The sequence below is a fragment of the Abrus precatorius genome, unplaced genomic scaffold (assembly GCF_003935025.1).
Source record: "Abrus precatorius isolate BTA unplaced genomic scaffold, Abrus_2018 Scaffold11, whole genome shotgun sequence".
Taxonomy (NCBI): Eukaryota; Viridiplantae; Streptophyta; class Magnoliopsida; order Fabales; family Fabaceae; genus Abrus; species Abrus precatorius.
The window spans coordinates 19826956-19886530 of NW_020874303.1; the positions used below are offsets into that span (position 1 = coordinate 19826956).

The 59575-nt window shown below is 28.4% G+C and overlaps 5 protein-coding genes across 6 annotated transcripts; 2 read left to right on the forward strand and 3 right to left on the reverse strand.

Annotated features, from left to right (window-relative positions):
- Nucleotides 1-5351: 5351 nt before the first annotated feature.
- On the forward strand, nucleotides 5352-6609 carry LOC113855297. The gene is made up of 2 exons (XM_027486880.1): nucleotides 5352-5797; nucleotides 5921-6609. The coding sequence occupies exons 1-2, from the start codon at nucleotides 5532-5534 to the stop codon at nucleotides 6201-6203; spliced, it is 549 nt and encodes a 182-aa protein (XP_027342681.1). The 5' UTR covers nucleotides 5352-5531; the 3' UTR covers nucleotides 6204-6609.
- A 6330-nt stretch (nucleotides 6610-12939) lies between these two features.
- On the reverse strand, nucleotides 12940-14340 carry LOC113855422 (cytoplasmic tRNA 2-thiolation protein 1-like). 2 transcript variants are annotated; one of them, XM_027487061.1, is made up of 2 exons: nucleotides 14250-14284; nucleotides 13104-14177 (listed from the first exon to the last, which is right to left on the reverse strand). In XM_027487061.1, exons 1-2 carry the CDS (start codon nucleotides 14282-14284, stop codon nucleotides 13223-13225), a joined length of 990 nt encoding a protein of 329 aa, XP_027342862.1. In that variant the 3' UTR covers nucleotides 13104-13222. The 2 variants fall into 2 exon arrangements, with proteins under 2 accessions (XP_027342861.1, XP_027342862.1); XM_027487060.1 differs by having other exon boundaries at nucleotides 12940-14340.
- A 3905-nt stretch (nucleotides 14341-18245) lies between these two features.
- Nucleotides 18246-21491, forward strand: LOC113855773 (probable pectinesterase 53). The gene is made up of 5 exons (XM_027487406.1): nucleotides 18246-18601; nucleotides 19046-19235; nucleotides 19312-19518; nucleotides 19861-20096; nucleotides 21338-21491. Exons 1-5 carry the CDS (start codon nucleotides 18246-18248, stop codon nucleotides 21489-21491), a joined length of 1143 nt encoding a protein of 380 aa, XP_027343207.1.
- A 6382-nt stretch (nucleotides 21492-27873) lies between these two features.
- Nucleotides 27874-29498, reverse strand: LOC113855774 (protein IQ-DOMAIN 14-like). The gene is made up of 3 exons (XM_027487407.1): nucleotides 29094-29498; nucleotides 28674-28883; nucleotides 27874-28575 (listed from the first exon to the last, which is right to left on the reverse strand). Exons 1-3 carry the CDS (start codon nucleotides 29496-29498, stop codon nucleotides 27874-27876), a joined length of 1317 nt encoding a protein of 438 aa, XP_027343208.1.
- Nucleotides 29499-43196: 13698 nt separating this feature from the next.
- Nucleotides 43197-44669, reverse strand: LOC113855775 (protein DETOXIFICATION 51-like). Its single transcript, XM_027487408.1, has one exon. It carries the CDS (start codon nucleotides 44667-44669, stop codon nucleotides 43197-43199), a length of 1473 nt encoding a protein of 490 aa, XP_027343209.1.
- Between the last annotated feature and the right edge of the window lie 14906 nt (nucleotides 44670-59575).

The window sequence follows — 59575 nt, forward strand, 5'->3', positions numbered from 1 at the left end:
TACAGTGTTCGTATATTTATAAGTTTTATTGATTTTCAATTAAAATATAAATTTTATCTCCTATTTTTTATTATAAAATTTTTGTGTTCCTAACTACTTTTTTTAATAAATAATGACTCGAATGAATAAAATAATATTTTTAATTATTAAAAGTTACAAATTACATTATAACAAAAACAAATAAATTAGTTTGCAACTTAAAAATATACCTATGAAAATTTGTTCAACCAGTGCTTATGTAATTTTGTATTATAATTCTGTATTGACTTAGTTTGGATGAGTTTGTGAATAAGTTAATAAAAAATAAATAAAATAATATTAAAAATAAGTAAATAAATTATAAGTGGATTTTTTAAGTTTTTAAAAAATAGCAACCGAAGAGGCATGCACTCTCAATAAATTATATAATCATAGTTATTAGTTGCACTCTTATACGACTATGAATAAGTACATGTTTTCTTGATTTTTTGTTTTATATTTAAATTAATTATATATATATAGATAAATTTCATTTTGATATTGTAGATATTGAGATAAAATTTTAATTAAAATAATTTAAAAATATTCTTAAATTTTATGTAAATAAATAAAATATAATAAAAATGTATAGAATATAAATAAAAAAACATCATGTATAAAATATGATTTGACTCTTTCTAATTTTTATTTAATTATACAAGGTTAGGGACTCCTGATTTTCTCTTGAAAACAGGGACTCCAAAAAGGATATTCCAATAATCATAGTTATTATTTCTATTATCTTGCAAATTAGAATGATGTTAACAATTAAGATCAAAACTAAAGAATTTCCTTCGTTGATTATGGTGGATAAACTAATCCTAAAATTCATTAGTATAATAATAATCCTTCGAATAATAGAAGGTAGAATATACATTTAGATCAGATATTATGAAGAGACCGTGCCTCTTTTCTTTGTTTCTTCATTTGTACTAAGTTTTCCAAGCCACACCTCTCATAAAAAAAAATTTGATTTTTGGAGCCCCTCCAACTTACAAACTAATTTAAAAGTTCCATCACATACAAGATTAGAGTTGTGAATTTCATAGATAAATTCATAAGCTGATTTAAGATTAAAACTGCCGTTAGTGTAATGAGACCAAGACACAGAATCAGGCCGATTTTCAATAATATTATCACACACGAATTTGTACACTTTTTATTCGATACTAACGAGTTGGATCTAAATTCATGAACCTACTGTTTTTATGGTCAATACGGCAAAGTCGTAGTTGTTTTTTGGACAGTCTATTGGGGGGACTCCACTCTTGACCATATATAGCAGCTATTACATGCTCTTTGAACTTTGATGGGATTCATGAGTTTATATCTACAAAAATTGTCACGTCTGGTTAGCGTTGGCGGTTCTGAGGGGCAAGGGTGACGAATAACGAAGGCTTCATCCATTGAATCGATGTGGACTTGAAACCATTGAATTAAAATGAGAAAAGGGTCATAATCCAATCGGTGGTGGGCACAGATAAGATTATGTAAAAGCATCATATTTTTTTTTTCTCCCCAATTAAACATTCCATTGTGATGCCTACCTGCACAATATCATCTTGTGGTGGCAGTTTTATTGCCATTCAAATATCACCACGTCATGAATTGTACCCAAGTCAACCTTCTTATCCTCACACATCCTTCTTGTCCGTACCAATCCACCCCATTCTAAGTAGCAAGATGCTTTTTATCCAACATTTTGTAATCAAATATCAATGTTTGTGATATAAAATCAATTCTTGTTAAATGTTAAAAAAAGTATATGTAAAGTGGTACAGCTATGTATGTGAATCAGGATTCTAAATACTTCAAATCTTTTGGTTGAATCTATAAACTTTGACATTTATTTATATATATGTTCAGCAATAATCAGTATACTAGTTATGGAGAATGGATCATTACATTGTTAATAATACCTGTGATAACCTGATTTGATAAGCAAGGTTGAATGATTATTATTTAAGTGAGGGGGGAAACGTTCAACCAATTGGAAAATGCCAATTCCTTCCACGAGTTTTGCGGGTCGTAAAACACGTGGATTGAATAGTTTGTTAAGAAAATTGAATAAAAGGAATTTGAAGCGTGCGACCGATGAAGCAAAACCCTCCTCCCCATGAAAAGGGAATTGGTTAATTCAACATAAAAAAGTTTGTATCGAAGGTCAATGCATTCCGTGTCTAAGCGTAATGGAGAACAAGGGGAAGACAAAAATATTGGTATATACAGGGCAGGATTAAAAAGCTAATATCAAAGAGTTTTTAAATTTAAATTTATATAATCATTAGATTTAAGTTAAGATTGGATATAAATTTTTTTAAATTTACACTTGACTGATAAATTTAAATTAAATAAAATATTTAAATTAAATATAATAGTTTTTAGACTTACACTAAAAATTCATATATATATATATATATACTTGCTAGATAATATTATTTGTTATTTTAAATTTTAATATATATTTTTAAAAAAATCTTAAAATTTACAATGAAGATCGTTAATTGATGTTCTTTATCACGTAAACAACATTAATCGCAAATGGTGCAGGTACACCGGTCTTCCCATATAAATTTAAATTATATAATTTTTAAATTTAGATTTAAAGATACAAAGTAAAATAATATAATTTATTAATAATATTAAATACTATAATTTTTAATAAATATTTTTATTGTATACTGAAGATGTACAGTAAAAATTATCAATATTTTTTTATTTTAAAATTTAATATCAATTATTTTCATTTCTACATTATTTAAGTGTTCTCACCTAAATAATTATTTTTATTATATATGTGGTTGTGACGGTAAGATGACTAAGAACACAAACTCTACTTAATTTTTAACTCAACTGCGTAGTTGTTGTTGGTGGTGGCAGAGGCAAATCCTATATCGTGAGTCATGTTCCGGCCTCACCGTTTGAACCATTATTGTTGGTTGAGAGGTGGAACTGCTGATGATCAACTTTCTTGAAACTAAATGCTCACGGATAATATTTTTAAGAAAAAACCCATCATATTAAAATTAGGATTTTGCAAATGTTAAGAAAAATTATTAAAATTTTTAGTAGGAATATATTAAAAATTATGATAAATAAATATATATATATATATATATATAATTTTTTTCCTCTTAAACCAGTACTTAGGAAGATTCTAATTAGTATTTGTTGAAGAAGAAAATAAAATGAAAGCAAAAAAAAAAGGAGAAAGTGAAGGGAAATTTGGATATAAGGAGTAACTAATAAAGGAAGCTGGGATGCACAAAAAAGAGGTTTTTCATGGACTGGAATTCTCTTCCGTTTTGGTGTGAACTGGACAGTGCAGTCAAGCAAAATTTTGCATTTTTGTTTAAGCGAAATTTTTTAGTTTAAGCAAAAATGCAAAATCAACATGACAGGACATTAAGTTACGGGAGAAAATTCGGATCGATTTCCCATATTAAGAAATTAAGGACGGAGAGATGATAGTTCTTTTGTTATCTTTTATCTTTAATTTTAAATAAACTTTGATTATATTTTTAACAGGACAAAGTTGATGAGTAAAAAATATTTATACAAAATTTATATTTATCTCATAAATAAATAAAAAGAGTTCAAATCTTTGAGTAATCTTAATAGGTAAGTGAGGAATACAGATAAAAAAGTAAAAAATGAAAGTTGTGATAAGAAAAATAATAATTTTTAAAATTTTTAAATAATTTATGTATCATCTAGAAATATATAAATAAAATTACTTTTTTATTAATAAAAAATATTTTTAAAAAATTTAAAATTATCATAAATCAAACTTCTCTTAATTAATTGTAGATGTTTTGAAGAGAAATGAAAAATTTTGAAATTATAATTTGTGTTCAAAATAAAAATCTTAATTTGTTGAAGATATGTATGAAGTATTTTCGTTACAAGATATAAAATAAATAATGTATTGCATCTCTTTAAAAAATATATGATTATAATTTTATTTAATAATCTACGTGTTTATTTCGATTAAGCATGGTCATGGAAAAAATATGGCTTTTAGTTTAAATAAAGAAATGTTGTGATCAAAAGAAAAACATTTCTTGGTGGAAGAGGTGATGTTTTAATAATGAGAAATCTAATAGATGAAGTTATAGGTTAAAAAAAATGTTAAAAGTTAATTAAAGGAAGATATTTTTAAGCTGTTTTTAGTGGCATTGTCATTGGTAGCATACAAAATCAATAATTAGTTGAAGATTACTTTATTGAAAAAAACAAACTAAGTTATTTTTTTTAAAGAATCTCAAATTCAAAAGTTTTAAAGAAGATAGAAAATTCATGTCAAAAACTTAAAATGTCAAGAACGATTATGAACAATTATAAACTGAAGACACATAATAAAAATCATGAATGGAACGTAATAATAATTAAAAAAAAGATTTTAGATAATTACTTTAGATAAAATGTTTTAAATAATTATATTGTATTACATATATATAATTAGTATTTCATTTTATATTTAAGAAATTACGACTTTTACATACAAATATTTACATTCAAAATTTCTATATTACTAAAGTTCCACGTGAGTTAAACTTGACATTGTTAAAATTTTGTACGTTCATTTATTGCATTTTAATTTCAATTCTAATTACTTACTTCAATCTTTAATATTTTACTTTTATGATTATTTTATAATTCTTCATTTTCTGTTATTACTCTATAATTTCAATTATTTACTTCAATTTTTACAGTTATTTTATACTTTTACGATTATCACACCTATCTCTGTTAAAAAAATCTAAAATTTAATTTCAGATTATTTTTTAATTTGTTTATTTATTAAAAACTCACCATAAATCAGAGAATTATAATATTTTACTAAAAAATTGCACAAAATTTTTATACAAATAATATTTCTGATTTCTATACACATGTGATAGGAAACATTTTGTAAATGCACTTTTTACCATAAAAAGATTAACGAAACCCCTTCATTTTTGCTTGTGCTTTTTGGCTTAATTTTATACATGGATGTGATAAACGATGCATTAAAAGGTGGGAATATACCTATCTGTCGTGCCTTTATGAAGCAAAGTTGGCGAGACAGGGGACCACAGTTTCACACGCCAAAAATGAAAAAGAAGTTAACGGGGTGACTCAGGATATGGATGTCTTCAAATTTAGTCCTTATCCTCTCTCTCTATCCTGGCAGTGTTAGAGAAGCGAAGTTTACACCATATAACGTGATCTGACAATGACAAAAATTTAGGATTTAATATATTATATTTTATATACTTTTAAAACAATAATGCTATCCAGTTCTTCATTGGCATTCCTATATATAAGACCACCCAGTCTATATTATATCTGTTAAACATAACTGCTCCAATCACTGCATATCATATGCAATTAAATCCGTGGGATTATACAGATAAGCTCACTCAATGAAGGCTTAATATTCTACTTCAAAAAGAAGAGCAGATATCCTCATCATTTTTGGCTTCTACTTTACACATAACTGGCAAGAAGGCAAAGCAATCTTTCTACAAATGAATGTGAAGGGAATCATGGATGCTAATGGGGCAGGAAACACCAATTGGGTTGTTAAGGAAGATGTCAATGATTATGTCAGCGATTCAATATCCATTGGATCTATCTCAGAAGATTCAATGAATTCTGTGTGTTCATCTTCTTCATCAGAATTGACTGAGGAGGTATCCTCTTCAACATCTTATTTGTCAATCTCATCTTCATCAACACACTCAAACGGCCCTTTATATGAACTATCAGAGCTCATGAACCATCTCCCTCTAAAGTAAGCAATTTCTTGCATGGTGCATACCCTTTTTTTCCTTGAACTTTTATTCAATTTCCTCCATTGGAAATATTATAAATTAGTGTATTTTGGTGAGTTAAATATAGTTTATCACATGTGCAGGAGAGGCTTGTCTATGTTTTATCAAGGGAAGGCTCAATCTTTCAGCTCTTTAGCTAGGGTGCAGAGTATAGAAGATCTTCCTAAGAAAGAGAGACCTTACAGGAAGAAAATGAAATCATGCAAAAGCTACGGTGGAGGCTTGGATAGCCACAGAATGTTATTCCCTCCAAAGGCTACAATATCAAAGAAAGCTTCAAGAGGTCCTTTTGTGTCTGTACTAACTAAAAGAGGGAGTTTCCTTGGAGGGTCTAGACCTTCTCTTGCTGTACACAAGAACTTTTGAAATCCAACCTTGTTAGAGCTTGTTTATTTCAATGCACAAAATGAGGAAAATTTTGAATCCCTCATCTTTAGCTTCTGAGATAAAGTCATATTATTAATTAAGCACAATACATATGATTCATTAGTATCATTTCAACTTTGTTTCCAAAATTCAAGGTGATAGGATTATGACCTGTGTTTCATTATTACCTGTATATGATTGTTAATTAGCACATGTATGCGAGGGAGTATTAGGCAATCATGGTTCGTTATAATTGACAGACAATTGGAATAATATATGAAGTACTTAATTAGGTGGAAAATTAGTTTAGCCCATGAGCCCATGATCAGATCAGGCAAGTATATATAAAAGAATTATTTGAGCTTACACATAAGAATCAATATATTCAAGGTTTTATAATTATTTGGACTTATCACTTGCAAATATATCTCATCATAAAACTGAAGCAAAAACTTCAAATTAGTATAGCAAATTACCATAATAACCAGCTAAGCTGATAACTAATTGATCAGCAGCAATGCAAAAATATTAACTTGTTTTTTTGTGACTCCGTAAATTAAGCTTAATTCTGAAAAGAGATTAATTGTCATCCAAAGATGTACATAGCTTTAGTAGAGGAAATCTCTTATTTAATTTTTACTTCTCCTTGCCAAGGCAAAATTATCGTAACTTCTTTAAGCACTCATTTGGCTATTAAATTGGAATATTTTTTTTTAATTTTAAATCTGTCAAAAAAGAAATTAATTGAAAGTCGTAATTCATATATTAAAATTATGCAAAAATATTAGAATATAAAATCATTTGAAGTTAAATACTAAATTTATTTTCATACCTCTAAAGATAATCACAAGTGAGATTGAGTCAACTTTGATAAATTAATGAACAGGGGGTGGCAAGCAATAGCAAAGCAATAAGGGAGGATGATACTAGCCGTGTTGGGCGAGAGGCAATGGTGATAACAACAAGGATTGAGTAAAGGTCATTAGATAGAAGTGACTTATTGTCAGAGAATAAAGTATTTACAATAAAAAAAATAACTCAAAATTTAATACAGTTTAGCGTCTTTTGCTTATATCTATTATTTTATATGCAAAAATTATAAATTATCCTATTACATACTATTATTTAAATTCTTAATATATTGTAAGAATTCAATAGTTTTTGAAATAAATTCTTATATTTAGAATATTTTTTTTAACTTATTGATATAAAATTTAAATAAATAATTTATTTTATCTCACTAAAATAGTGAAAGTGCAATGGTCACTGACGATAAGAGTATCACTGATATAAATGATATTGTCAATCAATCCCTACTACACTAATGATAAAAGTGACATCAGTAGCACAGTGATTGCAAGAATGACAAAATGTAAGAATAAAGTTGTATACAAGTAGAAAATAGTTTTAAAATGGCAATCTAAGAGATAAACGTTTTAAAAAATATAATTTTAATTATATTAAAATTTCACAATTTCAACATTGGAATTGAAATTTCAGTTATAAAGAGTATGAAACATACAATTGCTCATGTATATGATTTTAATTTTGTATCTTAATTTTATAATTTTTTAATCTAGACAGAGTTTTTTTAAGTTCAGTCAATCTTTTTCGAATAAGACTCTTTTTTATATATATAATTTTTTTAAATTATCAAAATGTGAGATTTTTTTATAAAATTACAGAAATATGGATTTTTTTCAAAAATAATCATAGCGACTTTTTACTATTTTTTATACAATTATAAACTTTTAACTATAAATCTATAACTTTTAATTACAATTAGAAATTACATGTTAACAACTTTTAGTTTATTTTAACAAACATATCTTTAGTGTTGAATTAATTAGTTCCAAAAAATTATATAAAATATATTTATTTATTTTCTAATGTTAAAATCGAGTGCATAATCACTTTAATCAATTATAACTTGAATTACTCTATGTAAAATAATTTAGAGATAGAGTTTGATATAATATGTACTAGCATCGATAACTTTAATCAAATTTAAGTGTAGTTAATTAAATAATATCCTAATTAACTTGTAAAAAAATAATATATTAATTTTACAAATAATAAAATAATTTTTACCAATAAATAAGTTCATGTAATACATAAATATTTTGACAAATAATAAAAAATTTGAATCTTACGTATATTAAAAGAATCAGCTAAGAGCGTTATAAACTGCATCATGGAATATCATTATAGTTTGAAAATTTCAGTATTTTAAACTTAATAAAATTTATAAATTTAAAATTAAATATCTATACTGTAATTATGAAAAATATAAAATCTTAAAATTAAAATAAAATTATTAAATTTAAAATTTAAAACACTTAAATACTCAATGTAAGAGAATGTGTAATAGGAGAAAATAACTCTCCAAATTAATTTGGTTAAGAAAAGAGACTCAAATTATATATATATATATATTGATATAAAAAACTTTAGCTTTTATTTCAATGTGATTCTTTAGCATATATTAGTAATTTTCAAGTTATCATATATATTTTTTTTATAGTCAAAGTCTATCTCAATTGAAAGATGTCACAATTGTCAACAATAAAAATGATCGCAGGTAAGAAAAATAATAAATAGGATAATTATAAAAGACCAAATAAAAATTTTTAAAAATAGACTAACACCAAAATAAAATGAAAAAAAAAAGTATATTTTTTTTTCTAAAATTAATAATTGAATCAATCATTTCTGCTTGATATCAGACATTTACACTGTAGTAAAAATATACATGAAATTCAATTTATGCATATTTTTTGTTAAAATACATTATGGAATTAAAAAGAATCATCTTAATTTGATTTATTGCCATAATATATTAATTATTAATTAATGTTATATAGTTAAATTATTAAGTTAAAATATTTAATAATACATATATATATATAACAATATTAATATGAATTAAAAAAATATTATGCAGTACATTATTTATTAAATTAAGAGATATTATATAATTGTTAAAAAATGTATAAATTTAAAGGAAAATGATATACGCCAAATTTGAAATGAACTGATCCTGACGTATAAGCAATGCCCATATTTAAAACTTATTGGTTATAGTTTTTAGAATTCAAACCCGTCAAATCGGATGAGTGAGTGGCATAAAATGGATTATGAATACTCCTATATTATGAAAATTTTTAATTTAAAATCCTTATTTTGATAAAAAATACACACTTCAGATTAATTTATCTACATATTTTAATTGCATTTAACAGTATAAAATCAATTAATTTTTTTAACTTTAATATTTAAAATTACATTCAAGCGTCTAAAAGTATTTATCATAACTTTACATCTTGAATGTAATAAAAATTTACAATTTTTAAATTATTAAACTAATTAAGCTCTTAAAATTAAAATTAATATGATTCAGTTTTAAACTAAATACCCCTTAGAAGCAATTGTATCTAAGAATTCCCAGCGTCTGGAATACCTATCTGACAATTTATACTTATCCCATGAGTTGGCTTCAATTATCCAAATTAAATTCTGGACTTTTTTTTTATATTGCGCTTATTTTTATTTTAAAAGAAAAACAAAGATAATTTCCCACGTCGTATTCATATGGCAATCAAATTGCAAGGTTGCTTCACGTCCTATGTTTATGTGTGGGGGGTGAAGACAAAAGGAAAACAAATAATACATGGACGAAGAAACAAACAAACAAAGCATCACAGACTTAGCTCATAAGTTGTATTATAATTTAGAATGACCAAAAATTGAAATTTATTCGATTTATTCTTGATAGAAATGCATTTACGAACACTTTAATTATGTGATATTCATTAAAATTATATTGCATACAAATTTATGTCGTGAGCATTTAATATCGGGAAACTTATTTTAAAAAATTATCTTAAAGTTTATCAAAATAACATATGTACGCAACTAGTTCTTCACATTCATTTCAAAATGTTACTCTCGGAATATTCCTTTTTATTTGTTTTCTCCAAGGGAAAGCTGCAATTAGCACTTCTATTAATGTACTGACTTTTTTAACACCGCCAAAACGAGTTCAAAGTTGCTGGAAGCATTTTTTTAACACTATCACTGCACTTAGCACTCTTTTTTAAATTGATTTTTTTTATCAAATTAGCTGAAAGCTTTAAATTAAATGTTTAAAAGTTTATAATTGTATAAATAATTTATAAAATTATTGTTTGACAAACTAATATATATATACATATATATATATATATATATAGTTAATTTGTTTAAAATGATTTCAAAGAATATATAGTATTATATTAATATTAAATTAAAATTAGTTATTATTTATTTTATTTATAACTAACTAATTAATTAATTATATAAAAAATAAATTTTTTATCTTTATATATATTTAATATAAAATATTTTAAGTTATATATTTATTTAATATAAAATACATTTAGATAAAAAAGATAAAAGAAAAAATAAAAAGAATGAGATTGTTACAAAAGCAAAGAAAATAAAAAACAGTAAAATTAACATATGTAAGTGAGGTTTTACTTGCTCAATAGGTTAATTGTTTTTATTAAAAATAAGATAAAAATGTAATTATTAACATATTAATAATTAACATGTAAATTTATTTTATTTTATATCTATCAAACTGCCCTACAAGTTTATTAATAAATTCAATAAATTACAAGTTTGTAAATAAACTATATATTAATTTTATCTAACATATAGCCAATGTACTGGCTCTCTTTTTTTGTGTAGTTTTTTACTGAGATTTTATGAACATTGAGGTAGATATCACACGAAGGTGGCACAAGTTCAAGTCCATGCTGTTCAGGCCACAAAACTCCTAAATAAAAAATGTTATGGCCCAAAAATTAATAGGACCCTATGGGCCCTATAAGCTCAAATCAGTGGTTTTACTACCTCAAAATCACTCCCAAATGTTGACCCAAAAAAGGAAATAATTTCCAAATAGCATGCAGAGACTTGACCTACTTAAAAGCATATGAAGAAAGGGGATCACGCCCGTATGAAGAAAAGGGAGACAACATAGATAAACAAGAAAGTTAGAGCTTTAAATAAAAAAGATTACTATTCTTGTTCGTGTGATGGGGAAAGAACAGAACCATAATAATTAATAAGTAACTTTCGAGGTTTGGTGAAACACAAAAAGTATGATATAATTGAACCATCAATGTCAATGCTGAATGTTACAACTAACCAACATAATTGTCCTGCACAGTAAAGAAAAACATGTTACCAAATAACAACCTCAGACAATAAACTACAGATAAACTAGAACAAACAATTAGGCTATGACCTATGAAAAGAACATAAAAGAAGGCATTTTGAAGATGAAACATCATTTATTCCATGCTCTTCACTATATCATATGGGTCATTGGGTTGCTTGACTATGCACTCTGTGTCAAACTTCGGAAAAAATGGATATCATACACAGAAAATGCAAATTCTATAGGAACCATGACAATAAAGACATCTTCTAGAGCTTTAAAGAAACTAACTGAAGGCATGTATTATCAATTAAACAGGTCATCTGAAAAACAAAAAATAAGATCCAAGTGAAAGCACAGAGACCGAATAAAGCAAATCACATCACAAGAGGTGTGACAAATCAAGTTATCTAAGTCTAAAAGTATACAGAAAGAAAGGAAAACAAAAGAAATAAAAGAATACCACTTGATTGGATCACTGCAGGTTTTCTGTTGAAATTCATTCTTATTTACTTATTTTTCTTGTTACAATGGTCAGGTTGAGCCCATCTATTTTATCTTTTGTACTGCAAGTTGTACAGGTAATTTATGATTCAGTAAAATGTTGCATTCAAGCTTTTTATTTAGGATGTGTATGAATTTTATATGTTTAAGGGGGTGGAGTTCACAATGAGCAGCAATACATTGGCTAGATTTACGGTTCATATTCAACTGTGCTTAAGATAATACCATGGCACTTTGCTTTTAGTTGTGTCAGCTCAACTATACTTGGAAGGTATCAGATCTGTACTTTCTCCACAATTATCTTTTTTTCTCCTAGCTTCCAGGAATCATCTATTTGATTTCTTTGCTAAACAAATCCCTGTGAAAATTTGCAAGGAAATAGTTTGCATCGATGCTTTTTATTTATCTCCTTATAAATAATGTTGGTCTTCATCATGGAATTCAAGGCAATAAAAAAATGATGAAATATTGCTCTTTGTATCTCTAATTTGTTATGCTAAACTTCAATTGGATGTGTGATAAGATAACAGGTTAAAGCATTGATGGACGAATCTTGAATTTCTCTACTCAATTTTGTCTCATCTAATGATTAAATCTCCTGTTAAACATTTCATTGATTGAATTTATGATGCCTTCTAAACTGTGTTAGACTTGCCTCCCTCTGAAGTCTCCAAGTAGCTGGTATTTCATTGTCATATTTCATTTTCAACTCTTGTAAACAGGAAACAATAGAGGCCCTCTTACAAACAAGGTGACACCAAAGGAAAATCTCATGGCTCCTGCCACTGTTTCTGCTGGAGTATTTGAATTATTTTCTTTTAAGTAATTAAAATAAATAATAAGTATTATTTTTTGTTCTTTATCTTGCTATCTGGCAACATTAGTACACAATGCATTAACAAAATCCTTATTGGATAGATCTCACTAGATTCTTGCAGGTGTCTTTTATCCTTGGTGACCTTGTGGTCTTTGAAACGCATCAATTAAATGAGGAATTTCTTTTCTGGTGCTCGTGTCAGACTACTAATTTTCTGAAACTTATCAGTTCTTTTTTGGCTACAAAAGCTTTATTATTCCATTGGCAGTTAAATTTAAGTCATATTTAAAGAAGGTAAACGAACTATAAATTGAATATTGTATAAATTCCGTTCAACTATCATGTAATTTGAGGAACATAAAGCCTCATTTACAGTGAAGATACGTGAGTTCCCGGGTTAAGTATGTCTATCTTAAACTTGGGTCACTGTAAACAACTGCAGCTACTTTTGATTAATGAATGGTACAGTACAGAGACAGAAACCATCTTGCATCAGAAGTCTAAAGTTGCTGATTGTTTGGTGTGGATGGCCTTTGCTCCATCACTATCATTTGCGTTATTAAAAGCAACACTGCCACGACTCCGTCCAATTCCAAGTTTGGGCAAACCTCTATTCAACCCGTCAAGTAGAACACAAGCTTTACACCATTTCTGGCTAGAAATATAACCGCACCGTTCACACGTTCCCTGCTCCGGCATTTTAGTTGTCGTTGATATCCTGAAATTCTCCCCTGATTTTATTATGTCAAGAATCGCCCTAGGCCTGATTCTCTCCAAATCCTTGATGAACTCGCGAGCAAAACCTCGGTATGCATTCGGAGAATAAATGCATTCTGTGGAAAAGTAGTCGAGCCTCTTGAAATAAGCATACATAACAATCTCCTTCTCGTAGGTATACTTAAAAGGCTTGCATCTGGGAATGGGGCCATCCTCACCAGTGGTGATAGAGGTGCATCTACTCAATCTAGCAACGTCTCCTCTCAACAGATTCAGGAGAACAGTCTCTGCAATATCATCTGCATTGTGACCAGTAACCACTTTATCTACTTTGAGCAAAGCAGCACCTCGATCCAGGGCCTGCCGACGGAACACGCCGCAGAAGGTGCAGTTGTTCTTCAAACCAATCAATTTCACGATCTCATCCATCGTCCATCCATACAAATCCTTGTAAGACACCACTTTCAGAGGCAGTCCGTACTGAATTTGGTTCCGATGAACAGTTTCCAGGGAGTCGTCGCGGTAGCCGGTGATGCCCTCGTCCACCGATAACAGAAACAGATGCAGACCGTAATTGTGCACGTGGTTCAGTTTCGACAACACGTAAGCCAGCACCGTGGAATCCTTGCCGCCAGAAGCACCGATTGCGACGCGCTCTCCGGGAATAAACAGCTTATTCTGAACTATGACTTGGTGAATCTCGTCCTCGAAGACGTCGTAGAAGCAGTCCCTGCAAATGTGTTGTAGCGTTTTGGGTCTCTTGAAGGAAGCTCTTCGTTGGTTGCATAGGCAGCAAAATCGCACGCCTCTTTTCTTCCCCCTTTCTTGGCCTTCCATCTTCCTTAGGGTTTTCCACACCCACCCACTCCCTCCTCTTACAATTTTATAAAAAAAGCAACGCCCAGAAAGACCATTAACCAGCCTAAATATTGTCTAAATATATGACTCAAATGTAGGAATAAAAAAAATCAAAACTTAAAACTGCTTGGAACGAGCTAGGAACCCCCCAAAAAAACCTTTTCAACAACTCATACATTTTTAATGTATTTCATTTTTTTAATATAATTGAATTTGTTAGGGAGTACAATGAGGGTACTATAATACGCATTTCGAGTTTTATAAAAACATCTGTACCTGTATATGAATAATTAGAAGTTTTAATTTTTATATTCGTGCCTTTTAGGTGTCCATACAGTACTCGTTATTATTACTCGTATTTATATAAAAATATATTTATATAATTTTATCAAACAAAAATTAAGTATAAATATAAAATAAATATTTAAATACCATAAATGTTAAATGTATTTTAATACATCAACTGTTTAAATTAAATTACTTAAAATTCATAAGTGAAATTATATATATAATTTTTAAAATCTTTTAAAATAACTAATACATAAACTTGAAAGTTCTATTATCACTATGTAAAATCTAAAAAAAAATATTAGTTAATTATTTATTATAAAATTAAAATAATATATATAGTTAAGTTATTTCAATTCTTCATACTTTCTAAATAACTGCAAATGCATATATTTTATGTTTATATATTGTTTTGGTTCAGCAATACTAATAAAAACTAGAATATACAAATACATAACAAAAAATTCAATAATTAAGCTATAAAATTAAAATTAACAAGAACATTTAATTAAATAAATATATTAATAAAGTATTTAATATCTTTATTTTCATGTTTTAGCCAACTTTCAAAATTATTAATTACACTCTTAAGAACATTTTTAGGTTATATGGGTGTAATGAAAATAATTAGAGAAAAGCTATTTTTAGATTTCTTTGAAAGAGTTATTCCACATATATTATCCATTTGTTATTACCTATATCAAAGCAAAAATTTAAAAAAAAATTATTTAATCAAAGTCAATATAATATCACATTATTTTAATCACTAAATTTTTAAACATTTTGTATATGTCATATATAAATAATTTTTTAAAAAAGTTAATCTCATATCAATCATGTAATAATTAAATTGTATTAGTTTAGTTAAACAATATAAATAATAAATAATTTTTTTATTAAAATATAAAAAAATTATTTTTATGGTTTATTTTATTGATAAATATATTTTTATGTTAACCTTATAAAATAAATTTAATTAGATAGATTTTTATATTTTTAAATATGTATTTTTTATTTGAGTAACATAAATATTTATATTAAATTTCTTGACCTTTTATTTTGCATAACAAATTTTTTGAATAAATATTTATATTAAATTTCTTGACCTTTTATTTTGCATAACAAATTTTTTGAAAACATAAAATTATAAATTGAAAGATATATCTCAAAAATTCAAAATAGAAAATTATCCATTTAAAAAAATAAAATAATTATGACTTGTAAAATAACTTTGAACAGAATAAAAAATATAAAACATGAAATTATATAAAATAAATAGTAAAATCTTTATTTTGACCAAAATTTTATAAAAGCATCCACAAAAACTTTTTAAAAAATAAAAGTAGGTTAGGTTATTATTTTCTTAAATTCTTAGTTGCTTCATTGCAAATAAAAAATCATTCAAATGAGATTATATAAAATTAGAAAATAAATATAATTAGAAATATTAATAATAATTAGAATAGAGTTTTAAGCTTACTTGTTAAAGACTTACCTTTGTATGAAAGTTGTTGTACTTATTTTTTAAATTCTACAAGTAGTTATAAGTTAGACCTTTTTTTGTAAGTCACACTCCTAAAGTACAACTCTCAGATATGACAAATTGTAGAACAACTCATATGATTACATAATTATTAATAACTATAAAAGAATCTAGCCAAATATATAAATTATTAACTTTAATTATCTTCTATCATTGACTTTTAAGTTAAGGTCTCCCTCACATAATAATAATAATAATAATAATAATAATAATAATAATATATGTGAGTATGAGGTGGGTGAGCATTTAGGTACCTATACTTACACACATTTTTATTAAAATTTATGAATATTTTCTCATATTCATACCTATACCCATTATACTTTATCCATACGTATATTTTGCAACTTTTAATTAAGTATTTTACTCGTTGTCATTAGAATTTGCTGAACTGAGGTAATTTTTTTTTAATTTAAAAAGATAACACTTTTCTAAAAATAATGATTTGTAAACAAGCCAGGTGGTTAAGTTTGAGTGAGAAATTTGGATGGTTCACTGATGGATGGGGTCTTACAACCCCAAACCTGTGAGTCAGATTGTATTCTTAAACAAAGTCAGCATTGATAATCTGGCATAGATAGTGTTTGTGATTGGAATTGTTTGGACTGATGCATAATGCATAATGAATTCACGGATCATTATATTATTTGCCTCTTAATAGTGGGCCCTTCAATCAACCATTAACACTGATTATTTTTCCTTTCTCGAAGGCATGGAAAGTTTTTTAGGTTTAAACATATTTTTAATTAATTTATATTTTTGTAATATATAAATTTAATCCTTTAATTTTTCTAAATTCAGCACTTTAGGTACATATTCCCAAGAAACCAAAAATTGAAATGCGACACAAAAATAACAATTAATAACTTATTCCTTAATTATATTATTGCTAGAGACTTAAAATGATTTTAAAAAAATAGGACTAACAGTAAAAAAAATAGAATTAAATTAAAATCTCACAAAAATTCATAAACCAATAACATAATTAAGCTAATCTTTTAAAGTTTCTTGTTCCTGGCCTCTATTGAACAATGATGAAGCTATAATTTACTTCTCATAACAAGATTACAGTTTTCTTTCCATTGTATTCGCTATTTTATAAATGACAAAATTTGAATTTGAATTAAACGTGCTTTTATGTGCATGTATGTACATATACACCACAATCATTATCCTATCATAAAATGAAAGGTTTCTAACTGCAGTATTTAATTTATATTTGGATAAAATATGCTAAGAGTGCACCAAATCTTTTAAAGGAGCCAAAAACGATTCTGCAGGAGAAGCCACTCAGTTGATGATAGTGGGTTTAAGGATAAAGTAAAATAGAAGATGGAGATTGAGAGTTCTCCAAAACACTAATAAGTATTGGCCACTAATGCCTTGTAGGGAGCTTTTTTATGCTGTTGAGGTTATAAACTTTTCTAGCCTCAACAATGCTTGTTACCTTTGCCAATTATTCTTTGAGAGTCCATGGTGCTTTTCCTATTCACCAACTACTTGGAATTTTGAATTGGGAATCAATCTCAACCATTGGAAGTGTCAAATAGAAATAATCAACTAAACAAAATTTTTTTAATTATAATATATAGGAGGGTCCAACTATTGGACTATCATGATTCAATGTAGGTAGGTAATATAAGCATGCAAGTGCACAAAAGTTAGCAGAGTAATATATATTTTACATGCTATGTTAATCACAGGAGCACAAGAGACTAGTCATCACAACAAGAATAATTTCATGATCACACACAAACAGAAAGAGAATGGCTCACGGGCAGCACCAAACAAACAACAATTACAACAAAGTAAAAGTGGCCAAACAATGAGAAAAAATTAAAAGAAAACAATTTTATATGCATAAAGTGCAACCTGTCCTGTGGTTTAGATTGTTCATCTTTCTCTCTCTATTGATGTCAGTAGAAGCACCCGTGACCTCTCTCTCTGTCATTGATTCTCTGATTCAGCTTCACTTTGCAGACCCACCTATAAACAAGTACCGGCTAAGTTGTATATAAACCATGACACAAGCCAATTTATGCAGCACTTGTAATTCCAAATTACATTCCTTGCCTCATTCTTTTGCTCACAATCACATTTTCTCTGAGAATGTCAAATTTGCATTGCTTTTTCTATGTTTTAGTAGTTCTTCTTCTTCTACAGAATCCGTGTGCAACAAGATGCCACACCAAGGGAATTAGACCAAGGCCTTCTACAGGGCTATCGACCAATATAACAAAGGTCCAATTTTCAGAACAACAGTTCATGAAATGGGTTAGATTTGTGGGTGGTCTCAAACATTCTGTCTTTAGAACAGCAAAAAATAAGCTCTTCCCTTCTTACACTTTGCACGTTTCTAAGAATCATGGTAAAGGAGGTTTTTCATCAATTCAAGCAGCCATTGATTCCCTTCCATTCATCAATCTTGTGAGAGTAGTCATTAAGGTTCATGCAGGGGTTTACACGTAAGTAGTTGCTAGTATTTTATTTTTTGTTATTCCACTTGAATTCTGCCACATTCTGATCCTTTTGGTATGTGTCTTTTGTTCATGTGATGGAAGACGTGGCTTTTAGGGTTTGTCTTGTCCACGTTTATTATTATGTATTTTTGTTTTTGTTTGATGCACTACATAGGAAGGTGATAATAGCTTGGTGTCTTTTTCCTGGTGATTCAGATGCCCTGAGGATGTGATCTTTGACTAAAGAACACTTTGCAGCTAATGAACTGTCCTTTCTTTGAGCCTTGTCCCCTTTTTAAAATTTTAATAACCCTGGTCGTTTCACAACTTGCAGTTTTTCTTTATTGTTTATTACTGTAATAAATTGTGAATGCGTTTCACTGAAAATCTCTTATTTGCTCCTTGCTTTTGTGTGTGTGCGCTTTTTTTTTTTTTTTATTAATTATACAGGGAGAAAGTTAATATTCCTGCTTTGAAATCCTTCATAACGATACAAGGAGCAGGTGCAGATAAGACTATTGTTCAATGGGGTGACACTGCTCAAACTCCTGGGCCAAGAGGCCAACCACTTGGAACCTATGGTTCTGCTACTTTTGCGGTGAATTCACCTTATTTCATTGCCAAGAACATCACATTCAAAGTATGTAACATGCTAGATTCTTCTGTTTCTATCTTAATCTATCTGTGCTTTTCACAATCAAATAATGTGGATGCAGAACACTGCCCCAATTCCAGCACCTGGAGCAGTTGGAAAACAAGCAGTGGCATTGAGAATTTCAGCAGATACAGCAATATTCCTAGGCTGCAAATTCTTAGGAGCACAAGACACACTCTATGATCATGTGGGTAGGCATTACTACAAGGATTGTTATATTGAAGGCTCTGTTGATTTCATATTTGGCAATGCTCTCTCTCTATTTGAGGTTAGATTTTCTCTCCGTAATTTTACAGCTGTAATCTGGATTATTGCTGCTAAATAATCTAAGGACGTGTACTTATAAATGAGTATAATCTAACCAATTTTGTCCCACATTATTCAATACATTAACCTCAAATGGAATCTAATTCATTCCTTCCCTCTATCCATTCGATTCATGTTGTTTTCAAATTAAAAAATGAAAAATTGTTTTGATTAATAATCTTAGACATGTGGTACCCTCATGATTTAGTTATCACTCATTTGTCCTAAGGAGAATGGTTTGGTAACACGTGGAACCGAAAATTCACCTAACTTGTCTTGTAATTACGTTGGCAACACTTACTAGGGATGTCACGTGCATGCCATAGCACAACTTACAGGGGCCGTAACAGCACAAGGCAGGAACAGTTTATTAGAAGACACGGGTTTCTCGTTTGTCCACTGTAAGGTCACGGGTTCAGGGGCACTTTACCTTGGAAGGGCTTGGGGTTCCTTTTCTCGCGTTGTCTTTGCTTACACTTACATGGACAATATCATCATTCCCAAAGGATGGTATAATTGGGGTGATCCTAACCGTGAAATGTAAGTTCATCTCTTTTTCTCCATCTCTCTCATTGCCACATGCATATACTATGTAGACACACGTCCCATCGCATATTGCTCCTTACAAGTTTTTACTCTTATTTTTCAATCAAAATTTAATTGCATATTATCAAAACTCTCGCCAATAGTTCACTGAATCAGCAGAGTTGGGTTAAAACTTTAAATCATCAAAATGGCCAAGATGAAATTGCAATAACGTGAGCAAAGGAAAAGGGCTAGTTTAAATTTATGCAAACCCAAAATGAATTGAATTACTCTGTTTAGCTAACAGGTCGAGTTGCCACATTGTCATTGAAAAATAGTTCCCGAATAAATTTTATTCACCAGTGTCATTTCTCTCACTGAGGGAAAGTACATTGTGTTGCCCTGAAAGATTATGTTTTGTTGTTCTGTTCTGAATTACCTTCTCTCTGTTACAATCCCTTTTGCACTAGCAGGGGACACAGTGTTTGTTATTTTGCCCTTTATCCGGAGAATTTCACACTTCACAGATCATAAACAGCCTCCAACAATCCTCAATGCTTTTATGCTAAGTGACAAACATACGCACTTAGAGTCAATCTCTATTATCACTCTCCATCATACCTAAGAATGAGTCTATTCTCTCATGACAGAATAAGGGCATGTTGGGTATATCCATTTCACTTATATTACTCACACTACACTTTTTAATAACAATTTCTACAATACTGTTTTTTACTTTCTATTTCTCTCAATCACATCAATCATTTTGTCTCATTCTCTCTTTAATAAATAAAATAATACAAAAGACTTGTATAATTATAATTTCTCTATCTAGGTAGAATAATGTGCAGCCAAGAAAAGAAAAGATTCAATTTTATAAGGATTCCCACTCTAGCTATTTCTCCTCTTGTGTAGTGCAAATCTACGTGTTGTGCTCATGAACCTTCCAAAACTCAAAAATGCTAGAAAAATGAAGTTTCTGAAGAATAAGAGTAGTAGCACTTTTAAGGAAGAGGGTAGGTGAATATAGGGAGAATCCTGCCACCATACTACAAGTTGCTACATTTGGTTACATAGATAATCAAAGCAGCATGCGCATAGGGTCTGAAAAGATCCTCGGGTGTCAACCACCTAATCCCATGTATTGATCTATGCTATATCGTTATTTGGTATAAATTCATAGACATGTTGGCATGCGCATGTGAGTGCGTTTCTAATATGTTGCCATGTTTTTGTATTCTTGTTGGGTCCACCAGGACTGTATTCTATGGACAGTACAAATGCACAGGACCAGGAGCAAGCTATGCGGGGAGAGTATCGTGGTCAAGAGAACTCACTGATGAGGAAGCTAAGCCATTTATTTCACTTAGCTATATTGATGGCTCTGAATGGATCAATATTTCTTTTTGATTTGAGAGAAAATTAGCTTCAATTTATTTGGTGACAAAATTTTGATGTATAAATATATATATATATATATATATATATTACAATTTGATAGTGCTTATCAGATTCCTCAATCCCCGTTGCTTCACTTAGGAATCACAACTCATTTTAGTTAACACTTGGCAGTTCTCAGCTGCTTCGCTTTATTTTATTTTATTACCTTTTTTTGTTAGTGAAAGTTGAGACTAACGGAAGCTTTGAAATCTCTATAGATACGGACAAGAGTTTATAAAAGTTAATGACAATTCTAACTTTACAACTTAACTTTTCAGGTTTACAAACTTAATTTAACACGTTATCAAAGTCAAAATATGCAGCCACTTCGGTTTTATTTTTTTCCTTTTAGTTTTTAATAGTGAAAGCGGGGACTAAGGGAGGAACCACAATATCATTACACTTTGATGGTCTCAGCCCCGGGTTGTGATTGCTTAAGGTTATAGCTAACCAATAAGTGATGCATCATTAAGATGGTGGTGGGATAGTTTCACTTGCTATGCACAAACCACCATGAAATTTCTTACAAAAGGTGCTACTGTTACCACAATCACTATAATTGTGAATTGTAGCTTGTGTGATGAATGAGAAAGCTTCCACCGCTGTTTCATAAAATCGTCTTTGCTGGTTAATTATCAATGCGAGTAATCTTAGCATCATGTTCTTTAACATACAACTAACAATAGCATTTCTCTTATCAATATTATCTGGTGCCTATTATCGTTGAGTGTGCTCTATTAGCTAATTTTTACCACTTGTTTAGAAAAGAAAACAAAACTGTGTAGCATACTATCTATATGATATTCCGTATTTTGTTTGCTTTCCCATACTTTCATAATTTATTACACTTGTGAAATTTATAACATATTAGCATATACAATATCTAAAAGAGTGAGTATAAACATAAACATAAAATGATAAAATCCTTTTCACTGAAAAAAAAAATGACGTAAATTTCGTGTAATGAGATTTTTATTTTTGTGACTTATTGGGGTTCGTTTGTAGTTTGTAGTGGCATCGTCACGCCCCATAAATTTTTTATAGTAAACGCACTCTCGACCCAAAAAATAAAAATAGACGCACTCCTTAACCCGAAAAAGAAGGTCCTTAAAAACCAAAAAAACAACAATTCAAACGCTGTCGTTGCTTGTGCCATTTTGGGTTACAAAATGCATCAGAAAGTCAAACAACTTAACTTGTTTTTCTTTTTCATATTGGGTTCTTAAATTTTATTTTTACTTGCTTTAAATTATTAAAAATTACTACAATTAAAAAATATGAAGAAAACTTTCTATAATTTGATTTGATTTAAGTTTTAAATATTATTTTAACAAATATATTATAACATTAATTCAACTTTGTGTATAAAAAATGTATCAAAACGTAAGTTTGTTGGATCAATACATTCTTTTTTGAAAAAAATAGCATTCTTTACTCATAATAAATCTATCCAAAATCTTGTTCCTTTCTTTTTTTTCTTTTTTTATTTTGTTCGCTATAAATAAAGAATTTAATTTTAATATATTGTTTAATGTAAACAATTTTATATTCAACAATTAAATAATAGTATTATTATTTTTTACTATATTAGTATATTTTAATTAAATTGATATCTCACCTACTCAGTTAATTCAACTTTTAACACATCAATTGTTGGTTGAATCTCTTTTTTTTTCCCATGTTTGTAATTTTTATTTCTATTTCTTATAGTTTCTTAACTTTTAATTAAACCATTTTTTCTCCCTTATGAATTTGACTTCTATACTAGAAGCCTTTTACAAAAAAAAAAAGAGTGATAGAATCATAAATATTTTCTCTTAATCTTCTCCACAAGACTCTCCTTATTATCCAAAATTAGAAAGTGTGGTGGATCAATAGTCTAACTTTTGATATTATTTTTCCCTATTTGCTATCTTCAATTGCTTTGTGCTTTTTCAAAATTACATAGTTTTAAACTTGAAAAAATTACTGAAGAGTTAAACTAATAAAAACAATATACATATATAGAGAGAGAGAGAGATTCCTTGCCATATCTTACAAGATAAAGTACAAGTGAAAGTGACTGGTGTTCCCCGGCTGAGAGCCGCAAATACCAACACATCAAGGGTTCCAAACTCTTCCAAAAAATGATCTAGCTGTAGAGAAAAGAATTATGTAAAACCAAGTTCATGAGAAAACAGCATGCAAAACTAGTAGAGAAGATCCCATCAGAATTACCAGTCCAAACCCAGATGTCATTTCTGTCTTCTGCAACAATTCATCAAAATGGATTTCCTTCCAAGCAAAATTTATGCCAAAAATGTGTTCATAACAATCTTTTTATTAAAAAAGAAGTTACTTTCAATTTCTTAATTAATATCTTTAAAATACTTATTAAGGTTTATAAGAATAATAAATAAATATTTGTATCAAAAGGTAATATTTAATATTACAAATATACATTTACTGTAATCTTTAATTTAAAAGTATTTATTAATTGTTAAACATTGCCTTGATCCATTCCTACTAATATGTATTCTCCTGAGAAAAAGAAAACACATGAAAATGACAGCACAATTTTTGGGATTATCCAAGCAACATGCATAAACAAGAAGGCATATCCATACCCCCCACCGTTCAAAATTCAAAACAACAAAAAAAAAACAAAAGAAATTGAAGATGCGATAGCAGCAAGGAAACGTCAAATTATAGTACGCGTTATGCATCAGAAGAGGTAAACAGTGTTACCTGACATTCAAGGTTGCCCCACTGTGAGTGTCAATCTACTAAAATTCCCAATCAGTCATTATTAACTAACTGTAGCTGTGACTTCAACAAGTTTAACTCACCGAAAGTATCCTCTGCAGTCATTATATTAACTGCACATTGTGCGGTTTAAATCTTACTGTCATGATTGGTATTAATAACTATAACGAAATTTTTCGCAAAAACTTTACATAGAAGCAAGTCTTGAACTGAAAAAATGGTTGCAAAACAATCGTTGTAGCTCCGTTGTGAGGCATTCGTGATCTCTACGATATGACAACAAAATTTACTTGATTATCCAGAAGCTTTCCGTCGTATAAATGGCTGTCGCTTCACATTTTAGGGGTACCTACACTCTCGGTTTACAACTTCTGTACGTTTAGATGCAAGTTAAACTATTATAAGATGAGGCAGGATATTCTTGCCACTAGTGGAAGTACCAAACTTTTACACCTAATTTTAATAATTCACCTAATTTAATTTATATTTAACAGTTACACTTTATAACACTATTTAACTTACACTTAATATTTTTCTTCAATTATTATGTCTTTTTCTATTATCCATATTTCAAACAATACAAAGTAATACTTTGATAATAAATCTACATAAATAATATAACTTATTAATTTATTGATATTTTATTTTATAAAAAATATATAAATAATTTAATAATCAAAAAATAAAATTTTATATTTTATAAATAATTATATATAATTTAATATTGAGTAATAGGCTATACTCATTTGACCTTTAGCCTAATTCAACCTAATCTATTTTCATCATTAAAACTACTCTTTTACACTTTGTATATATTTAAAATTAAAATTAATTAATATTGATGTAAAAATTATATTTTCTCTTGTTGTAATTTTTTTTAATCTTTTACTTAAATATTTTTTAAAATGTAGAGATAAAATTTGTTATTTATTTTTCTCTTAAAATTTTATATATTTTTATAAATATTTATTTTATATTTATAAAAAATATTTTATTTTATTTTAAATTAGAAATATTATTCAAATTACTCTTCTATAATTTGTACATGTTGAAATTAATTAAGGTGAATTACACTATCTTTTACTGTTATAATTTTATTTCTTTATTTAATTATATTTCAATTTTTAAAATTAAATATTGTTACTTATTTTTTATTTTTTTTACAAATTTTTATTTTTATAAATATCTATTTTTATATTTAAAAAAATATTTTAAATTTAAATATTTATTAATAGTTTTATTTCTTAAATTTATGATTATCAATATATACTAAATATTTTTACACTAAATAATAAAAATATTATTTTAAATAAATTATATTTTAAATTTAATAAATTTATTAAATATTTATAATTTTAAACATACTATTTGTAATTACAAAATTATATTAAATTATTTTTAAATTATTATTTAAAATAATTTTATTATATATAATTATTTATAAAATATAAAATTTTATTTTTTATTATTAAATTATTTTTCTATTTTTTATAAAATAAAATACCAATAAATTAATAAGTCATATTATTTGTGTAAGTTTATTACAAAAGTGTTAGCTTGTGTTGTTTGAAGTAAAATACGAGTAATAAGAAAAGACAGAGTATCAGAAGAGAGAAATAAAAAGTAGAAAAGAGAGAAATAAAAAGTAAGAGTAGTGAAATAATAAATTATAACACATTAAATAAGGTTAGTAAAAGAGAAAAATTAAGTATAAGTCAAATAGTATTATAAAGTATAGTCACTAAATAAATTAGATGAATGGTTAAGATTGAATGTAAGAGTTTTGGACTTATATTGATGTAAGAAAATCATGTCTCTTATAAAATTATGTTTATTCAATTTTAATGTAATCTGTAAAAAAAATTTATATTTAATTACTTTTAATTGAAATTCATTTTACTTTGAAATTCACGTTTGGATTAATTTAATAAATTATAATTATCAAGTTAAATTTAAAATATACCATTTTTTATTGTAAATTTACTTTTAAATATTTTTTAAATATAAATTATATCAATTTAAATTAATTTTAAAAAAATTCATTAACATTTAAATTTATAATGGTCTATCAAAGAGAATACAAGTTACAATAAAAAAAATATTTTGTTTTTCAATGTTAAGAATAGAATAAAATATTATGAGTGAAAATGAAAATAAAAAATATAACTCATTAATAATTTGAGTAAAAAATTTGGAAGTGACATGACAAAAAAAAAAGTCCTCCTATTAAAGGAAGGAGGTAGTTGTGAAATAAATCATAAGCTCCCAAGAGTAATAAAGAATAATATATAAAAAAAATAAAGTAATCATTGTAGGAGAGCGAGCTCCTAAATCATTAAATAAAAATTGAGATGTTAAACATAGACCACCAATGCTAAAAAGAGATTTATATGTAGAAAAAATTATATAAAAACACTCTTTTAAAAATAAAGATATACTGTTTTAATTTTTTTTATTAAAGAGATATGATGTCTAGAAGTGGAAAGAAAAATGTTAAACTACAGAGAAAAATAATATAAAAAAATATTAAAGATATCAAATGTTAAACTATGAAAATACAAATCACCATTATTGATTGTTGTGTTAATTGAAAACTAAGTTACAATAAATTAGATAAAGAACAAATAATATAAAATAAGGAAGAGGCAATGGAATAAATTATAAGCGCTCAACAGTGATATGAACAAGATATCCAAAAAATAAATAAAGGAACCATTGTAGTAGAGTAAACTCTTAAATTATTAAACAAAAATTGAAATATTAAACATGAATCATCAATGTTAAAGAATAATTCATATGTAAACAAGATGTGTAGAAATACTCTTTCAAAATTAGACACATGTTGCCTCAATTTTCTTTGTTTATCTATAAGTAAGAAGAAAAATGTCAAACTATAAATAAAAATAACATCAAAAAATGATTAAAGATATCATATGTAAAACTATAAAAGTAAGGATCACTATTATTGATTGTTGTGTTAGGGTTTAAAATTCCCCTTATGTGAAAAATAAGTAACAATATACTATATAAAAAATAAATAATAAAATAAGGAAGAAACTCATTCTTCTAAAAAAAGCCTCTTAATTCCTATTTTGTAGTATTTTATAAATGTACAAATCTAACCTTGTAATAATTTTGGTTTTGAAAAACCCAGAGAGTAGAATAGATATTGAGTCCTATTGTTCTAACTTCTAACTTCTGGCAGCATTCTTCTTAGACCCTTTTATTTTATCTCCTCTTTTTAGCATAATTTTGTTGTTCTAAGCTCCTACATCCGTATTCTCTCTTAAAATCCTGTTTGAACTGAGGTTTTATTTTATGTCACAAAAAAAGCTCAAGTACATTGAATAAATAAAAACTAATTGCTCTTGCATTTGATTGTAATGACAATATAAGAAGATAATTTCATGACCAAATTTTTGGCAAGTTACAACGGGGACCTTCTCATGTTCTCCTTCTATTTTGTCTTGACTCCCCTGTTTGCTACCCACTACACGTCTGCAAATTTCCAATCATGGGCGCAGAAGGAAATAGAGCTATTACTAACAAAGTGAAAAGGCAAAAGAAAGCAAGCTCTCATATAAATGCCTCAATAAAGTTCCACTAATCACCACCTCCTCTGGTTGTAGAAGCTCTTATCTGTTTCCCTTCCAAGTTCTGTGGACTTGTCCAGCTTACTCATAACAGCATTCTTAAAATTAATAGCCTCTTGAATCTGAGAGCAAGACCTTTGCATTCGAAGCCCACTTAAACTACTTCTAGACTCCATCATCTCATTCAGGGAAAGCCTCTTCTTTGGACCCGGATCAGGGCGTTGCTTTGGAGCACTATGAGACCTCAATTTGGCCTTAAAAGACTGAGTGTTGGCCATGTAGTTTGGACAACTACCATACTGCCCAACCAACAAGTTATCAGTGCAAACACTTTTAGGTGTCACGGCTGCAACAACAGACCCACAACTACAAGAATTGGTGAAGCGTGGAGTGCTATGTGCTGTTGAGAATATGCACTCTTCTCCTGTTAAGCCCCAATCTGTGTCGTGGAAATTCCTGTTGTCTGGTATGGATAAGTGAGCTGGGGTACGACATTGAATTGGAAGAGGAGAAGCAAATATTTGAAATGATGGGTCATCGCCAAAATCTGACATTGAGGTGTTACTCCTACGAGACCTTGACTTTGGCCTCCCTGTGTCCACTTCCACTATTTTTGGGCTCCCATCAACACTATTCATTGTAGCATCAAAAGATGATGATAGCCTCCTACTATGTATGGCAGCTATGTGCTCACTCCTAGTGTCATCAAACCTCTCCTGCAAAACATTTCACATAATAATCACCACCACATGTTTAGAATCACTTATTTTAAAGAAAAAATAAATTGTTTTTAAGATATGTATGTATTATGTACCATGGTTCTTCGTGCTTGTGTTTGAAACCTATGTGCTTCATTTTTTGTGTTGGTGAGTCCACGAGATTTCTTGGACCTCACTGTTGCTTGAGCTCTAATTAGAGCCTGCATGCTATGCAGTGTTGCTGCTGCTTGCTTCCGCACAAAGTACCCTCTCACAAGTGCTTGTAACTTCACCAATCCTTTTAGGGCTCTCAAAGCCTTCCTTGCCTAATTAAAAATCCATGTCAATTTTATCATGCCACAATAAAAAGTTAAACAATCTAAACACTTTATGCATAAATTATATCTATTTTTAATCTAACTGAAAGCTAATTAATTAAAAGCATAACATATGCATCTGACTAGTTTCAATTTGAGCCAAAACCAGTTTTGTTCTGTTCTGTTTTGTCTCTTAAATTTGGAGAAAGGAAAATTTACCAAGTATCCTCTGAACACAGTTTGAATCTTGACAACAGCCAACCTCTCTTGTCCCCCACCAAACATGTTGTCGTCTCTGCCATTGCCATGGCTGGTTAGCCTAACCACTGCCACGGCAGCCTGAGCAGCAGCCACTGCAGCGTCTGCGGCAGCTGCGGTGGCTGCTGCAACTGCAATGGCATGCTTGTTCTGCTCTTTCTCTGTTTCTGAGTAGAAGGATTGTAGCCAAGCAGCCTCTGCAGGCGAAATATTGGGTGGTATGGTGGCTGGATTGTGACATAAGCCTTTGGAATCTCTCTCAGAGTGACACCATTTGGTGCCACAATTTGAATTTGAATTCTCTTTGGGTTCTTTGTCTCTCTTTATCCCAAACAAGCTCTTCAACCACTTGGTGGCCCTCCCCATTGGCTGCGTGTGGAAAATGCTACTGAGGTGTTCGAATGGTGTAAATGTGAACGGTGCAAGTGAAACCTACAAAAAACCCAGTCATCGACACAGTTTTTTAAGACAAAAGAAAATGCAACGCCTCGTGAAAATCTGCATTACATGACAAAAACATCCCTCTGGAACATGCAGAAGGCATGGTAAGCTAAATCAAACAACATTAAAATAATGGAATATAAAATAAAGAGAGCTTTACATTGCGGTGTTGGGGTTCACATTACATATATTATAAACTAAAGTGCATTTTTAGATTCACATTTAAATTCTCGTAAATACACGTTTATTTCAGTGATTTTTGAATTAGATTAAAATTTAAAAGAGTTTTACATATTTCCTAACACGCTCAATATAAAAATTACAAGTAATTGAAGTAAATTTAGATATATCATTCAAAACATGATTTCAAGCACACTAACAAAGTTAAAACGTAAACAGAGGGGGTTTGTAGTAAAATAATGTAACCAAACACAACCCAACACACCTAGGTAGAATGAAATTCTCGAAAGGAAAAAGCGGTTGAAAAGAAGGAAAAGGAAAAGGGAAGCCCCAAAAATTTGCACTGATCCAAAGGGGGAAGTGAGAAGAAAAAGATGGGAGAGAAGAGAACAAGCTCACAGTGAAATCTCTATCTGCATCTGTCCCTTGTAACTTTGTGGAGCGACGTGTCCTCAAAAAGAACGATACCTCAGTGTCCTAAAATGTCTGACACACTCGTGAAGGGCTTCCTAATTTATACAACCTTCTTCCCTCTGTCACGTATCAACCTCCGCAACTGTTTTACCCTCCCTTCCTCTTTAGTTTAACTTCTACCCAATCAATGAAGCAGTGTCTTTCATTCTATTTTATCAGCTCTCTCTTCAGCTTCAATCCAACAAACGGGGTTCTTCACTCCTAAAAAGAAACCGAATAATGCATCCTTCTTCTGCATGTTCAGCATTAAAGCTGACCCAATAAAACATGTAGCTTTAGTTTAATAAATTTTGTTCTTTTTCTTTTCCTCACCTAACAGCTACCTATGCTGTTCTCTTCTCTGCAAACCCTTTCTCTTTCATTGTTATGTTTTACTGTTTCCTCAATTATTTGTGTACTAATTCTACCTCTGCTGTTTGTTTTTACTCTCTTTTCTGCAACTTAGAAATCATAGGCTCCTGTCTCTGCTAACATCTTTTGCTTAGATGATCAATTGCAATGGTTTATGACTTTCTGCCTGTCAATAATCGTTCAACATTTGAATTATATTTACCGTGACTTCGAATATTTACCAAACAATTATCGAAACTTTTCTTACTCAAAATTAAAAATACACACTTAGGTGTACTAGGCTTCCAGTACTTTGATGACTGGAACGGATCAGATGAAAACAAAATTTCCCTGAGCACGTCGCTATTTACGATTATTGCGCCATTTTGTAATGTAGTAAGCACATCAAATACTCCGCAATTCAGAGTTAAAGACGATGTTGGGGCGAAATTTTATATTTTCAAAGTGCAAACACATTAATGAAGGAAAACACCATATATCAAAATTTTCAAATCAACTTCAGAAAGTAAAGTATTTGAAGGTAAAATAATAATTGTTTCAATACAAATTTTCGTAAATGCAATTTTTTACCCCTATAAATTATCCGATTTAAGTTTAGATTTTATTTTGTTTCTAGTTTATATAATTTTATTCTATTTAATTTTGGTTCTTCCACTATACTCGATATAGATTCAAATGATTGTACCTCATGGATTATGGCTTTTAACATATTGTTAGTGGTGAAAAACAAAAATAAAAACTAAAATTAAGGACTTTTTATGTTATAGTTTTTCAAGAATGTGTTCCTATTCAAAAAATAAAAGACATTTAAAGTTGTTTGAATAATTGGTCTGGACTCTGTTTTAAAAGTTATTCTCAGAACACCAGTTAAAAAAATTAAAATAAAACACAAACAATTGTAAGATTTTTTTTCAATACTGTTGCCAATCCTCACCAAAGTCCGGTGGTAAAACAGTAATAAAGAATATTTATTAATAATGTTTTTATAATAAAATAATATGTTAAAATAGAGACAAAACATTCCTTCAAATAAGTTTTCTTTTCATTTTGTTTTTTAAAAACACATCTAAAATTTGTTTTAAAAACAAATATTGATAACTTAAAGTATAAAATTATTTCAAACAAGCTCTAAAATTTTAAAATATATGGATAAAAATACAAGGGCTTGATTGGTTTCCCGTTCTACATCCTTTAAACCCCATTTCAATAAATTGATTTTTTTTTACCGTGACTCAACTTACATAAAATATTTGGAATGGAGATTGAAAATTCTAAGGGATTATTTGGATAGGGTAATTTTAAGAGGACAAAACTGAGAGAGTAATTTTGTTTTTTTAAAAAAATTCCTTATTTGGATGCTCTGTTTTATAGTGAAATGGAATCTACAATTTCCCCCTCCTTAGCTGTGATTTAAACAGTGAAATTGGGGTTATTTTTTACTTTAGTGTTAAATATTTTTAAAAAAATAGAAGTATATTTGTTAGGAAATTAACTACAAATGTTTTATTAAAATTTTTAAATTTATTATTAAATTAAAATTTTCAGTGTTATCAAAGAAAAAATTATACAAATTAGTTTTTTGCACTTTTTTAATTATCTAAATAGGTAAAGATTTTTGTTTTCTATTTTTTTCATTTATTTTTAGTCATTCAATTTTTTTTTATTCTCTCAATTTTATCTTTCCATCCAAAGCAAACAGACACAAAATTTATGGAATATTTAAAACATAACACTTTTCTTAATGAAATATTGAGGTCAGAATATTAAAAAAATTGAAACATTCGAAGCTTAATATTTATGCAATTTTGGAAATTGCACATTTTTCATGACTTTTTCTTTCTTTACAAATTCTTATACATAATAATTTTATTTTATAATATTTTTATGTAATAATATTAATTTATGCAACTTTTATTAACAATTAACAGAAAAGTAATAACAAAGATAAGTGTAAAAAAGATAAAAAAAAATGCAAGAGAGATAAAAAAAAAAACTTGTATAAAATAGAAATAAACTTTTGTATAAAACATATTAGTAGAAAAAGAAATTATTTTTGTTAGTTAAAAATAACTTCTATCATTGGTTGATGAACCCATGTAAATATAAACGATGCAATAAGTAAAAATATTTTAATTAATTAATTAACTGATATAAAAAGTGTTCTTTTTGTTCATATTAGTCAATGACATCTATCTAACAATCTAACAAATAATTTTTTAATAATATTAATATAAATAGTATTAATATTATTAATATTTATTCAAGATTTAATCTTTATTAAGTTTATAAATAGAAAATATATAGTGTTCATTAATCTTATATACCAATAAGTTAAAAAAAAACATAAAATAAAATAATATAAAATTACTAATATACCTCATAGGAGTTCAAGTTCATTAATAGCATAGTTAATAATATTAACAGAAATTTGAAAATATAAGTAAAAATTTGTAATAGCCATAAATTCTAATAGAAATTTAAAAATATAATAAAAATTTATATTTATTGTATACGAATTATGTTATTTTACTTGAATACGTCTTTATAGTTGTATATTTTATATCTGTTACAAAAATATTCCTTTAAAAATTACTTTTTATATTAGTTATTTAACAACAAATTTAAAAAGTTCTGCAATTTTTTTATCTTTAGTAGTTGTAAATTTTAAAGAGCTATAATTTTTAGCATAGATAATAATTAAAAATAACAATTAATAAATATGAATATAGTTTTAAAAATTTATTAAGTTTATGTTTACATTTAAAACAAAAGAAAACTTAAAGCACTTAGTTATATTCTAAATTTAGTAAATTTATTTGAGGCAAGTTGGTTGAGCCGATTGGATTTGTCATCCCCGACCCATGACCCATGGTACAAGCCTATCACAGCACTGTTACCAGCTCAGTCTTTCCAAATTAGAACAAGGGTTGTTATACATTGGTCTGATGTCACTTAGTGAAATATTTAAAAAGAAAAACATAAACAATGTAGAAGCATGCAAAAATTAATTTGTTCCTTAATTTAGATAAAGTTGGTATGATTACATGTCCATCAAAGCATTGCTCCTTGTTTCACCTATGAGAATTGATGATGACCTTTTGAATTTCTAATTTAGTTGAAAACAGTGTAGGAAGTAGGTGCCCATCATCAAAACCCTCACAATAATGGCAATTAGGAGCATATTCTTTGTTTAGGAATAATCTAGACCACTCCTAACAATATTATGTGAAATGAGTTTTTCATGTCCACATCTCATTAATGTTCTCCCTAACATTATTCCTCATTTCATTTCCTTTTTGAAGCTCCCACAAACCAGTTAGCAAAAATTTCTTACCAGTTTTCATTGCCATATTTTTTCCCTTACATTGTTGTCCCTTTCTTGTCCTCTTAATTTGTTTTTATATTTCGGATTAATAACAAAACTTTCATTAATTTAACAATGATCATGCATGTTGAGTCGCAAGTAAAACACAGGTAGAGTAAGGATATGTTTGAATTATTTTTTAACTCGTGACAATTTTTTCATTTGATTTTTAACAAATATTTGTTAAGAATTTTAAACTATCTGTAAAAGTACATGCGTAAATTTAATTTGCAAGCCTTGTATTGATTTTGGAGCATAACAACCAGATTTGAATACAGGGTAGAAATAAGCAGTATTGGCTAAAATTTTAATAAGGATTTGGTTTGATTTATGTTTAAATTATAAGGCTTAAGTTTTATATATTCATTTGTTATGAGTTTTTTTCAAGTTTAGTTTAACTTGTTAAAAATTATAAAATAACCTCTTAAATATATTGTAAAATAGCTATACATTTGTCTGTTTATATATTTGTGCATTAATTTGCTAACAAATAAAATTTGAAAAACAAAAAATAACTGTGATATTACAAATTTTTTTTTTTATTCAAAATTATAGATTTATCTTAATAAATCATATATTAAAATTTAATATTAAAAATGAATATAAATTAAGATCTTGATAATATTTGTTTTAAAATTTTTAATCAGTATCTTTAAATTATTTATTATCATTTACATACACACTATCATGTTAAACTTTTAATTTATAATACGTCAAAATTTTATCCATCTTTAGAAAACTAGTGAGATAAAATGTTCTATCGATGACTGATGAGGGTTTATTTTATATTATTTAAGTTTTTTTTTAAATTATTAAATTTTAATTTCTAGTTAAATTTTATTTATTTTTAATATTTACAAATATAAAAATCATGTGTTTTTAATTCTTAGGGACATGTTACTTTAATTGGATATAAAAATTAAAAATTATTTAAAGTGAAATTAAAATAATAATTTCCACAAATTTAAAACAATTTTTTAATTAATATAATTTAATCATATTTCACTTTACTATTGAACGGAGCCGATAAAGCAATTAGAACATTCTAATTTACGAGTTGATAAAATGAGACAACCCAATGCAACTCATTTTAATTGTAACCCAAAATGGAGATTATGGAGCCATATTTGTTGAAATCACAATGAATTTGTCATGTGTTGGGCCGCACTATGTAGAGTGATTGTTCGGTTAGCAATGAGACAGACGAGTTTGAAAAGTGATATTGGGCTTCATTTACCATCGGCCAGATAAATCCATAACCTACTTTAAGTCTAGAACTAGCCCGAAAGTGATATTGGGCTCTTTGCTTCTGCAAATGAACTACATTACATTTCAGAAACAAATTAATCTTACTATCCCTTAGAATAAAAGAGTAAAAAGAAAATATGTAAGTTAAATGATAGCAGAAAGAAATGGTTTTTGAAATTTGAATAAAGAGATAGATTATGGATTTTAGGGTTATGGTTTTTGAAATTTGAAATTTGAAATGATTTTTTTCTTTTTCTTTTTTTTAAAAAAAAAACAGCCACAACTTTTATTGGTACTAATCATTTACAAATTTAAAATTACATTGGTTTTTTTAACTGATATATAGTATTATACAGAAAAAATATATAACAATTTTATTAAAAATTATAACATTTAGTAATATTATTGTATTTAATTATGTTTAATTTTATAATTTTTATTAAAAATATTATAATGTTACATAAGTTAAAAAAAAATATATAATTTACTACAGTTATTAATTTGATTAAAACACATGTATAATGATATTAAAATGTATTTTTAAGAACCATTGTTATTTTATATACTATTCTTAGAAATATGAATTTTAAGTAAATTTTATCTAACAATAAAAAAAAAAAGTTTGAAATGTACATCTTGAACAATTTTATTTTATTGCTATTTGATGAACAAATTTGTTAGTATATATTTTCCTTTCGTCCATGCTTCCTCATAATATTTATCATTAAGTAAACTATCCAAATAAAACTTCGGAAGTGTGCATGAGACGTGCAGTACTCTTTTAAACTTTTAAGTTTCAACTCATTTGCCCTGAGAAAACATGCATGCAAAGGTATTTTATAATCTTATCCATGGGCATTCAACATCTCTACAATGTACCCATCGTACCTCACACCATGCGAAATGGCATGGAGAGAATGCATGCATGTGTTGTTCTTTTTTAATTTCACATATCATTTATATATATATGGCGTATATTGGATCTTGTATGCCTATGATTAATATGATATCCACGATAGTTGAGAAAGGGTGTAGCCCCCACCAAATGTAGACCACAGAGGGGGGAAAGAATGATGGGTGGCAAGTGAGCCCTAATCGTGTTATAGCCATATGTATGAACTTGAAAGCATTGGTGGCACACATTAGAAATTGAAACCCATGTATGGAGCAGAAGGATCAGCACCTTGTGACTTGTGAGGGGTTAGGGGGACATGTCAAGCCAACTTGAGAAATAAAAGGCAACAGTTGGTTGAGCAAATCATGGAAAAATTGAGCCTTTATAATACTATCATATGGCTCTAGCTAAAATATATAGATGGGTTGCCTATATAGGGAGAGATAAGAATATTCCATGCCTTTGCCTTTGTTACTTGCAAAGTGGACAGAGGTCATTCTTGTGGGCTAGCTTAAACATTGTGTGTGTGTTTTTCCTAGCAAAGCTACAGGGTTTCTTACAAATAGAAACAGTTATGATGTGGAGGGTCCGCATGCATGGCGATCATGATGGGGGTTGATTCTTGGTTGTTGATCATGAATTGATGATCCATATACTAAGCCAAAATGGAGTTTTCTTTTTTATTTTGTTTTGCTTCGAGACAAAATTGAGACTGAATAATTATACTTTTTAATGTTTTTTTTATTATTTATATAGTATTAAGAAGATATAACATTATTTACATAAAAATTATTTAATCACACCCCAAAGGCCTAAAAAAACAGAATAAAAAATAAGGGGTGGTAAAAGATTTATAGAAGGGGACAAAGAAAGGGGTTGGAGAGATATAGAGGATTGGGTTGCTTGCCCAATGGGGTAGCCATGTGAGAAGTATGATGGTACAAAATGATGTTGTCTATAGACAGTTCATTTTTTAGCTTTAATTTGTTTCTCTTTTGTATATATGCTAAGTTTTCTTTCCATATACGTACCTCTCCATAGGTATCTAATATTCGTTTTGGCAATTTAGATCAGTAGCTAGTGAGCCACCTTAATGACCATCCAAATCCAAACTTGGTTATTGCTTATCTATACAAAGTTGGTTAAGTAATACGAGTTAGCTTATGAAAAAGTCAAGTCCTCTCCAATTTCTGAATACAACATGTATTCTTATATAATAGTTAATCATAAGATTGATGTATGTCATTTAAGGGCTACATATGTATGGATATGATCGAGAGTCCAGTGATTATTGTTTCTCGATCTCTACCATAGGGATATTCTGGAAGGTTGTCAATTTGCATAATCACTCGAATATACATTATTATATATTTGTAGGTTTTTTTTGTCCTATTTAGGGAAGGTTTAACAGCTATTTTTCAGTATTCAAAAATAATAATTTTTTATTAAAAATTATTTAAACTTAACTTTTACTGTTAGCAATATCCTTTATTTCTTAATAACAAAGTAAAATATTTTTTTTTCATAAATGCAAAGAGAAGTGTATGTATCCCACTACAATTGTCTATTACATTACTTTTTGTTTGAAATGATTTACGATTAAAATTTAATAAAAGAATTCTAAAAATTTATCCGACCAAATGTAAACTATCCTAGAAATAACATTCCTATAAAAATTTTGTCACGATAGTTCAATTACGATAGTCCAATATAGCTTAATTGAAAAAAAAACTGATTTTAGGTATTAAAAAATCATTTTATTTATTAATAATTTATAAAAATAAAATTTTAATTATTTAATAAATCATATGAGTCTATTAAAAGTAACTAAATATTTTCATTAAAAATTTCTCATTATATTACAATTTTTTGTTCTTATTAATATTAATTATTAGTTTTTTTTTTCATTTTTTGCCCTTCACCTATTTGCACTAAAAAAAATTGACAGCTTTTTGAGACTTTATTTTATTAATGGGCCATCTTTTAAAAGGGAAAAAAATCCTTTTGCAATTGTTAAGATAAAATAGATCTCTTGATTAATGTGTGAGTTTCTTTAATACTTTTTGAAAAATAAATAATAAAATTATTAAAGTAAATTTAAAAGCAACACAATATATAAGTATATGTAAAGTGAGAAGGACATTTTTTAGGGATAAATCATCTTTTATTCTTTATAGATAAAAAAAAATTATATTAATTTTTATATGAAAATTTATTAAATTTTTAATTTTATTTTTACTATTATAGTATGTTATAATGATGTTAACACTCTTTCTCTTATTTGGAAAATGATTATCTAACATAGCATGTTTAAATTATCTTTTATTTTCAATACAAAACTCTATAACGATAATTTTATATTACTTTTGAGTGATATTTTTTCATCATCTTTGTAATAATATTTTAAATTTTTTAAATAAGTATTATATCCTATTTCATATTTTTTCACATCCAACTTCATGTTTTGATTCATTTTTATATGAGCATTACTTTCAATATTTTCATTTTCTATATCACTACTTGGTTACTTGATCATATCTCATCATAATCTTCATTCTTATCTCAATGTTTTGAATGAGATAAATATTGATATTTGAGATAAAAATACTAAAAGTAATATTTATGTAAATTCTTAAGATCATTCTTATATTTAAAGTGAATATATGTTAACTTATATAATAAGATTTAATATCATAAATTGAAAATGTACGAAATAAAATATGAAATTTTTTAAAAAAATTTAAATACTCTTATGAAGATAGTGAAAAAATATTACTTAACATTGATATAAAAATATGAATGCAATAATATGGATGATTTTGAAATATTTTTCTATCGATATTAATATATAATTTTTTAATAAATTAAAAAAAATATTGTATAAGAATTAAAAGACAATTTTAATTTGTTAGGTTGAATAACTGTTTACAATGTAAGAAAAATAGTTAACATTGTTATAATTTATTACGAAGATGGCATAAAGAAAATTAAAAATAAATTTTTATATAAGTATCGATAAAATAATTTTACTTACAAAAATTAAATTAAAATAAATTGTGTAAAGACTAAAAGATTAATTTTTTTATTTTTTATAAAAATCAAACATTTTTTAATATTATAGGACAATAAAAAATTTAAAGAAAAAATTTTACTTACAAAAATTAAATTAAAATAAATTGTATAAAGACTAAAAGATTAATTTTTTTTATTTTTTATAAAAATCAATCATTTTTTAATATCATAGGACAATAAAAAATTTAAAGAAAAAAGTGTTAAAACAACAATTATTTAAATATAAAACGACTGTTAACAAACTCCCATTTTTTCTCGTGTTCTATATCTTCATTTAAATTTTGCCAACTCTAAAATAAACTATTTCATTCTTTATAAAAAATGTTAAAAGTCTATAAATATAGTTTCATTAAAGTCAACTATTTGCAGACATATATAAAATACCACTCAAGAAACAATTTGTTGTGTTACATCAGAATATATGAGTAAACATCAGTTGAGGGAATATTTCGTTTTTAAATATCGCTTGTTGTGCAAGAGATGAGTACATTGTTACTTATTAAAAAAAAAAAAACTAATCTGTCTAATTCTGTATGGTTGATTTGGACAAGTTTTTTAAAATTATTTTTTAAAATTAATAATTTTTTACTAGATAAATTTATTCTAAAACTCATTATTTGATTGAAATTTTTATCATATAAATTATTGTTTATTCATAATTTCAAATAATTTAATTTATTCATTCACATACATAAAAATTAATGTACCACATACTTTTAAAGAATATAAAAATAAAAATAGTTCGATAATATTTTTGCTGCTTAATTATTTGAAGATTTTTCACTAAATAATAAAAATTAAATGGATAAAAATAGCATTTCATTTAAAATTATGGCTTGGATCCTATAAATTAATACAATATACAAATTTTAGTTTTAGTTTTTAATTTTTTTATTAACTTATCCTTCGTAAATTTAAAAATAATTTCTATTATGATATGAAGTTTTAAAAATGACTATTTTGGAATTACATGTAACATTACATATCTAAATCCATTACTATAATCATCAACATTTAGTAATATTTTTTTAAAAATTGGTGAAAGTTGAAACCTACAGAAAAAGATTAAAATTAAATTCTGTCATATTTACAAAGATTACAAATATATTTTATACTTAAATTATTGAAGATATTAGAAAATTAATATAAAGGTACTTATTCTTAAACTGTTGTAAATTAATATCAATTTTTTTTAGTTCAAATTTACATCACTTGTGTCACCCTGCGATGATATCTATGAACAAAAAAATAAAAGTTATAATTGAAAAGAAAATACATTTAAACAAAATTAAAAAGTATAATATTTTACTCAAAAGTGATATTGAAATTTCATAGAATATTATAAACCGCAAAGGATCCTATTAAGTTACCAACTTCTATTTGTATTATAATATTCATAACAGGAAGTGTATATACATAATGCATTAATAAAAACTCTTAATTTGTCTATAAACTTAAGTGAAATTGATCAGTTTCGTGAAAATATAGATCAGTTGGCTAAAGAGATGAGCGAGGAAAAATAAATATAGATAGTACTAAATTTTCTTTCATTTGAAATATTAGTTAATAAAATAAAAAATTATTTTTAAAATAGAAACTAAACATGTTCTAAAAAATAGAATATCTAAATTATTTTTTACCTTTAAAATTATTATTTTGTTCTATTTAATCTCTGTCCATAAGAAGTTAGTTATTTTGATAATCAGTAAACTAAGAGAAAGATAATTAAATACATTTTCTGCGAAGAAATTTGTTAATTGACGCGAGTGGGGATACATATGATATATGCAATTTCTTTAATCACAAATCATCGTAATCCTCCATAGATATAGTTAATCGTCAGGGCTGCGCAAATCTCACTCTCATCTCCTCTAATGTCAACTTAAATTCTTAAAAAAAATAAAAATAAAAGAGATTCATAAAATTGATATGACAGTCTAAGCAGGCGTGTTGTTGATAAATAAAAGAGTAAGGTACAATTTGACATTCAAAAAATAAGTGATATAATATTTTTTAAATAAAGTACAAAATAAGTTTTAGAAGTAATTTTTATTTTTAATTTTAAAAATTAAAAATATTTTTAAATAAAAAAATATTAAAAAAAGAAAAACAAACTGCTCTAAGTTACATTTTTTTTCTTTTAATATTTTCCATCTGGCTTCATTAAAAATATAAAAAAAACAGAGTTAATAGAGAGAGAGAGAGGGGTGATGTGAGGTTGAAAGCAACAAATACGAGGAGCCTGATAGACTGTCACGGATGCAGCCCCTCGTGCGCGCTCTGCAGAAGTAGTTATCAAAAATACAGACAACACCCTCTTTTGTTTCCCTTCCATGCCTCAGACACCCCTCTTAAAATCTTTCCAATTAATTTCAACCTATTTTTTATTTTTTTATAATCCTGCTCGCCCTATATTTCTTTTCTGCTTTTCCTTTTTCGACTTTTAGGTAATTCACGTTAACTTGTCAAAATTCACCCTTTATTATTATATAATAACTTTTATACATAACACTTTCTACTATAAACATGGCAGATATTTCCCGCAGCACCTTGTTTTATAGTGTACTCTCGTACAGTGACTATTTATAATTCTCAGTAATTATTTTCCATGATTTAACTTGAGTAACGTTACTTGTATAATTCTGATTTTTTACAGAAACATACAAGCTTGTACTAGTGGTGTTCAAATTGGTATAGTTAATGTTCTATTTTACAACAAAGTAATAAAAAAAAATATTTTTTTTAACATTCAATATGCCAATTATTACAAATTTTACCGGACAAAAGATGTACACAAACTCATGCCTTGATTTCTGTCAAATCTTTGGGTTCTTTGTTTTTAAATTTTGCATCTGTCCAATAGAAATTCGTACAAAAGAAAATTCATACTATTAAGGGGAGCTCTTTTTTCTTTGGTTCCATCTCAAATTCAATACACGTCCAAAGCTTTAGCGGAACTGAAAGTAATGTAACTTTATCGATTGCAAATAATGTTAGTAAGCGTTTACTACTACAAACCCAAACATAGAACAGTATGCACGTACATGAGTGCGGTACCTTGGTTATTAGAGACAAGATGTGTACACTTAGGACAGTGTTCAGTACAATTGCCTCGAAAGACAATGTAAGTTAAAAAGTAGTGTTGTAAGTTTTGCAAATTAAGCTAATTATTGATTTCTAATTTCTCAATAAGAACAAAAGATATTTTAGCTAGCATTTAGCAAAACTGAAGAAAAATCATCATTCAAAACGAAAAGAGTGCGTTAATTTCTGTCTAGTACTTACGTGGAGTGAGGGTAAGGTAGCACAAGAAACACCATGGGTCCTTGTCTCTGGCAGTGGCAAACGATAAAGGCGAAAGTTATTAACAGGAGGCAGCTCCTCAGGAGTCACCACAGTACCATGCAAACATGCCTTTCTCTTCTGTGCTGTGGCAATATGTTTACGGGATTGACCCATTTGGTCAGATTTACCAAGCTTTGTGTCACCTCTTTATTTGGACTGTAAAGGACCACATGTACCCTCTTCACTCCAGGACATTTCAAGCAAAATCAAGTACTCCCCTTTTACCAACACAATTTTCTAACCCATAACATTCTTTTTAACATAATAAATTGCACTTACCTATCATTAACGAGATTTTGCTTTGATTATATCATTTTTTAACAGCCCTATCACACTTCCTTAATTGAGACATCGATAGTCACGTAAATATTTTAAAAACACGTATTTTGAAGTTGGCTATAACTTTTTTCGTTTTGCAAAAGTCTCTTCTTATCTATTTATATTGCGATTTTTTGTATCGACGAATATAGCGTTGCTATTAGTAAAACATAAGATAAGAAAAAGAGACTCCTTCTTGCCACAATAGAATGTGGAAAAAGACAGAATAATCTCCTTTTAAGTTATCCGGGGGGGGGGGGGGGAATAGAGGAGGAAAAAATAATTATAATTCACTTTGTTTGTCCTCGGTAAAATTACAAAATAAACCCCATTAGGCATCATCAGCACGTTGATAACATGATGTTCATCAACATGATCAAGAGGAGCAAGTCACAGAAACATCGCCGGTCAACGGCTGTTTCTGACCGTCCATCATCCCATCATCCCTACTCGAAGCGCAATCGACCAGCGTCAGCACCTGGGCCCGCTGGGCTTCAAACTCCCAATCAGTAGTCCCGATAACATACAACATCAGCCCCGCGCAACAAACCTGGGCCGAAAGCAGGCCCAGCCAGAGCCCACAGAACCCAACTTCGAACCAAAACCCAAGCCCAACCGCAACGGGCATCCCCACCAGATAGAAGGCGCCCAGGTTGACATTTGCCGCCATGTTCGGCCTCGCCGTGCCCCTAACGACGCCGCAACCCACCGTCTGCGGGCAGTTTCCGATCTCGCAAATCCCGAGGATCGGCAACGCCACGGACGTCAGCCGCAGAATATCCTCGTCGGCGGTGAACATCCGGCCCCATTGTCGTCTCATCCCGACGGCGAAAATCATGGCAGAGAAGCCCATGATCGCGGCGAAAAACACGGACACCACAGCAGATAACTTAGCCCGAGAAGGCTGATTCGCGCCGAGCTCGTTCCCGACTCGAGTGGAAACCGCGAAACTGAGCGATGAAGGGAACACGTAAAGGAGCGAAGTTGTTTGGATGAGGATCCCCATGGAAGCGACGGCTGCGGTGGGGTCCACGAGGAGCCCACAAAACACGATCATGATCTCATACCACCACCATTCCAAGCAAACAGACACGCAGCTCGGCGCGGCGAGCCGAAGCAGTGGCTTCCACCCGGAGAGACACTCTCGGCTGGGCGCGGTCCATTGCGAGGTGGTCAAACAGACAAGGAAAAATAGGATAGAGAGGTTGGAAGCGGCGGAGGCGGCGGCGACTCCGGCGAGGCCAAGATGGAGGTGTTTAACGAGGAGGTAGTTGAAGGGTAAATGAAGAAGGGTGGCAGCGAGGGATGCTAAGGTTACAGGGTGGGTGATTCCCTGTGTGCGAAGGTAAATGCGGAGCGGGTGGAGAAATGAGTTTGTGAGAAGGTCGGGAAGGGAGAAGATGAGGTATGTGTGGGCCATGCGGGTGATGTGAGGGTCTTGGTGCAAGGAGAGGAGGATGTTTGATATGTTGAGCCAGAGGAGTGATATTGGTATGGAGCAGAGTAACAGGAATATTATGCAACGGTGGAGTGTCAATGACATGAGGTTTTTACGCTTTGCCCCGAATGCTTGAGAACAGAGCGGTTCCATTCCCAGTGCTAGACCCGATAGCACTGAGTACCCTGTTATGTTTGCAAATGCCATCCCCAGAGACCCTGCTGCCAGTTCCATGTCTCCCAGGTTCCCCAGGAATAGCATCGACACCATCGAACGTGAGTAGAATATCAGTCCCGTTAGAGCTGTGGGCAACCCCACCTCCATCAGCGACTTCACCTCTCTCCTCAGCCTCGCTCTCCAGCATTCCCGTCCCTTTTCTCCCTCCATCTCTCTGTAGTCTCCTTCCTCCATCCCTCTCTCCAACTTGCACTCTCCACCCTGTTCTGTTCTCACTTCTCACTGGTATGCCTTTTTTCTCTCTTTTTTACCTACCCACTCAGTCAGTGAGTGAGTGAGTGTGTGTGAATGAATGAATGAATGGATGGATGGATGGATATTTATATAGAGACAGATACCCGAAACTAATTACCGCGTCCGAGTGAGAATGCCAGAAGGAGACCTATGTATAAATAGAGGCTTTCAAGTGAAGTCAAGTCTGTTACCTCCTCCTCAAATATTTTACCTCTCTCTCTTTATTACAACCAATAAATAAAATAAAATATATGTTAAATTACTTTACCCGCTTATGGATTTCTCATTCACCTCCCTTCCCTCCTTATTCTTTTTCTAACATAAAAACTTATAAACTTTTAAACCCCAAATATATTAAGTATTATATATAAAAATAGGTGGGAATGTCAGTATATTCTGTAGGGAACAATTTCCAAGAGCGGAATTGTTCTTTGCCTCGCTCATCCTCCTCATTCCTTCGCCTTCTTAGGTAATTGTGATTTCAAATAACAAAAACTTCTAGGTGATTACTTTTAGGTTATGAGGGGCAATGCAATTACTTCAATCAAAGAATTCTTCAAAAAGCATTAAAGCACTGCATTACTGACAAAGGTGCCATTCATCATGAAAGCATAATGCATGTACGGCTTCTATATTGCTCTAGCAAAAGCATTTGACTTTGCTCCACTAATTATATTGTTAATCTATCCATTGAACCTTAGAATGCTCTTGACTTTCAACATTTCAATCGCTTACAGTTAATCCATTAAACCAACAACCTTGCCATCCTGCAATAAAGTTTTATATACTTAAAGGAATGCCTGTACGAAATGTCGCTCTTTTTATTTTTGAAAATCATTTGTTTTATTTATTGATACATGAGTGTTTGGATTAATTTATTTTTATAAATATATTATCTACTAAAATTTAATCATTTCCAAACAGGCTATAAATCTATGTCTGTTCAATCTTAATTTTAGGAAGTAATCACTTTAAAAAAATTACAGTATATATATTTGAAAAAAAAAAAGCTAAATTAAATACGCACTGAATCAATAAATATGCATTTTTATAGAAGAAGAAGAAAACACTTGACAGAACATTAATTAGTATTTGACCGGTAAGTACTTTCTCGATTGCAGCAATTTTACCACAAAATTTGTCACCATTTTTAATTTTATTGCTTTCATGTTGAGTGATCTTAATTATTTAAAAAACAATTTTGCTTTTATAATAAGGCATTTGATGTTTACTTTTTTGAATAGTGGTAGTGGTACTTAAATAAAATATCTATCTCGCTCACAATTAGTCCACTCTTAATGATATATAAAATACATTTTAAAAGTAATTATGAGGAAGCAGCGCCCTTGTTTTTTTAATTATCATATTAGATTTTTATTTTTTGAGGTCAAAATTTCATGCTAGAATTTTGCAGTTCAAAGAAGCAAAGCAATGCAAGCAAGGATGAGAATTCTTTTTCCTCATTTTGTTGTTCCATTATGTAAACTTTTCGTTAGTTCAAGCATGTACTGAAATAGATAAGGAGAAAACATTAGGCACTATTTAGTGTGTTAATAATAAGATATTAATTGACTTGATAAACTACATTTGTTTGATTTGATAAGGTAAAGCGTCACACGTGGAATTCGAGACCGTATACTTTAATAATATATCAAGCTGAAGTACTTGTTGGGTCCGGCCCGGGCCAATTAGCGCTCAATTGGGCTTTGAATAGAGCCAGCAAAAAGAATGCTTTCTGTTGAAAGTTAAAACTTAAAAATGCTAAGTTCCTAGTTTAGTTTGACCAAACCAAAATAAAAAAGGTTAGTCCCTAGTTCAGAGAAATTATTATTTTGTAGCCTATACTATAAGGATCGATGTATACACGTCAGAGCACTTTTTTACGTGATACTCAATAGAGTACTACTGTGATTTGTGTAAATAAAGATTGCTTAACTACATACAAATTACTCCACTCTTGTGATTCAGTCCTCCTTTACAATGGTTCCTCAATGAAAAAAGGAACTTATATGCTGTCAATAAATTATGCTATAGCAAGGGTACAATTTGCCAAGTGAAGGCAAACATGGAAGAAGGAAAGCTTAGTGCTAAAGTATAGCAAATAGCAAAGATTTACATAATTCTTACAATATGTACACTTTCTTCTCTTGTGTAAGAAAAGATCGTAGGCATTGTACAGATAGAATTTCTGTATTGCTAATGTGGGCATTGAGTCGATGTTGCGTTTGGTTTGGATTGGACATTCCAAAGTTTGAAGTTCAAACGGTGGTTTCCGAGTTGGCTCACATGGGTGCGTGCGCAATTGTCGAAGGCTACACAACAGTCCGCTCCCATTTTCACAAACAGATGGTTGTAGGGAAACATCCTCTTAATAATTGGCTATATAGTACTATTTAGCATTTACTTATTTTATTTCTCTTTCTATCTGTCTCTGTCTTGTTGAGTTGTTAGTATTAATTGTTGTTGTCGCATCCTTGGCTTCCCAAATGTCATTGTTTCTCCTTTGTCTCGAACTCATTGTCATTAGAGTGTGAAAAGAGAAGAAATAAAAAGGGAGTGAAGAAAGAAAATGGTAAAATTTTGTTTTTGTAAAGAATGTGACACAAGAATATGCAATTTGACAACTCTATAGTCTCATACTTGGGAGGCAGTGGCACCACTTCTTCTTTTTGTTTTATACCATTGGAGGAAGCGTACATAATGCAGCATTGTTATGTTGCGCTTCATTACTTCATTGTCTCACTGCCCGAAAACCTTGCCTTCCCCACCTTTAGGACCCTATGGCCATGCCACGTAAACTATTTAACATTTTGTGCTTCCCAATTCAGACATCTTTGCATGTCAGCTTTCCTTTTTAAAATCTTTTTCGTTTTTATTTGCATGACATGATGCCAAGCTTGTTTTGGTTTAACATTTACTCCAACCACTTCCTAAATATTTTTTGTAATCTACACTTTTCACTTCTGTTTAAATGATTTTTCATATAACATAATAAAATGCTTATCACATTAATAATAATAATAATATCTTAATAAAACAAAGACTTAAATAAGAAATAACAATAACATTTTAGAGTGGAAACAGACACTCCCAAAAATTTCTTAAAAAAATGCTATTTTAATTAAATTTAAAACCCAATGTTATCTTATCTACCTGGTGCACATATATACAAGTTAACTTTTGTGAATACTTATTCCATTTTAAACCCATGAAATAATATTCAAGCACACTTCCACCTAAATTTTTAAAAACAATTAATATTATCAATGAAAAGTAATTCATGGTCTCCAAAATGATATTCAATTCTCAATTATTTATACAACAGTTTTTCTATGTATCTTACCCTTCTTTTTCTTTCTCTTTTATTCACATTACATTGCTCACTTCATTTATTAATTGTTTTTAAAATTTTAATATTACTCATTTCTTATCGTTTGAAGTTAGCATATTGATAAAAAAAAAATTATAACTTTCTACTGATACAAATTGATAAGATCACAAAAATAAAAACTTTCATCTTCATCTCTCTCCTAAACTCAGCCTTTACTTTTTTAGAATAATGATTATCTCACACTTCTCTGCAGGGTCGTACAAATAATAAAAAATTACGTAGACGAATGTTCCCACATAGATTCGTTTTCTATTAAATTATCATTTATACTAATAAATTATCTAATTAAATATGCCTAGTAAATAATATAAATGTAAGGTTGCACAAGTAATGCAGAAAAAATAGACTACTATTTCCACATAGATTTATTTGATATTACATTTTCAATTGCTAATCAATTATCTAATCAAGTTTATTCTGACAATAATAAGATGGCAAAAATTTGAAAAGAGTGTGCAAAATAAAGAATGCTATGGGTTGCATCTACTACACCAAGAGAAAATGAAGATTCATTTGAAGTTGGGAATTATGTTCACACCCCACTGAAGTTGATTTGTGTGTAAATTTCTTTAACGTAATTATTTATAAATTGAGCTATTTAGGAAGAATTCAGATTTTGTTAAAAATATATGTTTAAATAATTTAGGAAGAAGATTTATAGTAATAGTTATGAATAGAAGTCAATATGGAAAGGAAGTTAGTGATATTTGTTTGCTATCTATTACATAATGCAGTTTCAATAAAAAAGAATTTAAGCATATGTGAATTAATAATTTTTTTAGAAGTTCAAAAGTTTTGTAATATTAATATAAAGATATATTATATCTTTTTTTTATTGCGATATTTTCATGAAACTGTAGTAAATAGTATAATTTAGTGTCAGTTTAGACATTACTAAGCATATGTGGATAAAAGAAATAGGGAATAACTATAATGGTATAGTTTGTTGTAGTATAGACAATTTAGTTTCAGCAAAATAATATTCTTTTTAATAACAATGTGTTAAATATTAATGAAATATTTAATTTTATTAAGTATTATTCTTTAAAATAACTTACATTAAAGTCTTTAAAAAGATCGATTATACATGTAAATTAGATTAATGATCATTTAACATATATTATTAATTCATTTTAGAGTTATAACGAATTAAAGTATCTCTTATACTCTAAATTTATCATTAATAAAATTTTAATAAAATATTAATATTTAACAAAAAAATATTTAAATAATTTAATCCTATTTCAAGACTGGTCCAATACTAATGCTAATAAAATTCTTATTTTTTTAATTAAAAAGATTGCTTATATATGTGCTTGCGTGTAAATAAAAAGATTAAATTATGTTAATATAAGCTATATTTTTGTTTATATTGTCAATAATTTAATATAAAATAATTTTTATTAATCATATTATTAAATTATATATATTTTTTATTAATGTCAAATTTTATTAAAGTTAAAATATAATAAAAAATTATTATTATTATATTATATTAATTTTAATTCATACAAATAAAGTATCAAATAATTTTAAATTAATATAAAATTTTACAGATATAATTTATATGATTATAATTTAATCTCCGTCATACACACGCCGCATTTATATTTCATATACAAAATATTATCTATTTATTTTATTTGAAATATTTTTATTTAAAAATATATTTAGAAAATAAAAAAATTACAATAAGTTTAAATAGTTCTTAAGCTGATACATAAACAAATTCTACTTATTTTAGAACTTGTTTATTTTTAAAATTTTTTTTAATGATAAGAAACGATTAAGAATACGTAATAATGGTGTAAAATTAAAAAAAAACTGGAAAATATTGATTAGTAATTAAAAAATAGAAATTGTCATTTTTAAAAATTTGAATCATGAGAATATTTTATTAGGTTAAACAAGAGCATGCTTAACGTGAATTGCAGTGATGTGACAGTGGTATTTTGAGGAAGGGAAATTGGGCTGGGGCGAGGTGGGACCCTTCTTCTGAAATCAGCATCTTTATTGGGAAACGAGCAAGTTGTACACTGTGGCAATGCATAGCCACTTACTGTATCATGGAAGCACATGACATTATCAATTGCAACATCTTGGCTTCTATGAGTTGGGAATCTGTATCTATACATTTCACTGTTATCTTCTTCCTTTCTAAGATCTATACATATAAGTCTTAGTTTCTTGCTCATCTCTGCATTTTCTTACTCTTCTGCATAAAAATATAAATCAAACTTTGTTCTTCTACCATCACCTGTGACGACGGACCTATGTTAGTCAAAGGGTGGGCAAATGCATCATTTGAAAATAAAATAGAAGTATTAGGTTTATATTTTTATGATTTTTAAACTACTATATTTATATTTAAATTTATAATATAACCAAGCTCTTTATTTTTATAATTTCAAATTCATTAAATTTAAATTTAATTGCTTATTCAAAGATCTTAAATTAGGCCTAAAATTATCTTTTATTTTAAGATAAAACTCAAATTTATCTTAAACACACGTGTATTTTCTTGACTCCTGATAAATTTATAATTTGAATTATAGTATAATTTAAATATTTATTTTATATTATTAAATTGTCTCAGTAATCTTGAGTTATAGATCTACTACTGACCATGATTATTCGTTTCAGTGGTTGCAGTGTATAATAAGTTAAAGAAAGGTATTAATCAGTGTCTTAAAGAATACTAACAAATAAATTAAAAATTACTGAAATATAATAATATATTTATTTTATAAATTTTAGTACACTTTTAATAAAATTATTATTTATTTAATTTTTAAAAACTATCTTTAAAATAATAATGAGAAAAATTAAATAAAAGTATAATTGTCATTATAAATTAAAAACCAATTACAATTTGAGTCAGAGTTTGAATAAAACACAATAGTCGAGTTTTCATTTCTTAACATATACAATGCAACTTGAACATGAATAAGTTGATTTTAGTTTATTATTGATTTTATATTTAAAATATTAAAAAATTTATAATTTATAAAATTTAACAATAATTTATATTAAAACACTTAACAATTTTTACAAGAAAAGTGTTGTTTTATGCTTAAATAATAAATTACTCATCAATAAATAATTATAAATATAATATTAAAATTAATTTTAATTTAATTTGGGTCGATATCAGCATCGGTCCCTATAATGATTGCAATATTAGGAACTTGCAGTCACTTATATATTAATATATTTTTATTACATAAACAAAGTAAATTCTGAGATCAACGCACTTTGAATTAATGCTCATAAACACTGGATTTTATAATTGAGAAATGTTAAATAGATTATTTTGAATATATTTTATATTTTATAAAAATATTAAACGTTATTATGTAAAACATGAATATATTTAGCAAAAAAGTTAATAAAAAATGAAAAAAATTGATAAATACTTTAAAAACGATATCAATGCAATTGTATTATAATTTTTAATAAAAAATATTTATTTATTAATTAATATTATTTAAACAGTTATTAACAGGACTTATAAATAAAATAGACATGAAGGGGTTTCTTCTTTATAACGGTAATGTATGGCTGGGACGCGGTTGATGAAGATGCATTATATGGAAGCTGATAACATCAAGGGTTGCTCACATACCTTTGAACTTTGACTTCAAATTTTTTGCCCTTTTCGGTTAAGTTAGCCATAAAGATTTGACGTGTTGTAACTAAACAGGGAGGACTTGGAAACTTTCTTTCTTGGTGGGGCTGTAGAATGCAAATTTTAGATTTCATATATTTCAAACAAAACAGAATTGAATACTTATGATAGTACACTTGTCAACCCCTCCACAAATAGCATATAGCAAAATACAGAACCTTTCATCATCGGATTCCCTTTTTCTTTCCTTCCAACCCTCACAAGTTTTAACCTTTAGCCAAAAAGATTATATTATATAAACACAACACAGGGCACATATGTAGCCTGAACTGTCAACGAAAATGTACAATTCAAAAAAATCGAAAGGGTTTTTCTTAAGGTTAAGAGCTACCAGCAACTAAGTACCATCAAAGGAAGCAAAACTGTACAGTAATTTTAAAGTGAGAAGACTTTCAGATACATGATGAAAGAGATTCACGTTAATTGAGCCTTAGCTTCACCTTTAATAATAACTCTTTCAAATAAGTTTATAGTTATAAATTTATCTAATAAGTTAATAAAAAATAAATTTGATCATGCCTTTGACAAGGAGTCTAGGTATTGAGCACAAAGGGAATTCAATTTAAGCAAACCATTGATACAGAGTTTGGTGTCAAAGATATTTAGTTTTTTACTTTTTTTAAAAAAATATGCCTACTTTATCTATATTGGATTATCATCACATTTTACAATAATAAAAAAAAACTTAGCTAATTAAAGAGATAAATTAGCAACTTTAATGAAAAAGTATATTAAGATTTTGTAAATAAAGTGAGAGAATAAAAACTTATCAATATACTTTTAAAATGATGTATTTATGAGTATTGATTATTCTTAAATTTATAATTTTTTTATTTTATTTTAATCTATATACTATTGAATATGTGTTTTGTCAATTATTCACTCAATTCTAATCAATAACATATATATAATTTGTAAAAGTAAGAAGTAAATGAGTAATTCAATCCTTAAAATTATTTTTCACTTATAATGCAGTTATTAAATTTATTAAGAATTTAATTAAAATATTTGTTGATGATATAAATATTTTATATATTATTAATTAATTATAAATGATCATGTCATTAACTTTCATTGTAAGTACTCTGTGTAAACTTTTTTTAGCATATCAAAATAAACTTATTTACTAATGTGCAGGAGGAGTTAATGTTAAGTATAAAAAGAGAAACCATCTTCACTGCTGATCAAATAACTGTGAACAGATGCTTTTTTTAAGGCTATATTAAGAAAAGAAAATAGGCACGAGATCTATCAGAGGATGTCTAAGCAGGTTTACAGAGCCAGCTCCTTGCAACACTCACACACAGCTCACTCAAGAAAAAGGTGATCTCATAATTCTCATGGCAAATAAAAGTTTCTTACTGCTTCATCAGCTTAGCTTGCAATTAATTAATATAAAATCCATGTACTTTTCATTAAACATTAAGGCTGATTCTCCTTCTCTCTTAAAATTTCCCTTTCTGACTTGGAAGTTTTGTTATCATGGATGTGTTATCTTTCCAAAACTATCAAAGAAAGGAAGAAAACAGTACCGCTTGGAATTAGAGACCCACACGTATGTCACACCCCACGTGGGACGCAATGCTGCACATGGTCATTAGACATTGTTGTCTAATTAAATCACAAGATTGATAAGCTACAAAGCTCTCCCCTTATTCAGCCGTTTTCTCAAGCTTCAAACTTTTGCCTTGTCACCCTCTATATATGTAAACTTTATCAGTGCTTTCGTATACATAACCATTTCAGATCAAACCAACAAGATATATTAATTATGTTATTTAAATCATTTTACATTAATACAATATGAAATATATATAACTATTTTGATTTTTGCTTATTTTTTATTTCATTTTATATATATACGCATCTTAAGAACACAATAAGGGAAAAGAGATAACTATTAGTTTGTGTCCTTTTCCATTTCATCCAATAAGCATTTCCCTGGGAGCACTGATTTTGATTTGATGATTTCGACCACGGCCTGATTATTGAGAGATATTACTATTAGTGGTTAATTTAACTTCCTACGCAAGTATCCCCTGTCCCTTAAGAAAAGACAGAAACAAATATAACAGTGGATACCATGTTGCACTGCTATGTGCTATGTGTGGTGGCTTTTGCTTAAAAGAGATTTAGGTTTTGTATAAAATCCAATGTCCCTGCTTCTTTACAGGGTTAAGCATAAAGCGTACGTGTATTTCTCTTCTACCCCACACGCTAATTAATGTTTTTGCAACTTGCAAATCAATGATTTTCTGAAACAAAAATATCCATGATATGAATAAATTTCTACCCCTTCAAAGCTCATAAGGCCCCTTTTTAAATAAATTTTTTTATGGGTCGCTTGGTCAAATAACAAAAAGAATGAAGTCGCTAACATCCATTACAACAATGGAGCATTGCAAACATTATCTAGTGTTGTCAAACTAGATATATTCATGTAAGAATTAGGGAGCATTTTCACGAGGGGTGTATAGAAATTGAACCACAATACAAAATGGGGAATGATTGTAGTCAGATATTGTTAGATTATGGGGGGGTTAATTCTTTTTCGATCTGTGCTAGACACATTATAATTGGCCTACATTATGAGAACGGTTTATAATTAGCTGATAAGGATTGCATGTTTGAATATGGAAATCCATCCTAAGAGTCATTACAAAATCATTATTGCTGAATCCCATGAGACCATCAAAAAGTCATAATCACCTCTCCACCAAAATAAAGAACACAAACCATAGTCAAAAACCAGCTTCATATTCACTTTGAGAGTGATTCTTGCCTATATGTGATCTTACTTGTTACTTAAAACCTCTTTCGAAAAGACACTTTCCTGTTGAACAAATCCCTTTGATGCCGGAACTGAATATTTTGTCCATTTTGACGTCCAATTTCATTTAACAAAGAAATAATTCTTGATAATGTCAGAAAAGCTATCTAAATATTACTATATTAAGTGTAGACAGGGACAAGACTCGTGGAAGCGAAAATATGTTTAAACCAGGATACAATTGCGTAGAGTTCTCTATTTAGTTGCATCAGAATAAGCTGCTAAAGAATAAGGTCAAATTTTGATTGCGGGAGAATTCCGTTCATGAAAACTACATAAAGATAATTTTATTTAATTATTAGTGTTGACACTATAGCTTGAAAAAGAGCAGTCAACAGCAAAATAAGAGGAGGGTATGGATATTTTTGGTCTTGGGTCATTTGCATGATGCCCTCACCGAGTTGTTTATCTTCAGTCCCCACTTGCACTAAGTAGAAGTATGGCCAGCACGCCCTGAAATCAACAATTATACAACATGATCCACTTCAATTTGAAATTAGCGCTCATAAAAGTAGCACTTAACATATGCTAAACCAATAATCCAATATAATATAATATCAAGAATTAAATATTCACAAAAGTAATTATATAACAATAAAGTGTGATTTTCACTTCTCTTTGTATCTAGCTGTCACTGTATTGAAAATGAGTAAAAGAATAAATGAACAACATAAGTAGATATTGTTTGAAAGACAATGCTCGAGTGCTGCTAGGTGGTGCATTATCTTTCTTCCATTGTAATTTACTGATCAAACCACCTAAGATGGTTATTGGGTAGACACAGACAAACACATAGTGGATCCATTAATTCCTTGATTGGTAAGGCAATGAAATTCAACTTGCGAAGGCAGCGAGACACGTTTGATTGATTATAATGGGTGATTTATATCAGCATCATCAATGGGAATTTTGAAGCTTCCTAATTATTTCAACCATGCTGTTAAATTTGTTGGAAACCCGAAATCCACTATAATTATCTTTTTTGGGCAAGGGGGGCATTGCCCATGGGTTGTTCTATTTCAAAAACACTGTGGGCTTTCAGTATTTCTTCCTAATCCCTTGTGGCTAAAATGGACCAAGAAAAAAAGGTAACTGGCTAAAGACCAAAGAAAAGAAAAACCAAACCTGTATGAATAACAAAAAACCCACCAACTGTTGCGCTCCTGTTTCCTGGGGTTAAAAAATAAAGGCCCGGCCTGAGGGTGACAGCCTAACAAAGCAAATAAAAAAGTGTGACATTATTAATGAAATAAACAATTAAATAATAAATACATTAACATTAAAAGAATTAAATTAAAAAATGTTAAATAAATTATTTCCAATCGCTTCATTCTCCACCAAGATTGTTTATGCCGTTAACCTGTATTAAAAGCTCAAATAAAATTTGTGTTTTTTTTCGGTCTTGAAATCTAATTCTTGTTAGAAACCTATGTTCTTCAATTACATAAAACCAAACATGAACCCATGTCCAAATGTCCCAAACTAAAGCTACCTGCCAAGCACCACGCTGGTGGAAACTGAGGATCCAACTCTAATCGCTTATCCAAGCCACCAAATGACTTTTGTTTGGCACTATGTAAAAGTTCAGTTAATTAGATGAAATTGACTTTTGTTGGGACCATGGAAAGTTCAATTCTGGCTGGTAATTTTAAAATTTCTTAAAATGAAACTCTGTTCCTCTTTCCACTAGTTGAATCCTTTTTGTTCTTGAATTCATTCTACAATTACCATACCGACTAAGGTTATTGGTTCTTAAATGAACTGATTCTTACAAACTTTTTTGTCCTGATTTTAGTTTTTGTTTATTTATTATTAATTCAATCACTTTAACATTGTTTCAGTCAGTTTTTAAAATTTGATTATTTATTTCATTAATGATATTGTAATTTACTACATTTATGATTGATCTATTTTAAAATGAGCCGATGTTCTATTGAGATAAAAACTTATTATTACTCTTTCCTTTTCTTGTTTAGGCCGATAAATTCATTTCCAGCAAATTTAACACACTACTTTCTTCTTTACCGAAAGAGCTAACCCCAAAAAAACAGTATTTCACTCCATACAATATGTCGAATTCGGTTTGCAACTTCGCATGCTTGAAAGCATAAAACAGTGCCTCTGACTTCTTAAGACATAATCAAGACAAACATATCATCAACATAAATTTTGGATTAAACCTAATATCGAAAATTTTATAAATGAGTCTTTTCATTCAAACAAACACTGATTATTTCTCACTAAATAGAATGAAAATATTTAGAAAAAAAAAGGAGAGATTTTCAAACAGTGAAAGAAAATTCGAGTCGAAGATAATTATACTTTTTTATATAAAATTAACAATGCAGGATAATTTTTTAAAACATTATATGAAAATACTAAATGATTAATATTTGAAAAAAATAGAAGGAATTATGTTAACGTGGCCAGGCAATTTTGAGTTATTTGGATGTTATATTAAAATATTATGACATACTGCAAGATCGCTCATTCAATAAAGTGCAATGTGTTTATATCATAAAAAGCCTTAACACTATTTTGTAAACTATGAAGCGAAAGGGATATAACTTACCTGGGGTTGGGTATTATATTACCCTGTCATCTTGCATTCAATAAAATATCTAAGCACTGAGACTCGATAGAATATGATAGATTCTCATTCCATGATACCAACAAAGACATCTTTGTCCAATTGAAAATGATGTGTTTGTTATTAAATGGAAAATAATAGTAATTTGTAATGTCTCTTTACTTTTATGAACTGAAAATGGAAGGGGAACCTTGACAAGGCGATTAAAGCAAATCACCAAATATTTGGCGTGCCCTGAATCGGATGATTTGGTTACACTTACAATCAAAACCTGACTGCACCTAATATGTGGGGGAATTCATAAGCCTAACCAGATAACCTACAAGACCTAACAATGGAGTATCCTTATTTATTTCTATTTTGTTATGAGTTTTCTCTCTCTATATTTCACCAATTATTGTCTAATTTTGTGACTCCCATCAATACAGACACAGAGAAATAATATAACACCATCAATCTTACAAAATTAGTCAATATAACTAATAGAAACATTCATTCATTTGTTTAAAACCTTTTCAAAATGATCCTTTTCTACACAATTTGAAAGTTTAGAAGTGCATATGTTGCTACTACATTTTTTATAGGAACAACTTCACTATATGACTTCTTTCGTTGTTTGAGAAAATTTGTTCTATATTTTATCCAGTTCCACCTTTTTCAATAATTATTTAATAACAAATTTATAAACAAAGAATAAATTGTCATTCACATTTTTTCATGTTTTTTCTTTTATTTTCTAATTCATTCTATTACGAACAAAAACATACAGTGTACCGTATGTAGTATACGACAAACAACCTGAAAAGAAAAGAGAAAATCCAAAAGCACAGTATCTATCATTTCAATCTCATTTCTCGTATTTCTTCTCTCTTCGAAATTTATAAAGCTTTTTTTAAAATTATCGTTATAGCTTATAAACATTAAATTAGATATATCGTCATATAGTTCCTCAATTGTTTATATATATTCCCGTTCCACCTTTTAGATTTTTTTAAAAAAATTTTCTCAGCACAACAGTAACTTAGTATTTATCATTTGATTAAAATATATTAATATTGTACAAAAAAGAGTATACATACATTTAATCATAAATTATCATATATTTTAAATTTATTAATTTTTATAATAAAAATTTTAATTAGTGAATAATATAAAATTTGTATACTGATAGTCTATATAAAAAAGACTCATATTTATAAGGAAGAAATATATTTTCTTTAAAAATAATATTAGATATTTAATTTTCTTATTTTTTTACAGCACAAATTTTATAAAGTTAATTATTAAATGACGTGATATTTATATGTCAAATTTTAGATTAAATTAAATATGTAATTTTATATTTAATATTCCTTTATACTTTAAAAACTACATTATATATTAAAATAAAGAAGTTAAACAAAATATTATTTGATTTTAAAATTATTAAAAATTACAAATTTTATTTACTGAAAGTTTAATTGTGATGCACTCTGAGCATACAAAACTTAATCTTATCAAACAATTAAGATGTATTAAGTACAACTTTTAAAATAATTATCATGCAAATTAATGATGATATGTGAATATATAATTAGATAAAATATAAGAATAATGTATGCTAAATAAATTCATATGCTTAATTAAAAAATTTAAATTAATCATTAGATTAATAAAATTTATTTTTTTTAATAGAGAAAATACAGTGGTCTCGTGCATGGTTCTTTATCTCAATGTTATAACAAATTAATATCATTTGAAATATTGATTTTGATGAAATTACTTATAAAAAATCAATTGAGCTCGTTTCCCTTTCATTTGATCAACACATAATAGTAATGCATGAACTAAAAAAAAAGGTATCACTTTTTGAAAAATCATGCGTGGTATAAAAAATAGATTGCAAATTCTACCGGTAAAAGGAATTTGTTCACTCGTTTATCTTTCCAATTTATTATTTCAAACGAATAAGCACAACTATATTTAATTAAAAAATAGAATAGAATTATATGAAATTAGATTGAAAACAGCATGTTATATTGTATTTCTTAGTAATTAAACATTATTTTAACACAATGGTATACCCAAGGATATACATAGCAAACGGTCAGAATTAGAGATTATTTTCTTAAACATAAAAATAATTAAACAATGTTTTACATCATACAATTAATTCAAGTATTTTAATGCATACAACCAGGAATTAAAACATGAATAGCATATCTAACGAATTCAACTACTTACCAACTATAAAGCTTTTCTCACATTGTTTTCGTAATTTTTTTAGAAGTGGTAGTTTTTAAAGGCCGAGGACACACACTTAAAGTAAATAATTTTGTACTAAAAGAATTATTTAGCATTTTAAGAA

Excerpts from the sequence above, each read along its gene's own strand:
- LOC113855773 (XM_027487406.1), top strand. The coding sequence starts at position 18,246 with ATGTCAAATTTGCATTGCTTTTTCTATGTTTTAGTAGTTCTTCTTCTT. Across the intron at positions 19,236-19,311 it reads CCAAGAACATCACATTCAAA|AACACTGCCCCAATTCCAGC; the intron begins GTATGTAACATG and ends ATGTGGATGCAG. Across the intron at positions 19,519-19,860 it reads ATGCTCTCTCTCTATTTGAG|GGATGTCACGTGCATGCCAT; the intron begins GTTAGATTTTCT and ends AACACTTACTAG.
- LOC113855422 (XM_027487060.1), bottom strand. The coding sequence starts at position 14,284 with ATGGAAGGCCAAGAAAGGGGGAAGAAAAGAGGCGTGCGATTTTGCTGC.
- LOC113855775 (XM_027487408.1), bottom strand. The coding sequence starts at position 44,669 with ATGGAGGAAGGAGACTACAGAGAGATGGAGGGAGAAAAGGGACGGGAA.
- LOC113855774 (XM_027487407.1), bottom strand. The coding sequence starts at position 29,498 with ATGGGGAGGGCCACCAAGTGGTTGAAGAGCTTGTTTGGGATAAAGAGA. Across the intron at positions 28,884-29,093 it reads CTGTGTTCAGAGGATACTTG|GCAAGGAAGGCTTTGAGAGC; the intron begins GTAAATTTTCCT and ends ATTTTTAATTAG. Across the intron at positions 28,576-28,673 it reads CACAAGCACGAAGAACCATG|GAGAGGTTTGATGACACTAG; the intron begins GTACATAATACA and ends AATGTTTTGCAG.
- LOC113855297 (XM_027486880.1), top strand. The coding sequence starts at position 5,532 with ATGAATGTGAAGGGAATCATGGATGCTAATGGGGCAGGAAACACCAAT. Across the intron at positions 5,798-5,920 it reads ATGAACCATCTCCCTCTAAA|GAGAGGCTTGTCTATGTTTT; the intron begins GTAAGCAATTTC and ends TCACATGTGCAG.